This window comes from Dunckerocampus dactyliophorus, chromosome 3 (genome assembly GCF_027744805.1).
Source record: "Dunckerocampus dactyliophorus isolate RoL2022-P2 chromosome 3, RoL_Ddac_1.1, whole genome shotgun sequence".
Taxonomy (NCBI): domain Eukaryota; kingdom Metazoa; phylum Chordata; class Actinopteri; order Syngnathiformes; family Syngnathidae; genus Dunckerocampus; species Dunckerocampus dactyliophorus.
This window is the reverse complement of record NC_072821.1, coordinates 10010-82098: the sequence shown is the minus strand read 5'-3', so window position 1 is coordinate 82098 and position 72089 is coordinate 10010. Positions and strand designations below refer to the sequence as shown.

General features: G+C 43.3%; 2 protein-coding genes across 2 annotated transcripts; both read left to right on the top strand.

Moving 5' to 3' along the window:
* Positions 1-48029: 48029 nt before the first annotated feature.
* On the top strand, positions 48030-55074 carry LOC129179138 (oocyte zinc finger protein XlCOF6.1-like). The gene is made up of 2 exons (XM_054772011.1): positions 48030-48135; positions 53632-55074. Exon 2 carries the CDS (start codon positions 53682-53684, stop codon positions 54933-54935), a length of 1254 nt encoding a protein of 417 aa, XP_054627986.1. The 5' UTR covers positions 48030-48135; positions 53632-53681; the 3' UTR covers positions 54936-55074.
* A 335-nt stretch (positions 55075-55409) lies between these two features.
* LOC129179139 (zinc finger protein 260-like) lies at positions 55410-59752 on the top strand. Its single transcript, XM_054772013.1, has 2 exons — positions 55410-55861; positions 57664-59752. The coding sequence occupies exons 1-2, from the start codon at positions 55666-55668 to the stop codon at positions 58524-58526; spliced, it is 1059 nt and encodes a 352-aa protein (XP_054627988.1). The 5' UTR covers positions 55410-55665; the 3' UTR covers positions 58527-59752.
* Positions 59753-72089: the final 12337 nt, after the last annotated feature.

Sequence of the window (72089 nt, the reverse complement as noted above, 5' to 3'; positions counted from 1 at the left end):
GTGCGTTAGCGGTGTTAGCTCGTGGTGGAATGTAAACAGCAGTTAAATACACAGCACGAAACTCACGAGGCAAATAAAAAGGTCTGCATTTTACCATAGGCAATTAAATGTCCTGCAAGCAGTGCTTTTCCATCGTCTGTACGTCTATGCACCACTGTTTGTTTACGTAAACACAGACCCCGCCACCTCTGTGTTTACCAGACGCTAAAGTCCGATCACCCCGATACGCGGCAAATGTTTGCAACTAGATCGCCGAGTCCGGTATGTCCTCCGTCAGCCAGGTTTCTGTGAAGGTGAGCACACAGCGTTCCCTGATCTCACATTGAGCTGTAATCCTTGCTCTTAGTTCGTCCATCTCGTTTACAGGAAAGCGGACGTTGGCAAGCAGCAGGCTTGGTAGCGGTGGCCTAGTCGCTCTAGCTTTTAGCCTAGCATGCAGGCCGCCTCTCTTGCCTCGTTTCCGCCTTGAATGCTTTGCTCGCCGGGGATTCAGCTCACCAGGCCCGCAGGCTGCTGCGTTCTCCCGGCGCAGAAGAAAGCCAAAGTCTGAGAGGCTGAATGAAAGATCATGATGAACCCTGCCAATGTTCAAGAGTGTCTCTCTGTTGTAATGTACTGCGTGAGTAAGTTGAATGTCCAAAATGAACAGTAAAATAGCAAAAAATAGAAAAAAACGGGAGAGTGAGACAGAGACGTCTGCCACGGAGGGCGCCATCTTGCACATATATCATACTTCCATACCATCAGACCCCCATATCATCAGTCCCCCATACAGTCAGACTTCCATACCATCAGACCACCATACCATCAGACTTCCATACCATCAGACCCCCATATCATCAGTCCTCCCTACTGTCAGACTTTTATACCATCAGTCCCCCATACAGTCAGACTTCCATACCATCAGACCTACATACCATCAGACTTCCATACCGTCAGACCCCCTCACTCCCCCATACCATCAGACTTCCATACCATCAGTCCCCCATACCATCAGACTTCCGTACCGTCAGACCCCCACACCATCAGACTTCCATACCATCAGACCAACATACCATCAGACTTCCGTACCGTCAGACCTCCATACATCAGACCCCGATACAATCAGACACCCATACATCATACTTCCATACCATGAGTCCCCCATACAGTCAGACCCCCATACCATCAGACTTCCTTACCATCAGATCACCTTACCATCACACCCCCATACCATCAAACTTCCATATCATCAGACCCCCATGCCATCAGACTTCCGTACCATCAGACTTTCATACCATCAGTCCCCCATACCGTCAGACCCCCATACCCTCAGACCCCCATACCATCAGACTTCCTTACCGTCAGACCCCCATATCATCAGTCCTCCCTACTGTCAGACTTTTATACCATCAGTCCCCCATACAGTCAGACTTCCATACCATCAGACCTACATACCATCAGACTTCCATACCGTCAGACCCCCTCACTCCCCCATACCATCAGACTTCCATACCATCAGTCCCCCATACCATCAGACTTCCGTACCGTCAGACCCCCACACCATCAGACTTCCATACCATCAGACCAACATACCATCAGACTTCCGTACCGTCAGACCTCCATACATCAGACCCCGATACCATCAGACACCCATACATCATACTTCCATACCATGAGTCCCCCATACAGTCAGACCCCCATACCATCAGACTTCCTTACCATCAGATCACCTTACCATCACACCCCCATACCATCAAACTTCCATATCATCCGACCCCCATGCCATCAGACTTCCGTACCATCAGACTTTCATACCATCAGTCCCCCATACCGTCAGACCCCCATACCCTCAGACCCCCATACCATCAGACTTCCTTACCGTCAGACCCCCATATCATCAGTCCTCCCTACTGTCAGACTTTTATACCATCAGTCCCCCATACAGTCAGACTTCCATACCATCAGACCTACATACCATCAAACTTCCATACCGTCAGACCCCCTCACTCGCCCATACCATCAGACTTCCATACCATCAGTCCCCCATACCATCAGACTTCCGTACCGTCAAACCCCCACACCATCAGACTTCCATACGTCAGACCCCCATACCATGAGACTTCCATACGTCAGACCCCCATACCACCAGACTTCCATACCATCAGTCCCCCATATTATCAGACTTCCTGTCATGATTCACTGTTGTCGCTGTGCTGCCGCCTATCTGTTTTCTGTTGCAGTGCATACCATACCCCAAATTATTCATGTGATTCACCTGTGACCAATTACCTGGGCCTTTATCAGCAGCTGCCAGACCACAACCAGTTGCCAGTTATTCCTTTGCCAACCCTGCTACCTGCACCTTCCTTCCCTGGCTCCCAACTGGTCTTTATTACTCCTTGCCTTGTTACCATCGTGATTCCTAGCTACATGTTTTTTCCTACTCTGTATGCCGTTTTTGCTACAGCTTCCTTAGTTGCCGTGTGTGTCTTTTCTTCCTGCCTTGCAGTGTTTTTTGTTAGTCTTTTTGGCCTTAGCCCTGAGCTTCTGAGTTGTGTGTTTTTTTGTATTTTTTGTTGTATTTTTGTATATTTATTACCTGCGGTAATAAAAATACATTTTTTCACTCAGCGCTTGTTCCTTCTGCATTTTGGGTTCCAACACTTGGCTTACAGCCTTTCGTGACACTTCCATACCATCAGACCCCCATACCATCAGACTTCCATACCGTCAGACCCCCATACCGTCAGACCCCCATACCATCAGACCCCCATATCATCAGACTTCCATACCGTCAGACCCCCATACCATCAGTCCCCCATACATCAGTCCCCCACACCATCAGTCCCCCATACGTCAGACCCCCATACCATCAGACCCCCATATCATCAGACCTCCATATCATCAGACTTTCATACCGTCAGTCCCCCATACCATCAGTCCCCCATACCATCAGACCCCCATACCATCAAACTTGCCTACCATCAGTCCACCATATCATCATACTTCTTTTCCATCAGCCCCCCATACCATCAGACTTCCATACCGTTAGACCCCCAATACCATCAGAGCCCCATACCATCAGTCCCCCATACAGTACAGTCAGACTTCCATACCGTCAGACCCCATACCATCAGACTTCCATACCATCAGTCCCCCATATTATCAGACTTCCATACCATCAGACCCCCATAACATCAGACTTTCATACCATCACACCACCATACCATCATACTTCCTTACCATCAGCCCCCCATACCATCAGACTTCCATACCGTCAGACCCGCATACCATCAGACTTCCTTACCATTAGATCACCATACCATCACACCCCCATATCATCATACTTCCATATCATCAGACACCAAACCGTTAGACCCCCATACCATCAGACTTTCATACCATCAGTCCACCATACCGTCAGACCCCCATACCATAAGACTTCCATACCATCAGTCCCCCATACCATCATACTTCCATATCATCAGACACCCATACCATCAGACCTTCATACCGTCAGACCCCCATACCATCAGACCCCCATACCATCAGACTTCCATACCATCAGACCCCCATGCCATCACATTTCCATACCATCAGACTTCCATACTGTTAGATCCCCATACCATCAGACTTCCTTACCATCAGTCCCCCATACCATCAGACTTCCATACCATCAGAATCCCATACCATCAGACTTCCAAACCATCAGACCCCCATACCATCAGATCCCTATACCGCCAGACCCCCATACCATCAGACCACCATACCATCAGACTTCCATACCATCAGTCCCCCTATACCAGGGGTCATCAACGTTTTTTCTTGTGAGAGCTACTTTTACAAAATGAAAATGGCCAAGAGCTACTCATTTTTGTAACATTTATTTTCAGATCTCATTTTAAACCCAAACAAAGCGAATATGCTTGTTTTACCAGAACATTAACAAAATGCTGGTGTCCACAACTCACATTTTGTATTTCAGAATGCATTTCTTTCTACTGTTCTTTCATTATTAACTGAAAATCTGAATGAAAAGGGCACCTCATGTGGTCGTGGGGGGGGGGCTACCTGGTGCCCGCGGGCACCACGTTGGTGACCCCTGCCCTATACCATCAGACCCCCATACCATCAGACTTCCATACCGTCAGACCCCCATACCATCAGACTTCCATACCGTCAGACCCCCATACCATCAGACTTCCATACCGTCAGTCCCCCATACCATCAGACTTCCATACCGTCAGCCCCCCATACCATCAGACTTCCATACGTCAGATCCCCATACCATCAGACTTCCATACCGTCAGCCCCCCATACCATCAGACTTCCATACCGTCAGTCCCCCATACCATCAGACTTCCATATCGTCAGACCCCCATACCATCAGACTTCCATACCGTCAGACCCCCATACCATCAGACTTCCACACCGTCAGACCCCCATACCATCATACTTCCACATTGTCAGATCCCCATACCATCATACTTCCATACTGTCAGACCCCCATAGCAACAACTGTCCATAGCTTCATTTGTGCACCTTTTGTCAGGTTGGGATGTGCAATGGAAGACTGGGATTGGCATCTTCTATGAAGCCACTTTGTCATGTTTGGATGCTTGACTTTCTTCTACTTGGGTTTGGATGGGTGAAACCTAATTTAATAACCCTGATTGATGACAAATACACACTCAAACGGCAAAATATGATAGAAATATGACGTAAATGCACACAAAAATTTTCAAACAAGCACACGGTTGCAATTCTGAAAAAAAGTAAATTAATAAATCATGATTTTCTTGTTTAAAATTGAGACCACAATTTTTTGGAACAATTTTTTTTAAGGTATTCTAGCGTATATTTAGTCAATGAAATGTCACCACTTTTTTTTACACTTTAGGGTAAGCTGAGCTTCCCTTACAGTCTTATATATACATGGTATATGTACTGCTCAAAAAAATTAAAGGAACACTTCGAAAACACATCAGATCTAAACTGGGGGAAAAATGATCTTGAATATCTTTCCTGATAATAAGTGGGTGATGTATTAGTAACAAAATGATGCCACATCATTTGATAGAGATGAAAATGATCACCCTATAGAGGGGGGAAATCAAAGACACCCCAAAAATGCAAGTGAAAAATGATGCAGCAGACTGGTCCATTTAGCTAAAATGTCATTGTAGCAACTTAAAAATGATTCTCAGTAGTTTGTGTGGCCCCCACGTGCTTGTACGCATGCCTGACAACGTCGGGGCATGCTCCTAATGAGACTACGGATGGTGTCCTGGGGGATCTCCTCCCAGATCTGGACCAGGGCATCAATGAGCTCCTGGACAGTCTGAGGAGCAACCTGGAGGCGCCAGATGGACCTAAACATAATGTCCCAGAGGTGTTCTATTGGGTTTAGGTCAGGTGAACGTGGGGGCCAGTCAATGGTATCAATTCCTTCATCCTCCAGGAACTACCTGCATACACTAGCCACATGAGGTCGGGCATTGTCGTGGACCAGGAGGAACCCAGGTCCCACAGGGACCAGCGTAGGTTCTGACAGTGGGTCCAAGGATTTCATCCCGATACCTAATAGCAGTCAGGGTGCCGTTATCTAACCTGTAGAGGTCTGTACGTCCTTCCAGGGATATGCCTCCCCAGACCATCACTGACCCACCACCAAACCGGTCATGCTGAATGATGTTGCAGGCAGCATAACATTCTCCACGGCATCTCCAGACTCTTTCACGTGTGTCGCATATGCTCAGGTTGAACTTGCTCTCATCAGGGAAGAGCACAGGGCACCAGTGGTGTAGTTGCCAATTCTGGTGGTCTATGGCAAATGCCAATCGAGCTCTACGGTGCTGGGCGGTGAGCACAGGGCCCACTACAGGACGTCGGGCCCTCAGGCCACCCTCATGAAGCCTGTTTCTGATTGTTTGGTTAGAAACATTCACACCAGTGGCCTGCTGGAGGTCATTTTGTAGGGCTCTGGCAGTGCTCATCCTGTTCCTCCTTGCACAAAGGAGCAGATACCGATCCTGCTGAGGGTTGAAGGACCTTCTATGGCCCTGTCCAGCTCTCCTGGAGTAACTACCTGTCTCCTGGAATCTCCTCCATGCATCCAGGTACCGCAGTGATGCCCTGGTCCAGATCTGGGAGGAGATTCAAGATTCAAGATTCAAGAGAGTTTTATTGTCATGTGCATGGTAAAACAGCAGTTATACCATGCAATGAAAATCTTATTCTGTTCATTCTCCCACGAAAAGAAAGAAAACACAAGAAAGAATAAGAACATAAGAAACATAAACACATAAACATATATACCAATAAATTAAGCAACAAAATCCCCCAGACACCATCCGTAGTCTCATTAGGAGCATGCCCCGACGTTGTCAGGCATGCGTACAAGCACGTGGGGGCCACACAAACTACTGAGAATCATTTTGAGTTGCTACAGTGACATTTTAGCAAAATGGACCAGTCTGCTGCATCATTTTTTCACTTTCATTTTTGGGGTGTGTCAAGATCACTTTTCTCCCAGTTTAGATCTGATGTGTTTTCCAAGTGTTCCTTTAATTTTTTTGAGCGGTGGTGTTTGTCTCTCTGTGTTGTAGCTGATGGAGTGACGACAGACACAGGGTTGCTGCGGAGTTGCACTTTGTTTAACTGATGGAAGTAAAACACACATGTAGTCACAATGTGGCCGAATAACATACCCCCTACACAGATTACAACACAAGACAAGAAAAGGATAAGCAATAAAGTTGAAAACTAAATTAAAACAAACATTTCGGGAGCCATACGGACGCCTACCTCTCACTTGGAGATCACGAACAAAAAGGCGTGGCCCAAACTTATAATGAAAGGTGTCACACTAATTAGAGCAGTAGGGGGTACACAGCAACAGACGTTATTGACGTTCCACATGAATAACATGACAATACAAACACATCAGGTATTACTTGAACATACGTTTTGTGTAATTATATCAAACATTTATATATAATATTTACAATGACTTAATTGACCCTGTTACATACAATCTAACTTGTCTATAGCGGCCGCTAGAGGGACTGCAAAAGTGGCCGCGATAGACAGGTGGCCTCTATAGACAGGTTGGCGTCCAGTTTGAATGTTGACCAATAGAGGAAAAAAAAGAAAAAAAAAGGAGAAAAAAAAATTATGTTGACCAGTAGAGGGCACTGTGGGACTGCGGATAAAAGTTGTACAGCACTATTAGGCTTGTTATTATCCACGACCCACAGAATAAAGCTGTGCTAGTAATGTCTTACGCTTGTTTTTAATATTTTACTTTTTATACGGCAGAGTGTCATTACAGCTTTAGTTCATCAGGAAGTGACGGGAAGTGACAGTGGGCGTCCCGAGCAGGAGTGCTAGCTGTGAGTTTCGAGAGAGTTGGGAAGTGTGTTTATGTTGGCGTGGATGTAAAGTCCTGCAGTGTTCTCCGCTGTTAATAAAGCGATCAAAGTGCATCGGCGACGTGAGTCTCTCCTTCCCCACAACACGCGGCTTTACAGTATTGACCAGTGCACTTTGTCTCACACCAGGAAATAAACGGTGTCACTTGTTACAGGCATTGCCTGGACAGCTATGTAGTGGGGCTTGTTTAACCTTTGCCTTGTGGGCAAGCAGGAAGGAGAGATGATGCTGAGAGATGTGTGTGTGTTCTGAGCTCCTCTCTGGTGGCTGCGTTCAATAAATAGAGTTGGCAGAAGCAACAGGAGAAGTTTCCTTCTTTGCTTTGGAGCTGAATAACACTGACAAGTTAACAGACTAGTAGCGAACGGAAAAGAAGACGGCTTTTTTTTGTGTCGAATACAGAAGATGAGGACTTTGATGGATTTGTGGATGAGGATTGATCAAAAATAACGTGAGTACATTCTAAAATACTTCAATTAAGTACAACTGAACTCAGTTTTTCTCCCGCTGCCGCATGCATGCTAGCGTGTGTTTTTTTTTTTTTTATTGTAGCGTCGCTGGGAGCACGTCCTGTTCCCAGCCTACTTTGCGGTAATGTTTTGGTGCAAATGCTCTTAAAGTTACATGTTTGACCAGGAAATAGCAAGCTCAAAAAAAGATGGCTTTTTTATGTGGAACAACTGACAGTTTGTGTGGATCTTGTGAATGATTGTGACTGAGCTAGGACTCAGTAATTAAAGTCTACACCTGACGGCTTCATTGATTGAAAAAACAAACTTTTTCGTTCATGAAGCTTCTACTAGAGTCGGTAATTTGGCCGCTATATGCGGTCAGATATTGACCAAGGGAGACAAAATGGGTGGCCGCTGGCCGCGTTGGACAGGTGACTGCTATACACAGGGTCTATAACATGTAAATTTGCTGCGGGGGATTTTTCAGTGGCCGCTATAGGCAGGTGGCCGTTCTATAAAGGTGGCCGCTAAGACAGGTTTGACTGTGTGGTATGTATGTATGTGGTATATATATATACAGGCCTGACAATGAGTTTTTAAGTAGAGCTACAATATGCAAAAGCAAGAAGGGGGAGTGAGACAAAAGCGCATTGAAAAACTAATTTATTGAAAACAACAATTCAACTGAAATAGGCTGTTTATTCGCTGATCAAAAGTTTAAGACCATCGCTCAAAAAATAACAAAAAACTCTCCAAACCAGAATAAAAACTGTTCTCAGTAGAACTCGGCAATGAGTAGCTCCACCGTTCTTGGTAATCACTTCCAAAATTGGTTTGGGCATGCTTGATGCGAGTGTTTCCAGGAGGCTAGTGGGAACATTGCTCCAAGTGGTGAAGATGGCTTCACCAAGGGCATCAACTGTCTGGAACTGATGGCCATTTTTGTAAACTTCTCTTGCCATCCATCTCCAAATATTTTATGTGGGATTTAGATGAGGGGAACATGCAGGATGGTCCAAAAGAGTGGTGTTATTCTCCCTGAACAAGTCCTTGGTCAAGCGAGCATTGTGAACTGCAGCGTTGTCCTGTTGAAAAACCCAGCTGTTACCACACAGACGAGGGCACTCAGTCATAAGGGATGCCTGCTGCAACATCTGCACGTAAGCATTCGCCATTTGACGACCCTGCACCACCTGAAGCTCCAGTGTTTCACTGAATGAAAAAGCACCCCAGATCATGATGGACCCCCTCTACTGTGCTGGGTAGAAAACATCTCAGGTGGGATCTCCTTGTCATGCCAGTAACGTTGAAAGCCATCTGGACCATGAAGGCTACATTTTTTCTCATCAGAGAATACAACTTTTTTACACCTTTCAATGTCCCATGTTTGAAGTCCAAATCTTTGAATTAGTTTTTGTTTTTTAAACCCTTTTCCCGCAGATGGCGTCTGATGGTTATTGCGCTGCAGTCAGCACCAGTGAGGGTCTTAATTTGGGTCAAAGACCGCCCTGTGTCTGGATGGACAGCCAATCAGATCCTCCGGCTCAGCGCAGGTGTGATTTTTTTTGGGTCTAACTCTTGACTTTTTTGTTCCATAATGCTCAGGATCTTTCAAAAAATTTAGAATGACTGATTTACTGCTCCCAACCTCAGCAGCAATGGCACGCTGTGAGAGGCCTTGCTTATGTAGCTCCACAATCCCACCACGTTGAAAAAGAGAAAGCTTCTTAGCTTTACCATTTAATGACAGTGTGAATGACTGACAGAAAATGAACATTTTGAGCAGATTTTGGCTTTTATAGCCTGTGGTTTTAACTTTTGATCAGCTGATAAACAATCAATTTCATTTTTTTTGTTTGTTTGTTTAAATTACAAGTTCCAAGTGTTTTTGTGTCACTCCCCCTTCTTGTTTTTGCATATTGTAGCTCTACTTAAAACCTCATTAAGATCCAAATGTGCAAAATGCAAATTCTAGCAATTTTTCAACTGGTCTTAAGTTTTTGATCAGGAGTGTATATATGTGTGCCCTGCGATTGGCTGGCAACCATTCCAGGGCGTACCCCGCCTTTTGCCCAAAGTCAGCTGCAGGCTCCAGCATACCCCTGCCACCCTAGAGAAGGACAAGTGGCATGGAAAATGAATGAATGAATTAATTTTTTTTTAATTATTATCATTCTTATTATTAGTAATATTAGTCTCCTCATTGTCTTGTTGTTCTTTAAAGACACTTCCAAAGGTCTTTCATGTAAGGTCCTGGAAGGACAGTTAGGGTTAGACAGGGTTTGATGATAGATGTCACCGGTGTCAGTCTACACTCGACGGTAAGTAATCAGTAATCAGCGAGTACAACCGGGGCAGTGGAGCCAACTTGTCCTGGCTGGCAAAGCTCGCTGGGCAATGGGGAGCAAGAGAAGGATGTGTCGGTCATCACGCCAACAACAGTGCAGCGTGAGTCCTTGCAGAAAATGTGAGTATTTGTTTGCCATGCAGCTTGTTAAGGCAAATCAAAAAATGTGAGAATTGTGTCAATCGAGTTTGCTGTTTATTTTTTCAGCCTCAATTGGCACTGAATCAGCAGTAAATCTACTCCATGGTTTATTCATGAATGTGCATGAAAATGGTGATTCACTTTTAGTCATAAGAGCAAAACGTTTGCCGTCCGGTGCCCTCATGCTCATGTCAGCAGTGTGCAGGAAGTGAAAGTGCCCAAAGAGAGTTTGACAGGCAGCAGGTTGAAGAAGAAAGATCGGCTGTGCCTTGTTGCCTGATGGAGACGTACGATCACATCCACCATCAACAGCTTTGTAATTGAACACCCAGAGAGGAGCGTTAGCTTGCTGGCATTTTTCATGTTTGAGCTGACGTGTCGAAGGGTTGTTGGAGGTTGGATCGACTTCACTTTCTGTATTTGTGTGCGCATTTAAGAGAGAGAGTCCTTCTTTGGGCGCCACTAACGGAGACGTAAGCGCCGTTAGTGCTGACAGTCACCCAAGTCTCATACAAGCGTACGAGAGGAGGTATTTGATTATCATCATCGTCATTCATCATGTACCACTCAAGCTTTAATGGTCTTTTGTCTAGGAAACCCTTTCTATGTGCTTTGAGAGTTTGTGTTTTATCAGGCTATCAAGAAAATGATGGAAAGCATTCACTCCATCCTGTGCTAACGTCACCAGCAGAGATATTTACAACAAATATGGCATTTTCCTTCAAAATCTTTGACTTTGTTTTTCTTTCTACAGCAGCCCATTCACCGGGAAGCCAGTCGGGACCGAAGAAATTGCACCCTCTGCTGGTTACTGCCCAGTAATATCATCAAAGTTAGACTGATCACATTTCACATCATTGACAAGGATTATGAAATGTTGAAATATATGTGAGAAGTATTTCTAATATTGTAAATTAGTGTCATGCATTTGTCTGCTCTATTTATTTATTTATGGTGTAGGTCAGACGTGGCTCGCACTCACTTTCTAGTAATGAGCAGCTCTCATGTAGTCAGCGTGTTCATGTAGCCACAATGATCCATACATTAATAAAGGCTGACTGCTTATTACGGAGGGGGGAGGGGCTGTACAGTGAATAATTTTAACATAATTAACAGGAAGATAAACAAAACATAAATTTGGATATTGCATTTATTTGGACTAGCACTCAAATATGCGGCAAGCACGTTCTTTTAATTAAAAGATAAATCTATGTGACACGCTGCTTCCCAGTTAATTATTCAGTGCTGTACAATAAAAACAAAAGCCATTAAATATGCCACACACTCTATTTCTCCATTAACAGTAAAAAGCGCTCATCCTGGGGACATTTCACATTCAGCTGCTGCTTTTGCTTTTATTTTTTTCAGCCCCCAAACGCACGTTTGTGTGCTTTGCTGCTCCTACAGGTGTAAAAGTTTGCAGTGTATGAGGAATTTCATCCAAAGTTTCTCTGCATAAGGTACGCTCCTTGTTGGGTACAGGATCTAAAATGCTGCCTTTCAAAGATAATCATTTATGATTGACACGAGGAGCCACAGTATTTTTAAGATGTTAAGATGTTATTGTGCTTGAAGTTTGCACTTGAGGATGCAGATATTTTTGTATGTGCTAACTTCTCCAATCTGGGGAACCTCACTCCAGTCACGAAATATCTGTCTGTGTTGTTGAAATATTGCATTATTTACACCAATATTTACACCAAGCTTGGAAATGTTGCTTCCAGACAAAACAACCACAGAATAGAACTATCATTGATATGAAGAAATTATCATCTAGTTGCTTTGTCAACAATCACATGAAGCTGCTTTTTTTTATATGATGTCATGCATCCATCCATGCATTTTCTTCTACTTACCTGGGTCCAAGTCGCAGGGGCAACAGTCTCAGTAGGGAAGTCCAGACTTCCCAGTCTCCCACCTCTTCCAGTTCCACCAAGAGGACACCAAGGTGTTCCCAGGCCAGCTTTGAGACTTAATCCCTCCAGCGTGTCCTAGGTCTGCCCAGGGACCTCCTCCTGGCTGGGCATGCCCAGGACACCTCCCCAGGGAGGCGTCCAGGAGGCATCCGGACGACATGCCCGAGCCACCTTAACTGGCTCCTCTCCATGTGAAGGAGCAGCGGCTGTACTCTGAGTTCCTCCCGGATGACCGAGTTCCTCACCCTATCTCTTAGGGTGAGTCCAGCAATCCTACGGAGGAAACTAATTTTAGCCGCTTGTACTGTATCCGTGATCTCATTCTTTCGGTCACGACCCAAAGTTCATGACCATAGGTGAGGGTGGGAACATAGATTAACCAGTAAATTGAGAGCTTTGCCTTCTGGCTCAGCGCTCGCTTCACCACGCCGGTACAGTCAGCGAGCGTATTACTGCAGACTCTGCGCCGACATTAAACTCTCCACCTGGAGTTCATGTATATTGTATGTATACATTTGATGTAGTTTCTAATCAACTGCAAACATGTATCTTTTGCCATCATTGAGAAGAAATCATGCTTACTAATCATAACGATACGTTGATGTCAGGAGCAAAATTATTTTGACACAATTTATATCAAAGTTTCTTTTGATGAAGTCTGCTGAACAAACATTTGAGAGACATTTATCATGATAATTGGATTATTTTGTACTTTCTCAATGGAAACAAATACAAATAAGAAGCATACTGAGTGTTTTCTTCAGAGCTTGGGACTTTTTGGAATGTTGACAAATGCAAGCAAAGTACAGTCCTCACTGGGATTGAAATGTGAGATTAAAGACAGAACAATGGGATGGATTACTTTGGGATTACAGAACATCAGCCCAAGAGATGGACCAAGAAAAGATTGCCTCGTGCAAAAAATGATGAACGTGCTCTTTATGCATATTAGGATGGACAAACACATAAAAGGATGAGCTAGTTTGTATGAAGACGTGTTGCTGTGTTTCAAATATACTACAAAATGGACCAAAACAATCAGACAGAATGCTTCATGTCAGAATGACAACCGACGTGTTGCAGGACCATGCCAAAATGTCATCTTTGTAACGTCCTGAGTTCAGACATACGTCACAAATGCGCACTTACTCGCTGATGTGGACCTCAGGAGGCCACCAGCTGATGGAACTCATCACAGCCCCCACCTTGCTGGTGTATTGTTCAGGTTGGGTTTCTGTTGGTTCCATTGATTTCCTCTGAGATGACAGCTCCAGTCAGGCTGGCACCAAGGACCCAACGCCACCCTTCCGACACACACACACACACACACACACACACACACACACACGCATAGAGTTGTCCTAACTTGTGATGACAAGATTGGATTTTACTGGTGTCATGTGCAGGAGTACTTATGTTCCAATGTTTATGTAGATAGTTTTTGAATAAACTTGATTCTTTCCTACTCCTTTCATGGCTGCAACATTGGTTAAAAACAAACTCAGGAGGAAATACAGTCAAACCTGTCTTAGCGGCCACCTTTATAGAACGGCCACCTGCCTATAGTAGCCACTAAAAAATCCCCCGCAGAAAATTTACATGTTATAGACACTGTGTATAGCAGTCACCTGTCTAACGCGGCCAGCGGCCACCCATTTTGTCTCCCTTGGTCAATATCTGACCGCATATAGCGGCCAAATTACCGACTCAAGTAGAAGCTTCATGCACAAAAAAGTTTTGTTTTTCAATCAATGAAGCCGTCGTGTGTAGACTTTAATTACCGAGTCCTAGCTCAGTCACAATCATTCACAAGATCCACACAAACTGTCAGTTGTTCCACATAAAAAAGCCATCTTCTTTTGAGCTTGCTATTTCCTGGTCAAACATGTAACTTTAAGAGCATTTGCACCAAAACATTACGCTAATTAGGCTGGGAACAGGATGTGCTCCCAGCGACGCGACAATAAAAAAAAAAAAAACACACGCTAGCATGCATGCGGCAGCGGGAGAAAAACTGAGTTCAGTTGTACTTAATTGAAGTATTTTAGAATGTACCCACGTTATTTTTGATCAATCCTCATCCACAAATCCATCAAAGTCCTCATCTTCTGTATTCGACACAAAAAAGCAGTCTTCTTTTCCGTTCGCTACTAGTCTGTTAACTTGTCAGTGTTATTCAGCTCCGAAGCAAAGAAATAAACTTCTCCTGTTGCTTCTTCCGACTTTATTTATTGAACGCGGCCACCAGACAGCAGCTCAGAACACACACACATCTCTCAGCATCGTCTCTCCTTCCTGCTTGCCCACAAGGCAAAGGTTAAACAAGCCCCACTACATAGCTGTCCAGCCAATGCCTGTAACAAGTGACACTGTTTATTTCCTGGTGTGCACTGGTCAATACTGTAATGCCGCTTGTTGTGGGGAAGGAGAGACTCACGTCGCCGATGCACTTTAATTGCTTTATTAACAGCGGAGAACACTGCAGGACTTTACATCCATGTCGACATAAACACACTTCCCAACTCTCTCCAAACTCACAGCTAGCACTGAGCCTAGCTCTCCTGCTCGGGACGCCCACCGTCACTTCCCGTCACTTCCTGATGAACTAAAGCTGTAATGACACTCTGCCGTATAAAAAGTAAAATATTAATAATATTCTGTCAAATACAGAAGATGAGGACTTGTGGATTTGTGGATGAGGATTGATGAAAAATAATGTGAGTACATTCTAAAATACTTCAATTAAGTACAACCGAACTCAGTTTTGCTCCCGCTGCCGCATGCATGCTAGCGTATGTTTTTTATTGTATTGTAGCGTCGCTGGGAGCACGTCCTGTTCCCAGCCTACTTTGCGGTAATGTTTTGATGCAAATGCTCTTAAAGTTACATGTTTGACCAGGAAATAGCAAGCTCAAAAGAAGATGGCTTTTTTATGTGGAACAACTGACAGTTTGTGTGGATCTTGTGAATGATTGTGACTGAGCTAGGACTCAGTAATTAAAGTCTACACACAACGGCTTCATTGATTGAAAAACAAAACTTTTTCGTGCATGAAGCTTCTACTTGAGTTGGTAATTTGGCCACTATATGCAGTCAGATATTGACCAAGGGAGACAAAATGGGTGGCCGCTGGCCGCGTTGGACAGGTGACTGCTATACACAGGGTCTATAACATGTTAATTTGCTGCGGGGGATTTTTCAGTGGCTGCTATAGGCAGGTGGCCGTTCTATAAAGGTGGCCGCTAAGACAGGTTTGACTGTAGTTATTGAAGGAGGCTGTAATATATATCGCAATATGGATGTTAGGCCACATCACCCGTCCCGAACGCATGATGAAATAGTTTATACTTTACTGTTAACAGGACTTTCTCTTCTGAACTTATGTTTTGTCTTTTGGGACATACGTGCATATATTCATACATTTCATGTTTGCCTGTATAGAGGAGTTTATTACAGCCTCATACCAAATCAACAGTCTTGATAATACAAATAGTAAAGCAAACAGTGCTCTTGTATTGAACTAGGTAGATATCCAAATTCAGGTATTGAGATCTGAAGTGAAACAATATCGATGTGTACACTGTGTACTTACTTCCTGAGCACTGTATACACTGTGTACTTACTTCCTGAGCACTGTGTACACTGTGTACTTACTGTACTTCCTGAGCACTGTATACACTGTGTACTTACTTCCTGAGCACTGTATACGCTGTGTACACTGTGTACACTAGCACATTACTACCAAGACAGGATAGAATGCCTTTTATTGTCACTATACACATGTACAATCTCAATATCTGCCATCTTTTCCCCCACTTTTTAATTTGACTATAATTAAAATAATTTAAATTATAATTGCTGGGGCCGCATGGTGGCCGAGTGGTTCCGACCTGGGTTCGAACATCCGTTGGGCATCTCTGTGTGGAGTTTGCATGTTCTCCCTGTGCGTTTGTGGGTTTTCTCCGGGTTCTCCAGTTTTCTCCCACATTCCAAAAACATGCATGTTAGGTTAATTGGCAACTCTAAATTGTCCATAGGTATGAATGTGAGTGTGAATGGTTGTTTGTCTATATGTGCCCTGCGATTGACGGGCGACCAGCCCAGGGTGTACCCTGCCTCTCGTCCGAAGGCAGCTCGGATAGCCTAAAGCAGGGGTGTCAAACTCGTGCCATGGAGGGCCGAGACACTGCAGGTTTTCTTTCCAGCCAGTCACTAAAGCAGGTGATTTTAATGATCAACAGCTTCGGTTTGAGGGAAGGAGCTCATCAATTAAATCACCTGCTGAAGAAACTGGTTGGACAAAAAACCTGCAGCGTCTCTGCCCTCCAGGGCACGAGTTTGATACATGTGGCCTAAAGTGTGCATCCCTGCACACTCACCATTTGGAGTGTTACATCCGGGTACTGACAGTGTACTACATTTTGCGATACTTGTCAGTATGAACACATTCATGCACTCAAAAGACCAAAGTCCACCAATTGAGACATAGTCACAGAGTCTTCTCGCTAATGTAAAGTCAGTTTTTGCAGCTCTGCAAACGTACCTGGAGTCTTTGAAGGCATCAGCTGATATTTGTGTTGTTTCAAGATTCAAGAGTTTTATTGTCATATGCATAGTAAAACAAGCAGTTATACTATGCAATGAAATTCTTATTCTGTTCATTCTCCCAAGAAAAGACAGAAAACACAAGAAAAGAATAAGAACATAAGAAACATATATACCAATAAATTAAGTAACAACAACAGAAGAGACATTAATACAAATAAATAATACAAATAAATAAATAAATAAAAGTGCTATGAGTGTGTGCGTGTGTTGCGTGCAGCGTGTGTAAGTGCTTCGTTGAGAAGCCTGATGGCCTGTGGGTAAAAGCTGTTTGCCAGCCTTGTGGTCCTGGACTTCAAACTCCTGTAGCGTCTGCCTGACGGTAGGAGTGTGAATAATGAGTGTTGTGGATGTGTGCTGTCCTTGATGAGGTTGTGTGTTCTTCGTAGGACTCTAGATTTATAAATGTCTTGCAGTGAGGGGAGGGCTGCCCCAACAATGTTCTGTGAGGTCCTGATCACCCGCTGGAGTGCCTTCCTATCACGTGTTGTACAGTTATCGTACCAAACAGTTTCCATAGTGTATCTGTAGAAGCAACTCAGGATTTTGGTGGACATGCCAAATTTCCTCAGTCTTCTCAGGAAGTACAGTTTCCTTTGGGACTTCTTCAGAATTTGTTGGGTGTTGTGAGACCAGGTGAGGTCCTTGCTGATGTGTGTGCCAAGGAACTTGGAGGTTTTCACCCTCTCCACCTCAGTCTCATCAATAAACAGGGGTCTATGCGGCTCCTTTTCCCTTGTTCTTGGGTCGATGATCATCTCTATAGTCTTATCTGTATTGAGAAGGAGATTGTTATCATGACACCAAGCTATGAGGTCCGCCACCTCTCTTCTGTATGATGTTTCAACACCACCAGTGATCAGTCCGATGACTGTAGTGTCATCCGCAAATTTAATGATGCTGGTGTTGTTCTGGGAGGCCAAGCAATTGTAGGTGAAGAGCGTGTAGAGGAGCGGACTCAGCACACACCCCTGTGGGGTCCCAGTGCTCACTATTTTTGAGCTGGATGTGCGATTGTGGACTCTGACTGACTGGGGCCTGCCTGTTAGAAAGTTAAACACCCAGTTACAGAGTGTGGGAGACAGGCCAAATGTGAGGAGCTTATTTGTGAGTTTGTGGGGGCTGACTGTATTAAAAGCAGAGCTATAGTCTATAAATAGCATTCTGACATATGTGTCCTGGCCCTGTAGGTGAGAAAGGGCTGTGTGGATGGCAGTGTTGACTGCATCATCCGTGGACCGGTTTTGGCGATATGCAAGCTGTAGAGGGTCCACAGTGGCCGCGATGCTCTTTTTGATGTGGGTCATGACTATTCTTTCAAAGCACTTTATTACAATAGGAGTGAGTGCTATAGGGCGATAGTCTGTTGCAGCTTGATATTTTAGAACATTTTGTCGCCATTGCAACCTGCTTACTAAAAGTAACTACAATCCTACTTAAAGTAAATCACATGACCATATGGAGAGGTACGGGTTGCATGAAGGGAATTAAACAAGAAGCGTCATCACGCTGTCAATGGGATGGACAAACGCTTGTTGTGGCTTCTGCGGCGCAGCGAGCGAGGTGGGATTTGCCTCCACTTTGTGTTTTTTGCCACCGGCTTTGCCGCCTCTCCGGCTTTCTGTGCTTACATTGTTGGTGGTGCAAGCAGACAAAAGGGATCGCTGCATGTTTGGACGTTCCACTTGTCTGAATTTCCAGATAAGCAAGTCAGCAGCACACAAATAAAAAACGCCTTTTATTCGCTCGCGCTTTAATTTCACACTCTCTTACATTACGTTAAGTCCAAGAGGCAGAATATCTCATCCCATTTTACACTTTAGTGGGAGCGGGTTACGGCCCCAAACAAGTGAGCCTCTTTCTTCCATCTGGCTGTTTGTTTGGCTCTGTGTATGCTGGAATAAATAGCAATCACGCTGCCTTTATCTGAGCTACAAAGGCCAGGAAAAGTTGGGACGAGGATGTATAAACTTGAAAAATGAATGTGTGCTATACTTTGTTTAGGATGAGAAGTGATGCACAGATCACATGACCTCCCATGTTTATCACAAAGACATCACTGACTTTATTGACACTCTACTTCTTTAATTGCTCTCACATCCATTTCACTGCATGACCAAGAAGGGTTGGTGGCCACGAGAAGCACCTGGACTTCAGATGCTGCATATTGGCTTTCTTACCGATATCCCATATACCCATATTGTCCAGCACTTTATTACTGATGTTGATATCAAGCGCTATCATCCATCATCATTCATGTCCCCAAGAAGCCATAGATCACAGGTCTTGATGACTACAGACCTGTAGTGCTGATGTCTGTAGTCATGAAGTCTTTGGAGCGCCTGGTCTTCCCCCACCTCAAGACCCCCATATTGTGTTATATAGTATAATTTTCTTTAATTTACTCTATTTTTGTTTTACATGCCCTTATAATTGTAATACTATTTTCATTTATTTTATTTTTTTAATTTTATTACTATCTTGTTTTACCATCACACCGCAAAAAGATCCTAGTTTGTGTAACCTACATCGACAGTGGTAATAAAAAAACTTCTGATTCTGACAAGGTCTCCATAATGTAGTTTCTTTCCATTGTGTTCCATTTAATATTATACATTACCTCAAATGACTGACGTATCAAAGTACCAATATTTTGATTTGAGAATCAATTTTAGAACCTACAGATCTGGTATCGGCGGTATTGATATTTCAGTATGGATCCGCACATCACCGCTACCGAGAGGTAACGTAAGCAAATGGAGTTGCTGCATCGCCTGTGAGTTTGAATTTAATTTAGCATATCAACAGGGAGAACACGTCTTGTGCTGAAAGATACAGCCACCCCATCACTTGGCATCCCAGTGAGAGTGAACATTGTAAGCAACGTATGCTCTTATTTTGTCCATGAAACGTTTAGCCCAGGGGTAGGGAACCTATGGCTCGGGAGCCAGATGTGGCTCTTTTGATGACTGCATCTGGCTCTCAGACATTTCTTAACACCATAAAATGTGTTTATTTTAATTTGTTTTCCTGACATTTTAAAGTAAAACATTACAGAAACAGAAACATTACAAAATTCATAATATGCATTGTAATGCATTTTAACCCATCCATTTTTTTTTCTAGCGCAATGCCAGCTGTCCTTCCCATGTTTTCCGTGTCAGACACCAAAACTTGATTATTATTGGGGTTGTCCCTCCTTTAATCAAACCTTCTTTAATCAAATAGTCAGCTAGCTAATTGTGAAGAGACAACCCTTTTGATGAAAAAGGAAAAGAAAGAAAGATACGGAGTAGGTCACAAAACCATGCAGCACCAGAAGTTGCATTAATGGTAAAAAGTTATTTATTTATTATTGGTTAGCTTCAATATAACAACATTATTACAAAGAATACATTCAGAGACTGATATTCTAAAATTGCTAGTATTCCTTAAATACTGTATACACACATTTGGTTGTATTCGGTGTTAAAAAATATGATATGGCTCTCACGGAAATACATTTTAAAATATGTGGCTTTCATGGCTCTCTTAGCCAAAAAGGTTCCCGACCCCTGGTTTAGCCCTAGTGTTACATGCAAACGATAGGTGAATTGCTTAGTGTTTCACTATAGCTGGATCTGCCAAGCACCCAGCAACGTTATTCTCTGCCTGGGGGGAGTAAAGGTAAAAAGCATTCTGCCATGATTCGTGGTAGAAAATGCTGTTAGCAAATGCTGCACCCAGGAAGGTAATGCTTAAAATGATCAAATCACTGTAAGTATTACATGTTATCATGAATGTACCTGCTACTACATGCTCGCAGCATGGATATGAAACCATAAAACCTTGTTAGAGATTTTTGGAGGTGTTTTAATAGAGGGCTTTATAGGCGGACTAGGTGAATCCCATTACCTGCATTGTTAGCTGCCTTGTGTGTTCATGTCTCACATAAGGATTGTGGATGATGGGCAAAATTCCAACAAAGGCACTTTGCCTTTAAGGTGTTGTCTTTCAAGGTTCGAGTCGTTTGGTGTGAGTTGCTTGTTGGAGTGAGGAACATTTTTCACAGTGACGTGGTTACGGTTAGGGTTAGGGGAGGCAATGATGAAAATGTTTTAAAACCAGTAACCTGAAAAGTAAAAATGGCTGAATTTTCAGATTTCCTGATCAAATACTGGGCAGGAACCTAAGATGACACCGTGAGCATGGCTTCTCGGCTTAGTTTGCAAGCCCCACCTATCTGAGTGCACATTGAGTTCAATCATGGTGCGTGCAATTTTTGTGTTTGCCAGCATGTGGCCAATAACAGAATGTTACAGAAACATTTATTATACACCATGACTTTCTATGGCCTGTTTAATGTCTTTAATGTAAATGTTACATCCTTATTCTTGCTAATCCTACAATAAAATACATACAAATGTCATATAGGAGCCACTTGCAGTACTGCATCCTGAAGGTGTCAGGTGTGTATGACCTGGTAAGTGCTTGTCACTGCCAGCCTTCAATAAAGGAAAAAACTCTTGACAGCAGCTGCACGAGCTAGCAGAAAGTCAAATGCATTCAAGACATTTGGATGCTGGGTTAGGGTTAGGGTTAGGGTTAGTGAAACAATGAATGTGACTACCCTCACCCTCAATGTGAGGATTATATACCCAACCTCACCAGTAGGTGATCATACGTTTACAGCTAAGTATCAGAACTTTTCCTAGAGAAGGATAGGGTGTATGTGCTTCATATACAGATAAAAGGTAAGAACAGGTTTAGGGTTAGGGTAAGGACTGTTTTTCAGTTTAAAAAACATAAACAAATGGGACTAAGAAGTATGTGAATACCATACCAGTTCAGCCTCAGCTAATGCTAGGGAAGTTAGCATCTCTTTGTGTCATCATTCTGGTATTGTGCTGCCCCCTGTTGGCTTGGATCATCTCCGCATTTTACACATTGAGATCATTCATTTTAGCACATTAATTTTACAAATGTTTGTCATTTTGCTACGTCTTACTTTTTTGACAATCATCAGCGCACAGCGACACGTGAGAGCCTGGCTAGCAGCCTGCAAGAAGACAGACAAAAAAAGATGGAAAGAAAGAAGCCAGTCTTGTTTTCTTGTTAGTGTGGCATTATCTCAGCCTGTTAATTAACCCCCCAAGGCCCCCACTGCATTGAGATCACAACCCAACCAAATGTGTGTGTGTGTGTGTGTGCGTGTGTGTGTGGGTGTGGGTGTGTGTGTGTGTGTGTGTGTGTGTGTGTGTGTGTGTGTGTGTGCATGATTAAGGAGGGTTAGTGAGGACTGAAGTGCAAGTTTGTTTGTGTTTGACCCTGTCTTTCATCTTCCCTTTTTACAACAGAGTGAGACATCCCCAAGAATAACTGAGTTTAAGCATATTTTGTTGCTTTATTCTGGATCTACAGTAAGTAAACAAATATATAGTATGTATAGTTAACATGTAGCTTTAAATTTCGTTATTTTTCCTCATAATATTATGAGTTTATTCTCATAAAGTTGGGCCTCGTTTCTCTTAATATTTTGACCTTATTCTTGTACAATTACACATGTAGCTGACAGGTACCGGCAGGCCAAGCTCTGGTGGTCACAGAGGCAAAAACTTGGCTTCCAGGGGAACCCATGGAGCCATGGAGAACAACTTCATAGAGTAGATGAATACACTCATCAATACAATGTGGGCCTGGCGGGGGGCTGGTGGGTGGTCCTTGCTATTTGCTGGTGTCTGGCTAGTCTCCTCCGGGTGATGGCTTGTCTGCGGCGTGGTGGGCGGCACGGCTGGCGGGGCATGTGCTTCAGCATCCGACGGGGGGTTGCTGCTCTCGTGGGCCCTGTCATGTGGTTCTTGCTTTTCTGACCCTCCTTGGCCCTTCTGGCTTGCGTGCCTCGTGGGTGTGGCCGTGCTCTGCTCTATGTGGGGCCTGGTTGTGGTCGCTATGGTGTGGCTCCCTGGCCAGCCGTGGTTGTGTGTATTTGTGTTGGGTGGACGCGGTTCCTGCTGTTATGGTGGCGGTTGGGTCTGGCTGGGGGCATGTGGCTGGTCCATGGTGTTTGGCGGTTTGGGGGTGGCATTGTGGACGGTGCCTCCAGTGTTGGGGGTGCTCGATTTGGCCGGTGTTGGGGGGTGGGCATGTGGGGCCCTCGATCTTCCTGTTCCACTGCACCACTTCACATGCATGTAGGACTTTGGGATTTAGGTCTACGGTCGGGCCTGGCGGGGGAGTGGAGTTGTCTTGCGGAGGCTCCTTTGCCCCTGGCAATTTTAATCGCACAATAGACACTTAGGGTTTGGGGGGGCTGGGCAGGTGAGGGGCCCACCATACCTCAGCTATCCCCCAATTTGAATTGCACCGTTAGCTGTCATCCACATACATCCCTATCATATACATGCACACACATACACCCCTCAGGGACACAGAGACCAGCCCTTCAGAGCTGTCCTCTTTTATTTATTTATATTTTTAAGTGTGTAATAGACACAATCCCATTTTATCACATACACTGGTGGAGCGGGCTGGATTGGGGTACCTCCTGCCTATTCCGCTGTGCCTGTCCGCCGGGCGGGGGGTGGGGATGTGGCTGTGGACTTGTCCGCTGGCCGTCGCCAGGGGTGGCGAAGTGACGTTCCTGGGCTTCAACCTGTGTGTCTGTGAAAGTTACTCGTGTAGTAAATACTCCTGATCCAAATGTTAAGAGCAGTTGAAAAATGTTGAGTTTGCGTGTCACGATGATCCTAGGAGTTGTCGAGGCTTTTATGCCCCTAGTAGGGCCACCCAGACAAACAGCTCCTACTTGAGGGACGAGATTAAAAGTAATGGTTTCCTTTGCCCCTCTGGGGCCAGGCCTGGGGTGGGGCACGATGACAAGCATTTGGTGGCCAGGTCTGCACCCATTGGACCCAGTGGAGCACAGCCCAAAGAGGCAAGATGGGTCTAAAGGGGTCGGGTGCAGAGTGAGTCGGGTGGCAGCCAAAAGCGAGGACCTTGGCGGTCCAATCCTTGGCTATAGAAGCTAGCTCTCTGTGCATGGAATGTCTCCTCTCTGGTGGGGAAGAAGCCTGGGCTAGTGTGCAAGGTGGAGAACTTCCGACTAGATATAGTCGGTCTCACCTCGACCATGGCAAAAGGCTCTGGAACCAATCCTCTCAAGAGGGGCTGGACTTTATTCCACTCTGGTGACAGGCAGGGGTGGTAATCCATGTTGCCCCCCGGCTCAGGGCCTGTACGTTGGAGTTTAACCCGGTGAATTAGAGGGGAGTTTCACTACACCTTTGGGTGGAGGGATGGTTCTTACTGTTGTTTGTGCTTATTCGCTTATGCTGTTAACAGAGCAGGAGAATGTGTTAGCAATTAAAGGTGCTAAAGCATCTGTACACTGATTATTCATTTTATACACACTTGATACGTTTTACCATTGCTAATGCTTGACTTCGTTTTACACTTGTATTACAGTTTCAACTTAGAATGTGACTTGCCTGTGCACTTAATTAAGATGGCCACAGTTTGACCCTGGAACAGATTGTTTCCATTATTTTGGTCATGGAATTGATTGTGTGAATGTTCCAAAATGAAAATGAAAGTGAAAAAAGTGCTACTGTTGTACTACTTTAACCTTTGACCTAGGCTACATCTTGCTGCTAAAAAACAGTGGTGTTCTTACTTTCAAATACATTTGAAACGTTGACGGCGAGAACAACTGTATGAAAATCAAACTTTCTTGTTGTTTCCTTTATCTGGTTTTGGAATTCAAATTCAAAAACTCACATTCATAAAAATCTAATACAAATGTATGAAAATTAAATACAAATACATACATTTATAGAAATTAGATATAAATATATTTATTTTAAAAAGTCATAGATTTGCAGCACTTGAGGCAGATTGCAGGGAGTTGGCGGTTTGTGGTGGAGATGAGTCGCGAGCGTTCCCCTCACGGAATTGTTGATAGAAAAATTGGGCTGCAGTAGAGGGAATTGTGATCTGCTGTGATTCTGAGCTTAACACACAAATAAGAGCTGGGGAGGCACTTAAGGAGCCAGTGCGTGTGAGGGGGGGCTCTTTTAGCATCAAAGCCCACTAAAACATCCTCACCAGGGAGCAGGTCCCATGTTAAATACTGAACTAGATTATTAATTGCTGTACCAGCAGGACTCTTTAATAAGAACCCAAAATAGGAGCTTCTCCCTCCTTGCCGTCTTCTTTTTTGTTATTTCTTTGCTTTTTTCCCCATTTTTATCATTCAAAACTTTCGCGTATTGTGGGGTTGAAGCTGACTCTGGCCCAAGAAAACATGACCTTTCATGACAATGTACATGAAACATATATGCACATGTTTATAAGTGCCCACTCTATTTAGTTTATTTCTACATAAATGACTGCACTGCCATGTGAATAAACTAACCCATGACCGTTCGCAAAACTTAAGAGTACAGGTGTTCCATCTTGGCTTTCTTACCGATATCCATGAGCAGTAGTCAACTAAAATAACATGTTCTCCTACCATCAACAGCAACGATACCATTTGGAAAGCTGCACATTTCTATGTGGCACAAACATCAGTTTAAGAAAAAGTGCAAAGTTTGAATCTCTGAACCAATGCAATCAGCAAAATAATAAACTGGTTATGTATAGTCTGGTGGCAGCTAATTAGCCAAAACGCTTAAAGTAATGTACGCAAAATGTATACTTAATCTATGTGATCAGTACCGCTATCGGCCGATTTCGCTCGTGGATGATCGCTATCGGCAGCATAAAAACCTGAACGGAGCATCCCTAATGAACACCTATGTCTTTGTCTTTTCTGTGCATTCTGAAGATAAAAAACAGATTAAAAAAAAGACAGCTCGAGCGGTCTCTTTTACTGCACGTAATGGGATCCAATGTATAACAATTGAAATCTGTAAAGAAAAAAGCAAAAATGTGTTAATAAGTTGTGTGTACAGAACTCCAAAGTCAAAGATTGGAATGTTTGAGGATTGGATTAAGACAACGTTTACAGACATAGGTCAGAAAACTATTTTCATATGTGGAGACTTCAATATTGACCTCTTGAACTCACACAAGTGCAAGGAAACAGATGACTTTATAGATACAATGTATAGCTTGAGTTTATATCCTAAAATCATTAGACCAAGTAGAATAACAGACCACTGTGCCACCCTCATCGATAATATATTCACCAATGACTTTGATAACAACACCATCAGTGGCCTGCTAATTAGTGACATCAGTGATCATCTTCCAGTGTTTACAATCTACAATGAACATTATAAGAAAAAACAGGCGGAGGCAAAAAAGACTTTTCAAAGATTGCGTACAGAGGATAACATCCGTGCCTTCAAGATAGGTCTAGAAGAACAAAGTTGGGAGAGTGTCTACAGTGCAACAGATGTGGACGAGGCATATGACAGCTTCCTTGGTACTTATATGGAGCTCTACGATAAGAACTGTCCCTGGCAAGAAAAGCCCAAGAAGCAAAAGAAAAACCAGCAGCCATGGATGACAAAAGGACTAAAAAACGCCTGTAAGAAGAAGAACACATTATACAGGACATTTATCATTCAACAGACTAAAGAAGCAGAACAAAAGTATAAGACATACAAAAACAAGTTGACAACTATCTTGAGAGTGTGTAAGAGGGAATATTATAGTCACGTACTAAATAAGAACAAAAATAACATGAGAGCAACTTGGGGCATCTTAAATAGTATTATAAAGAACAATGTTAAGAAAGCAGACTATCCTCCCTATTTCATGGTTGGAAACACTTACAGGAATGACATGAATGCGGTAGCTGAAATGTTTAATGAATATTTTGTAAATATTGGACAAAAACTGGAAGAGGAAATTCCAAAACAAGACACAATTGATGAAGGGATTGATATTATTGATAGGAATCTTAATTCTATGTTTCTCACTGCTGTAACCAAAAAGGAGATCACTGACATTGTTAACCATTTTAAGGCAAAAACATCAACTGATTGTCATGGAATCGAAATGGAAACAATTAAAAGGGTCATCAATGAGATCGCAGACCCGTTAACATATATTAGTAACTTATCATTTCAGACTGGAATATTTCCAAGCAAAATGAAAACAGCCAAGGTGGTTCCAATTTTCAAAAAAGGAGACAAACACCAATTTACAAATTATCGACCAGTTTCCTTGTTACCACAATTCTCGAAAATTGTGGAGAAGCTATTTAATAATAGGTTGGACAAATTTATTAATAAGAATGAATTATTGGCAAGTAGTCAATATGGTTACAGAGCCAACATTTCAACTTCTATGGCACTGATGGAAATCACGGAGGAAATCACTACTGCCATAGACAACAAAAGATGCGCAGCTGCAGTATTCATGGATCTGACAAAAGCTTTCGATACAATTAATCACACTATTTTAATTTCAAAATTAGAAAGGTACGGAATTAGAGGTTTAGTCTTAAATTGGGTTAAAAGCTACCTAGCAAAGAGGAAACAATTTGTAAAGCTAGGAGAATATACATCTGGGAGTCTACACAATACGTGTGGAGTACCACAGGGGTCCATACTGGGACCAAAACTGTTTAACTTGTACATTAACGACATTTGCAAAGTAACTAACAACTTAAAATTGGTCTTATTCGCCGATGATACCACCGCTTTCTGTTCTGGTGAAAGCACACAAGAACTCATTAAAAAGGTCAAGGATGAAATGGTCATATTAAAGTCATGGTTTGACAAGAATAGATTATCTCTGAACTTAAGTAAAACTAAAATAATGCTATTTGGTAATAGTAGAAAGGACACGTACAACCAAATACAAATTAATGGAACGGATATTGAAAAAGTGGAAGAATATAAATTCCTTGGGGTTATAATAGATGAAAAAATTAGTTGGAAATCTCATATTAAATATATACAGCAAAAGGTGGCGAGAATTATCTCTATATTGAATAAAGCAAAATATGTTCTTGATCAAAAATCACTCCACACTCTGTACTGTTCCTTAGTATTACCATATCTAACGTATTGTGTGGAGATATGGGGAAATAATTACAAAAGCAATCTTCACTCACTCACTGTACTGCAAAAAAGATCTGTGAGGATAATTCATAATGCCAAGTATAGAGAACATACAAACCCTTTATTTTTAAAATCACAGATATTAAAATTCGCAGATTTAGTACACTTTCAAACCGCTAGAATAATGTATAAAGTTAATAATAACTCGTTACCCAAAAATCTAATCAAGTATTTCTCAATCAGAGAGGAGAAATATGATCTTAGAGGAAAATTAAACCTAAAACATTTATATGCGAGAACAACGCTGAAAACCCACAGCATTTCCGTGTGTGGAATTAAATTATGGAACGGATTGAGTAAAGAACTCAAACAATGTACAGAGATGAGCAAATTCAAAAAACAATACAAGCAGTTGATGTTTGCTAAATACAAGGCAGAAGAGTCCTGATTGTTCTGTCAGGTTTGTTATTTTATTTTATTTATTTTTTTATTTTATTTTATTTTATTTTATTTTATTTTATTTTATTTTATTTATTTAATTAATTAAATTTTATTTTTTATTTATTTATTTTTATTTATTTATTTATTTTTTTTTTTTATATATAATTTTCTTTGTTGTGTTTAAAAAAAAAAAAAAAAAAAAAGGAAAGGGAAAAAAAAAAAGAAAAAAAAAAAGCTTTGTTCTTATTTATTTATTTATTTATTTAGTATTGTCATCATTATTATTATTATTATTAATGTTCTTTCTTTTTTTGGGGGGAGGGCTATCTCACCGTTATCTATTATGTGTTATCCTGACTATGACTGAAAACATGACATGGAATCCAGGAAGTGAACTACATGTACTGTACTAGATGTAGAATGGATGGGGGGTAGGATTAAATAAGCTTTGCTTCTTCCTACTCCTTTTGGACATGTGGAACTGTCAAAGAATGATTCACGAGATGTATTCCATTGTAACCTTCATGTTCAAATAAACTAAACCAAACCAAACCAAACCAAACCTATGCCGCCTACAAAGACCACAATTAAAACACCTCCAAAAAGCTCCAACAAGGTTCTATGGTTTTATATACATGCTGTGTGCATGTAGTAATAGGTACATTAATGATGACATATAATACTTACAGTGTTTTGCGTATTTTGTTAATTATCGGAACTTCCTTTCTCAGCGCACTGATTTCACATAGCAGCATAGAAACGAATAACAACACCTAGCGTTAACAAACTCAAAAATCAAAACACAACACTGGCAGCATCTCGAATATGTAGCCTTACCTTTTGGTAGTGGTCTGAGGCGTTGTAATCACGACGTTGACGCACTGCGGGCGAGTCTATGATGAAGCTCGCCGCTAGCTCAATGTGGTGTGGCAAAGAGTCAATGCGGCAGTAACGTAGTTTGATCACCGTAACAATGTTAATAATATTCTAAAAAGTTATTTTTACAGACCAGAGTTTTAGCTAGCTTTTTTATACCTGTACTGGGGCTGCGTAACTACAAAAAAACTAGCCAACTCTGTTCTGGAAAAAGAACTGTTTAGAATGTATGAATGTTAGACCAAATTAGCCTCATTGGACTGATGTTAATAATAATAATAACAATGTCACTGTACCTTGGTCAATATGCACGTCACATTATATGTAAATGGAGCATTGTTGGTGCTTTTGGGAGACTTTTCATTCTCTTTTTATCTGTTTTTATATCATTAGAACACACAGAAAAGAGAAAGACGTGTTCATGTCTCATAAGGATTGTGGATGATAGGCACAATTTTTTTAAAAGCGCAGTTTTCTTTTGAGAGCACACAAAAGTCAACTTTGCGATTGTATGAAGATTTATATTTGAAAATGTCAGAGCTCATCTGACAAACAAGATGAACACTTTGTTTATTTATGTTCCTGTATGCCAGGGGTGTCCAAACTTTTTCCAGTGATGGCCACATAGTGAAAAATGAAAGGATGCAACTTCGCCATTTTGATATCTTGTAAAGCAACACATGCTCACATATGCTAAGACGTTATATATATTTCAAGAAAAAGTATATGTCAGCTTTTTCATATAGGTGAAAAATCCTATTATTAACATCAACTTCACTCTGCTCATTTTCCCGCATTTTTGCTGTTGTTTTTTTACTTACAAAATCTTCGCAAATTTTCTTCAGGTCACGCTCTTCTGAGGGGGGGGGGAAGGGGTCCCCTTTTTTAAGGGGTTAGGGTTAGGGGGACCAAAGGGAGACCGGAGTGTGTGCTCCAATTATTGTGGGATCACACTTCTCAGCATTCCTGGTAAACTCTATTCAGAGGTTCTGGAGAGGTAGGATCCGCCGGATAGTTGAATCTGGAATTCAGGAGGAGCAGTTTGGTTTTCGTCCTATTTGCGTCTTAGAGAAGGCATTTGACCGTGTTCCTAGAGGAATTCTGTGGGAAGTACTCTGGGAATATTTCTCTAATTCAGGCTGTTCGTTCCCTGTATGACTGGTGCCAGAGTTTGATTTGCATTGCCGGAAATAATTTGGACTAGTTTCCAGTGAGGGTTGGACTCCGCCAGGGCTTCCCTTTGTCACCGATTCTATTCATTACTTTTATGAACAGAATTTTTAGCGTGCAGCCAGGGCGTTGAGGGAATACGGTTTGGTGGCTGCAGGACTGGGTCTCTGTTTTTTGCAGATGATTTGGTCTGGCTGGTTTCATCGAACTGTGACCTTCAACTTTCTCTGGATTGGTTTACAGCCCAGTGTGAAGCGACTGGGATGAGAATCAGCACCTCCAAGTCCGAGGCTATGATACTTGCCCAGACAAGGGTGGAGTGCCATCTTTGGTTCGGGGGATGAGGTCCTGCCCCAAGTGGACGAGTTTAAGTACCTTGAGGTCTTCTTCACGAGTGAGGGAAGAATGGAAAAGAATGGAACGCGAGATAGACAGGCGGATTGGTGGGGCATCTGCAGATGTTGAGATGAAGAGGGAGCTGAGCCGAAAAGCAAAGCTCTCAATTTGTTGGTTGTTCTACGTTCCTACCCTCACCTATGGTCATGAGCTTTGGGTAGTGACTGAAAGGACAAGATCGCGGGTACAAGCGGCCGAAATTAGTTTTCTCAGTAGGGTGGCTAGGCGCTCCCTTAGAGATAAGGTGAGAAGCACTGTCACCCGAGAGAAACTTGGAGTAGGACTGCTGCTCCTTCACATTGAGAGGGGCCAGATGAGGTGGCTCGGGTATCTAGTTAGGATGCCTCCCGGAGGCCTCCCTGGGGAGGTGTTCAAGGCATGTCCCACCGGTAGTAGGCCTCAGGAATGGATGGATGGATGGACTTTTTATCATGGTGCTTCACTGACTTATTTTTGTGCACTATTGTTTTTTGTTCCTGCATTCCCTGTTCCATTTTTTGTTGCATTGCTTACTTTGAGATGGCCTTGCCTTTGCATTCTGGGATCCATCCTCATTGCTCCTTACCCAGGCCTGACACGTCATGTAGAATGTTTTGACTTTATTCCCATAATATTAAAACTCTTTCCCCAACCTATTTTTCCAAAAATTATAACTTTATTTTCTTTTGTGCTTTTCATATTACAACCTTAAAAAAAACAACATTTGTTTTATTTAATATTTCAGGCTATCCTACTAAAGTGACATTATCATTCCTCATAACATTACAAGTTTATTTTTGTAAAATGTCATATTTTTTGTTGTTAGAATATGATTTTATTTCTTAATATTTTCACTTTATTTTTGTAAAATTACAGCTGTTTATTTTCATTTAATTTTTTTTTACTATTTTCCAACTATTTCAAATTTCTTCTTGTAAATGTTCTTTTCGTAATTAGGAGTTTATTTCCATAATATTTGTACTTTATTCTCATAATATAATAACTTTTAAATAACTTTTTCCCCAACTTTTTCCCTTTTTTCCCCTTTTTTCCCCTTTTTTTTTTTTTTTTTTTTTTTTCCTTGATGGGGAAGGACGCGTATGGCAGGAGCTCTGTTGATGATACTGGAAATTTTAACTATTTTGGTGCTTTCCTGACTACACTTCATGAGCACAGGATCAGTGCTGATGGCTGAATCCCCTATCCTTTAACTTGGATAGTCCAGAGGTACAGATACAAGTATCAATACCTGCTAGCAAGTCTAGCTAATTAGCGAACTGCTGAAGTTCAAAGAGGTTGCTTAGCAACAATGTCAAACACAAAGGAAAATGATACTGGCTCTGAACTTGAAGAGGAAAATGATTCAGGCTCTGAATTCGTAGCGGACGTGGACATAAAAACAGCAGCCCATTTTCCAGGATACCTAGAGTTTATGAAGGCTACCAAGGAGTTCCTCGAAGGTAGAGAGATCACTCTACCACAAATAATGCAAGCAATTGAGAAACTGCATTCAATGGCAGAGAAACATTCAGCTTCAAATGCAGTTATAAGGAGGGCTATAACGTCTCTGGAAAGAGATGTGCAGAGTAATTACAAAAACCTCCTTGATGTCACAAGGGATGTCAGGAATGGTATCACAAACATTATGGAAGAAAATAGAGCACAGAACAAGTATATCAAAAAACTAAGAAACCAAGTCAAGAAGTTGCAAGATGAAAATGCAGACCTGGGTGCCGCTCTTAAGGAGGTTAAAAACCCTATGGAAGATATCAAGGCTCTGCAGGACGACATTAAGGAACTGTTGAATGACAATGCTGCCTTGCGCTCTGCTCTTCAGGAAGCGCTAAAACGTAAAGAAAATACAGCATTTTGCAAGAATGTTAGGGTTCTGCAGGATGATATCAGGGCTTTATTGGAAGATAACGCTGCCTTGCGCACTGTTCTCAAGGAGGCTATAAACCATATGGAAGCCACCTCATGTACTGATCTTAAGGACGCTAAAGACCCCAGGGAAGAAAATAGAGCATTATGCAATGATATCAACATTCTACAGGATGACATCAAGGCACTATTGAAGGATAATGCTGACTTTCGCACCACCCTTGAGGAAGAGAAAGAAGCAAAGGAGAATATCAAGGAGCAAATTAAAAACTTCATTGACGAGGTGGATCAGATTGCACGAATGAATGATGTGGTCCTCACAGGGCTCCAAATCCCACCCAAGTCAAGAGATGTTCATTCAATAAAGCACCAGATTGCTAACTTCCTACAATCGAGGGAGGTGGATGTCGATGTCAACAGTATTGACACTTGCGTCCCACTCCATGGCAGGAACAACACCACACCTGTCATCATTAAGTTCACCAACAGGGAATTCAAAGCTGCGCTGCTGAAACAGGGAAAGAAGCTAAGAGGCACCAACATCTACATGAATGAGCATCTCACAAAACGCAATTCCGACATCGCCAAGAAAGCACGAGACCTGAGGAAGCAAGGAAAGATTCAAAACACTTGGAGCACTAACGGGAAAATCTACATCAAACTAAAAGGAAGTCCAGGAGTCGCAAGAGTGCTTGTTGTCCAAGATATCAGTGATCTGGATGCATTTTAAACATTATATTACTATGATAATAAGCATAATGGAGGAAACACCCTACAAGACAGACCAATACAACGAGAAGGACTACATTCCATAGCAATAACCTTGACATAGTTAATAAAAGGAACTCTTGTATACAAACTCAGCGTCACTAGCAGTGCAACACTAAAGACGATGTGGATATCAACAGGAGAGAAAGGACAGGATAAATAGAAAGGGAAAAGGAAAGGAGAAGGAGGAAAAAATGGGAAAAAAATAAAAACTTTTTTTTTTTTTTTTTTTTTTTAGCATTTGTGTACCTGTATACTGTATATGTAAATATGTGCGTACTTGTGTAGGTGCAGATGTAGGTGTATATATATGTATGCACGTGTTTGTATGTACACACATGTATTAGCAATTGATGTGCTACGAAGAGAGGGTAGGATTAAATAAGCTCTGCTTCTTCCTACTCCTTTTTGGACATATGCGTGTTCGAAATAAATTAAACCAACCAACCAACCAACCTAATTTTCCTCCAAAATATTTTGTGTTGTTTGCATTTCATAATATTACAACTTAAAAAAAAGTATTTTTTAATATTTCAACTTTATTCCACTAAAACAACGTTATTTTTGTGGTGTGCTGTGTACTGCGATACTGCCTTCTCCTGTGCTCTTGTTGCAGTACACCCTGCACACCATCATGAGGAGCTGATTGGCAACACCTGGAGCTGATTACCTGTTCTGCTTTTAAGATGCAAGCTCCCCAGCCAGTGTTGCCAGATCGTTGACTCTTACTCCTCGACCCAGGCTCCTCTGCTACCATTTCATACTACTTGCTACTTGTAACACGTGCCTAGCCTTTTGCTACTTTTCCCCTGCTTGGACACTCCAGCAGCGTAAGCATCCTGCTAGCCTTTTCCTGCTTGATTACTCAGCAGCGTTTTCTGTTACTAGCTCTACTCTTTTGGTAGCTCTTTTTGTTACATTTGCCTTTTCCCGTGTGCCATCCGGGTCTCCCTTAGTTATTAGATTCTTGTGTGTACTTTTGCCTGTGTTGTACATTTTTCTCTTTTTGAGTTTTGGAATAAACACTATTTCCAATCTCACGTCGTCTCACGCATCTTGGGTTCCAACCTGCGGCTCACTCCGTTCCTGACAATTTTCTTGTTAGATTATAACTTTTTTGTTAATATTTTGACTTTATTGTTATGAAATTACTGCTGATTCTTCTATTTTTTTTTTTTTTTTTTTTTAAGTGTTATTCTTAAACTATATTTTTAGACTGTGCCATTGACCAAAATTTTAAAAAGTTGTAGGCTGCAAATGGCCCCGGGTCGTACGCTGGACACACCTGCTGTACAATGACGCATCCGCATGAATTCCACCTTACAAATTCCGCTAGTGTTTTTATGTATTTTTTAACCACTCGTCCACCTTCGTCCCCGTGTTGGTCAGCTGTGGAGAGAGCGTGAGAGAGAAACAGAGAGAGAGTCCACCTCCCAAATAAGTTCCATTAATCACACGCCACCCTCTAATGTAAGTAATATTTTACAATTAGAGGAGACAAGATGGAGCTGGAGGCCATCTATCTCCCTTACACCTCCTCATCATCCATTCATAAGAGCTGAGCAAGGAGAGGCAGGGCAACACACAAACACACACATAGGAAACAAATCTATGAGGTCACACATAGCGACATCCTAAAGGAATTTGGTGCCTCCAAAAAAAATGCAATGCCGATGTTTGACACGGCATAACATCCATAGAAATAAAATAAGAAGTAAATAGAAGAAAATCAATTCTTACACTGGCAGGATAGTTAGTTAGTGGTTAGCGCTGTTGCCTCACTGCAAAGCCTTTCTTATGTGAATGAGCACAGTCCCAGTCCATGCACTATACTGCAGTATATTGATTCCAGCCAGTCGTCATGGGCTCAAGCAGATGGGGGTGCAAACAAGCATATTCCTAGCTAGATGTCAAGTGAAGTCAAAGCCGAAATGGTGCTTTCATGTGCTGTGCTAACATTCACATGAAGACTTTTGAAAATGTTATTAAAAAGATGCTCGATATTCAACACAATTCTTTTTTTTCAGAGTACAGTTGTTTTTCTTCCACACCTGACAGTTTGGACTGCTCACTTGCAGTCTTCCTCAGAGTGGTCACATAACTGTCCATCAGAAAGAGCAAAAAGCTCAAGAAGGTTGGCTTCTGTATATTGGTAAAAAAAAAAAAAATTATGCACATATTTAAGGCCAAATCCTTATGTCATTGTTAGTACCAACATTTCAGCTCTGCTTGTGTAAAAGTCTCCTCATGGTTTTGCACCAAAGTACATCTCTGACATGTTAGAGCCACATCTCGGGCTCTGAGAAGCTCAGGTAGTGGTCTCTTGCGAGTGCCCAGAGTTAAGACTAAACACGGTGAGGCTGTGTTTTAGTTTTATGCTGCCAAAATCTGGAACAGTCTTCTAGAAGATGTGTGACAATCCTCAACTTTGGCAATATTCAAATCCAAGCTGAAAACATTTATATTCAGCTGTGCATTTCACAACTGAAATTATTTGATCTGCAAAATTATTATTTTTTATTTACTTTGTGGAATGATTTGTGGAATTTTATGTAATGATTTTATGTTTTTATGGAATGATTTTATGAAGTGATTTTTCCCTTCTCTTCCGTAAAGGACTTTGAATTACCTTGTGTGTGAATTGTGCTCTAGAAATAAACTTGCCTTGCCTTGCCTTCAGCTTTTTCTCATCACATTATGCCAGGGGTCCCCATGTAGGGGGGAAAGTTAGTCCAAGGGGGGATTTTTTTTTCATGTGGCTCAGAATTCATGACGGCGCCCCTCAAAATACTCAAAATACTCAACTGAGAGAAGAATTAGCTTAACTTTTGTTTTGGTTTGTTTTTTTGCCTTCAAGCAATCTCTAAAAATCGGAATTGTTACTGCTGTTTATGTTTTACACAGACGTCTTGAAGTGACAGACGAGGTTGAGAGTTAGGGTTAGGGTTAGCTACTGCTACCTACCAATATGTACTAGGGATGTAATTCTCTTTGTGATAGATGACTCGATATGTATCTTAATACACGGGTTACCATTCAAAAACCGTACACTGCAAAGAATTTTTCTGTAAAATAATGGCAATGTGCTGGCAGCAGAGACGCCAGCTCTTTACTGTTATTTTACAGCTTTTGTACTGTGAAAGGACTTCACAACTTACAGTAATTACTGTAATAGTGAAATATGCTACGTTTCTGTATGTTATTTACTGTTGTTTATTTTTATTTGTATTTACTGTATTTTATTTACTGTTACTGTTACATATTAACTGTTACATATTACAGTATTCATCATGTGAAATGACTTTACGGCTTATTGCTGTTCTAGTGAACTACAGTATATTTCTGTGTTTCTTCTATTTACAGTAAAATGCTGGCAGCAGAGACGCCAGCAATACACTGTAATTTTGCAGTTTCCATATTGTTGAGCAGTTTCACAGGCTGTAGGAAAAATAAAATGCAGTGTATTTCATTTAATTTAAGGCAACATTCTAGGGTTACTTTAAAATCTTACAGTTTACTGTAGACAGGCGTAATACAGTAACTCAGCACTTGGCTAAAATCTCAATTTTCACTGCAATCAAAATTAAAGTTGTCCTATGAGCTACAGATAAGTGCTTAAACCCATGCTAAATAACCAATAAACAAACTACAAAGGGTATCCATCACACAAATGTTTTTTTTAACAGTCAGTGTCAACATGAATACTGCTGCTATAAAACACAATAATAATAAAACAAGAAAGTAAAAAAAAAATTAGATGTCTCAGATAAACAAACCAAAGAGATTCTGAGCAGCAAAATAACAACAACCAAATTGTGTCTGCTGGTCGCAATGGTAATAAACTCAATTTCTTAGATTACATGTCAGATACCTTACCAAACATAAAAACACAACAATTGTAACTGTTTCCATATTGAACTTATATTACTATATTCAACTTTACCGGGATCAAACAATTGGGCCAAACCCTGAGGCCACTAATACAGAGGAAAGAGGCTTGTGTTTTGCCTCTTAGAAGTAAGTGCATGCATTTGAGTAGGTGTGGACAGGTTATTCAAAGAGGAATCTTCTCAGTCAGTGAGAGATGATCCTCACCGTACCAGTTTTTACTCCTCTTCCTGGATTTACTCCAGCGTTGCTTCTCAACAACAACAAACAAAATAATCAAAAATAATTCAGGAATGTATAATCACATTACAAGCCTCTAAAGTTGGCCATATCAAAGTATTTTATGTTTAATGTTGCATTGCCAGCCTGACAGAACAACATGAGGAATTGAGAGAAATAGACAAGAGAGAGCTCACCGACCTACTCTATATAATGTCCCATTCAGTGTCCATGAGGTTCTCCAGTAGTGTGGAGATGTGTGTGTTCACTGAAGCAGACTTCCTGTAGACTGTTTTCTTGGAGAGACCCTTTCCATTTTGTAGTTAGAGGCAGTCTGACTTCTCTAACATAAGGTGATATAACTGGTACTGATGTCGTGAGATGTCATTTTGCAGCTTGATTTTCAGATCACATCTTTCTGTACCTTTAAAGTATTTGGTCTGCTGAACCATGCACTGGAATCAAATCGCATACACCTCCATTCAAGTTTCGAGGCAGTGTGATCTGAGAAAATATTTGTACGATACAGAACAGGAACATCAAGCTGGAGAATTACGCAATACATGTTGTGTTCTTCTTTGAATGGGTCATGTTTTTTTGTGGAGTGGTTTGAAATATTTTTGTTACCTGATCCGAGCCCCCATGTTTGCTGCTCATTTCTCATCACAGTCTGTATATTTGTTTCTGTCAATAAATACCACCTTATGTTAAAAATTCTAAACTATCCCTGTTAGTGTGCAAAGTAATGGTCTGTGATTATTCTAAGGATGTGCTCTTCATACCCTCCGTCATGCTGGCCTTGCCTAGTTGTGCTAATGTGACTGCTAGCATTGACTGAGCAGCAGTTCTCACTTGTTCCAAAGAAGATGAGCAGTATTGTCAGGAGTGGCGGATGCCACAGCAGGAAAATAGGGTCCCAACGCAAGACTAGGGCAACTTCGAAATACAAAAAATAAAGTTTAGGTGTCCAAACAGGCAAAGTACAAACAAAGGAAAATCCACTACGGGTAAGAAACATAAAACACTGACAGCAGAAGGCTGTCAGGAAAAAAACTAGAAGTAGAAACAAAAAACACTGAAGGCAAACCAACAGGAAACACTAAGGTAGTACAGAGCAGGTAAGTATAAGCACAGGTAACGGGCCAGAAAGCAGGGTAAGGGTAATGGAGCCGGACTGAGCGGGAGCAAGGAACAGGAGGTCAGGAAGTACAATCTGGCAACGAACAGATGCTGCTGCCTTGCTTAAGAGGAGTCCAGATTGCTGATTGCCCGCAGGTGTGCTCTGGCGTCTCCGCCCACGCCGGCTGAGGTGCACTGCGGACATATGGCAGACAGGCGGCAGCAGAGCGACAAGCAATGTGTGACAGTATGTCCCCCCCTCATAAGACGCCTCCTGGCGGCTTACCTGGCTTGTTAGGATGGAGACGGTGGAAGTCACTTATGAGTGACGGGTCCAAGATAAGGGAGCGGGAGACCCAAGAACGCTCCTCAGGGCCGTAACCCTCCCAGTCGACCAGGTACTGGAATCCTCTGCCCCTCCTTCAGGAGTCCAAGATGGCCTTCACTGTGTACGCTGGATGGCCATCGATCAGGCGCGGCGGAGGAGGCGACTCGACCGGGGGGCACAGGTGACTGGAGGACACAGGCTTGAGGCAGGAGACATGGAATACCGGGTGTACCTTGAGTGCTGGTGGTAGTTTGAGTCTGACGGAGGAGGAACTGATGATGGAGTCAATAGGATATGGTCCCACAAATCTGGGTGCAAGCTTCCGGCTGGTTCCGGCCAGTGGTAAGTCCCTGGATAACAGCCAAACTTCCTGACCGACCTGGTAGGCGGGTGCCGGAATTTTGTGGCGGTCGGCCAGGCGTCGATTGCGCTCCGCCGTGCGGTTCAGCGCGGCTACCGTCTCTCGCCATACTCTTCGGGCGCGGCGAAGGTGGATCTGGACCGATGGTACCGACACTTCCGCCTCCTGAGAGGGAAAAAGAGGAGGCTGGTATCCATTGGCGACTTTAAAGGGTGACATACCTGTGGCCGAGCTGACAAGGGTGTTATGTGCGTACTCCACCCAGGGGAGGTGGATGGACCAGGATGACGGGTGTCGGTGGCAGACGCAGCGTAAGGCAGCCTCGAGGTCCTGGTTGGCCCGCTCTGTCTGGCCGTTAGTCGTGGATGGTGACCGGATGATAGGCTCACTGATGCCCCAAGCATCTTGCAGAAGGACTTCCAGACCTTGGAAGTGAATTGGGGCCCTCTGTCGGAAACAATATTGAGTAGAATGCCGTGGATGCGGAAGACATGTCTCACCAAGAGTCAAGCTGTGTCCAGTGAAGTAGGTAGTCCAGGTAACGCTATGAAATGTGCCATCTTGGAAAACCGGTCAACAATGTTCAGAATTGTGGTGTTTCCTCTGGAAGCAGGTAGTCCAGTAACAAAGTCCATAGCTATATGTGACCAGGGACGGATCGGGATGGGCAGCGGTTGTAACAGACCCGCCGGAGGTCGATTCGACGACTTATTTCTGGCGCAGACAGAGCAGGCCGCGACAAACTCCTTCACATCTGCTGCCATGGATGGCCACCAAAACCTCTGCGCCAATGCCAGCTGAGTACGTCTGGTTCCTGGGTGACAGGTAACTCTGGATGCGTGACCCCACTGCAATACGTCCGATCTCAGTGTCTCTGGAACAAACAATTTACCAGCAGGACAACCCTCTGGCGACTCCTCCCCTTTAGTTGCCTCCGACACCTTCTTCTCCACCTCCCACCGAACAGCGCCCAACACCCGGGCCACAGGTATGATGGTTTCCGGTGCTGTTCCCTCCTCCGTGGAACTGAAGACTCTGGACAGGGCGTCAGGTTTAATATTGCATGAACCGGGTCTGTAGGTGATGGAGAAATTGAAGCGTGTTAGGAACAGTGACCAACGGGCTTGTCTGGCATTGAGTCTCTGGGCGGTTCTGATGTAGGATAAATTCTTGTGTTCGGTGATCACTATGAAAGGATGGGCTGCGCCCTCCAGCCAATGCTGCCACTCCCGCAGCGCAAGAACGATGGCCAACAGCTCCCTGTTGCCCACATCGTAGTTCCCTTCAGCCTGTGTGAGGCGACGCGAGAAGAAGGCGCAGGGATGCAGCCTCTGGTCGACCGGGGACCGCTGGGACAGCACGGCTCCCACTCCCTTATCAGACCCGTCAACCTCAACAGAAAATTGTAAATTAGGATCAGGATGTACCAGAACCGGAGCGGATGTAAACAAGGTCTTGAGTGTGTTAAATGCAGAATTAGCCTCTGGGGTCCATACAAACGGAATTTTAGGTGATGTAAGCCTAGTCAGAGGTCCTGCTTTGCTGCTGAAATTACGTATGAATCGCCTGTAGAAGTTGGCGAACCCGAGGAACCTCTGCAAGTGCTTCCTTGATTTGGGAGTAGGCCACTCGACCACCGCCTGGATCTTGGCGGGATCGGCACGCAGTTGACCCTTCTCCACAATGTACCCCAGAAATGGCACCGAAGTGGCGTGAAAGTCGCACTTCTCTGCCTTTACGTAGAGCCTATTCTCCATTAAACGCTGGAGAACTAGTCGGACATGAGTGGTGTGGTCTTGAAGATTCCTGGAAAAGATAAGTATGTCATCCAAATATACAAAACAGAATTGATTTATCATGTCGCTGAGAACATTGTTAATGAGGTTTTGGAACACCGCCGGGGCGTTCGTGAGACCAAAAGGCATCACCAGATATTCGAAATGCCCCACCGGTGTGTTAAACGCGGTCTTCCACTCATCTCCATCCTTAATGCGTACCAGATGATAGGCGTTGCGGAGATCTAATTTAGAGAAAATGCGTGCAGAGTGCAAGGCGGAAAAGGCAGAATCCATAAGTGGCAAGGAGTAACTATTGCGGACAGTAATGCTATTGAGCCCCCGGTAATCGATACAGGTCCGTAGAGATTTATCCTTTTTGGCGACAAAGAAAAAGCCCGCCGCAAGTGGCGAGGAAGAGGGTCGAATAAGACCGGCTGCTAGGGAAGAGGATATATATTCTTTGAGGGCTTTTTGTTCTGGAGCGGAAATGTTATACAATTTGGCGCTAGGAAAGGTGGCGTTAGGCAGTAATTCTATGGCGCAGTCGAACGGTCGATGAGGGGGAAGTGTTTGAGCACGGTCCTTGCTGAACACTTGTTTTAAGTCATGGTACTCGCTCGGAATTCCTGTAAGATCTATTACTTCCTCTGGAGAAATGGAAGAGGGAACATTGGATCGAGCCGAACGGAGGCAATTAGCATGACAAAATGGGCTCCAACTGGAGACGTGCAATTTGTTCCAATCTATGAGTGGGTTGTGAAGCTTAAACCAGGTTAATCCCAGCACTAGTGGTGCGGACTGGGAGGGCATGACGTAAAAACGGATAGTCTCGGAGTGGTTACCAGAGAGATGAAGAATAAGCGGTTCGGTTTGGTGTGTAATGGCCGCCAGGAAGCGCCTATCCAAAGACCAGACCTCCTTCTTAGCAGGTAACTTAATCATACTGATATTATGTTTGAGAACAAACGTAGTGTCCAAGAAACAGTCATCGGCGCCCGAGTCAATAAGAGCGGCTATGTCAATACTTCTATCCTTCTTTATAATTACTCCCTTAATTTGAAGTTTCTTGAAGGGAACCTCCTCCGCTGTAGTGGCTGAATTCTGGAGGTACTCACAGCTCCCCATGGCTGGATGGTCCTCCGGAGCCGGTTGGTTGCTCCTGGATCTTGGCTTTAACTCCGCTGTTGATCCAGGAGTCGATCCCTGGTGACGATGTGGTCGAATGGGGCATTGGAGGAGTTGATGCCCCGGATTTCCACAGTAGAGGCAGAGGTCCAGCTTGCGACGGTGTGCTCTTTCCTCGGCGGCGAGGCGTCGTCCTCCAAGTTGCATGGGAACCTCTGGCAGTACGGCCACGGCGTCTCCGATCCCTGGTTCGAGCGTCTGTCCCTCAGGAGATGGTAATGGTATCCTCGTAGGAATCGACACCCTGCCGTAGTATCCCTCCTTGGTGGTACTCTCTCACCCTCTCCTTTATGCGGTTCTCTAATTCAATGGCCAAATTGATAAGGCCGTTGAGGGAAGTAGTGTTGTCCTTAGCTACCAGCTCGTCTTTAATGTGTACATCGAGTGCTTTGCGAAAAATACTTATCGATATCGGGATACCCACTCTCTATAGCGAGCACTCGGAAATCAATAGAAAAATCTGCCACCGGGCGTCCTTTCTGCTTCATATCTAGTAGTTTACTTGCTGCTTCCATTCCCCGAATGGGATGATGAAAAACTCGTCTGATTTCTTCCAGGAACATAGGTAAGGAGGTGCGTATGGCAGGCATAGATGTGCTCGCAACCATAGCCCACGTAGCGGCTCTACCCGAGAGTAAACTCATTATGAACGCTACCTTAGTTTGGTCCGATGAGTACGTGGTGGGCTGCTGGTCAAACACGAGGGAACACTGGTGTAGAAACTGGTTGCAGGAGTCCGAATCTCCAGAGAAGCAAGAGGGGTGAGGGATATTAGGCTCTCGCGGCTGATGAGGCACAGGTGCGTGTGCAGCTGCGCCATTAGGTGCGTCTAAGGCGTGTGGGGACGTACCAACCTCTGGTGGCGGGTGAGAGGAGGTGCTGGCGAGTCGTTGGTTTAAAGCGTCCATGCCAGCAGATAGAACCGATATGGCCTCCATGATGCCTTGGAGAGTCTTCTCGTGACCCCCGACTAATTGGCCTTGATGTGCCGGCGTCTCCGCCCACGCCGGCTGAGGTGCACTGCGGACATATGGCAGACAGGCGGCAGCAGAGCGACAAGCAATGTGTGACAAGTATGTTAAATTAACCATATGTGTATGTGTTCCACAGTGGCATGCAAACAGTGTGGAACACATACACAACAATGGGCAGGCGACAGATAGTGCGCAGTGATACGACAGGAGAGAAAGTAACGCAGAGAGATTGTGAGGTCTGACTTTTTCGAGGAGGAATTTTGTGATGCAAATGTTTTCCTCTTTTGGACACATTGATTTGAGAAGCCAAACTCTTAAGAGAGGGTAAGTCACTGTTGATGCACTACACTGCTAAGGGGGACGTCATACAACTTCATGTCAAAAACTAATGTTGAACTATCCCTTTAATAATTTTGGGTGTCTGGAATGGATTAATTGGATTTACATTCATTTCTATGGGAAAACTAGAGTCCATTTTGGTTTGGGTCAGACTACTGTTTTAGTCATAATTCACGTGCTTAAAACTGAGTCAAAATGCGTAATCTTTCATAAGCCTTTTGACCGCTGCCCCTCCCTTCTCATGCAATGGACTATTCCATGTTACTGCGTATGTGCACATTGATTCCGGAAGACGGGAGCGAAACAAACTTGTTGGTGCGGAGTTACCCCAGTGGAGCGGAGAAGAGGAGAAGGCGAGTGGAAAACAGTTTTGATCAAAACTACCGAAGGTGTCAACCTTTGTCACAGTCACAGCAAACGTAGACACACGTACAGTAAAACCGCAAATGTCAGTGTCAGCCGAAGAGAAGGAGAATGCAGTAGATGAAGCTGACAGTGATGCTTTTCATGACAAAGATGTGAGTATTAAAGGGGTAAACTATATTAAATGTCACTTAATGTTCTCATCAATTACAGTAAAAGGGTTGATATGATTGGCTTGTTAGGTAATAATTATCCCCCAGGATGATTTCAAGGACTTTATCAAGTCCAGTAAATAGAAGAAACACTAATATTTCCAATCGTTTTTTGGGGGGGGGGGGTATATATAAACATGGCTATGTAACTAGCAACTTAAGCTGACAGATAACTGTAACAGATTTCAAAAACAGGAAAAATTATTACATACGCACATTTTGTAAAAATTAAATAGGGTTAGGGTTCAAAATGACATGGTCGCTCTCTGTGGTGCCGAAGCTTGTCAGTCCCGCTGTTGCTGGCATGTGTATGTTGTAAAATGATGTATCATGAGCTTTATTATTGAGAAAATCTTTAAAGGGCTCCCTCATTTGCCCCGCCCCTGGCCCAGCTCTGATTTGTTCTGCTAGTGATTGGAGGGTTTCCGGATTCTCTTTCATTAGGCAAGTCAAACCATTTTAAAACTCTTTTTATTTAATAGTTATGCATTAGTTTTTAGAGAATTTATTTTGTACTTAGGAGTTTGTGAATGATTACTTGTCTTCTTAGTTTGCACTACACTGCTTAGGGGGATGTCATACAACTTCATGTCAAAAATTAATGTTGAACTATCCCTTTAATATTTTGGGATATCTGGAATGGATTAATTGGATTTACATTCATTTCTATGGGAAATCTTGCTTTGGCTAGAGTGCGTTTTGGTTTGAGTCAGACCTTCTGGAACGGCTTAATGATGTTAACCAAGGCACCTCTGTAGTTATTCCCTTTGCCTTCACGTTGCCTCGTCAGCACATCCTGCCCCTCCATATTTCCTGGAACTTTTGAGAAAGTACCTAGTGACTTGGTGGCTAGAAGGAACTTTTTCAGCCCTGAGAGGAACTTTTTTTTACTACGGTAGATTCTTTTGGAAATGAGAGGGTGGGGAGTAGGGGAGTGGTTCAAACTACTCCTCATAAAGTTCCTGCGGTGGAAAAGAAGCTAATGTCACTTCTTTTTCCATAAACTCACACTTGCTCTTTTGTAAGTGAAGTCCTGCATCCTCCAGTCACTGCAGCACTTTGTCCAATGTTTGTAGGTGATCATTGTTATCCCTCCCTGTCAAAATGATGTTATCCAGATACACTGCAACGTTTGCCAGTCCCAGCAGCACCGCCTCCCTGGCCGGACTGCAGCTCACACCAAAAAGGTCATCTAGTATATGTGAACAGTCCTTTGTGTGTGTTGACTGTGATATATTTGATTCCATTATTCCTCATCCAGTACAATCTGTTGATATGTATAGCTCAAGTCTAATTTGGTGAATTTCTCTCCTCCAGTTAGACAGGCTTTCATGTCCTCCTTTTTTGGAATGGGGTACTGGCTAATAGGAGACACTTTGTTTACTTTGAGCTTGTAGTAAAAAAATTTCAACTTTTTAGGACACACAATGGGTGCAACCCATTCGGAAAACTTGACTGGTTCGATCATTCTGTCCTACAAAAGCCTCTCACTTGACATCAAACTCAAAGCCCAAGCTGTCAACTCGATGTCCAGCGCGACTCTTAAGGTGTCAGGAAGTGGGGTTTACCAATGTACTCCTGCACAGCTGACATCAAGTACACTAACATCTTCTCATGCCTTTATTTTCAACTTTGACCTTGGTACTACTGGTACTTTATGACCTCCATATAGTCTCATATTTATAGTGCACTTGGATAGTCTGGGTTTAACAGGATGACTGAATAGTTGTAAAATGCCAGTACAATCTGTGGCTCTTCAATGCAAGTTGCACAATGTTCAGATGCATGATACACTAGTGCCCTCTATGGGACTTTAACTGCAGTGCAATGGCATGCAATAGCCACTATTTAAAATGCAGGAAGACCAATCAGGGGTTGTATATTTACTATGAGACACGGTGAAACAATGCGCTTACAGTGCCCACAAAAAGGGCATACTTATAGTGTCCATTTTTAAGCATGTTATTTTACTTCACATATCCATTATATGTTCTAATGTTCCTGTAAATATACAGTAAGTGAAATCAATCTCAGACTCTTTCCATTTCTCACCCCATGAAGAGCTCTGCTGACGATACTAGAATTGTGAACTCGGTGTCTGCAGTCACAAATACAGCAACATTTTAAGAGTCTGCAATCACAGATTGAATATGTACATGCGCAGAACGACACCCTCTAAGGAATGCTCATGGGGACCCATGATGAAGTCATAAAAGTTAAGGAGGAAAATAGAGCACTGAGCAAGGATACCAAACAACTAAGAGAAGATATCAAGGTAATACAAGATGATCATGCTGCCTTGCACACTGCTTTTAAGGACGTTAAAAACCGGAGAAAGTAGAGAATTATGCAATGATATAAAGGTTTTACAGGATGATATCAAGGCCCTGTAAGACCCGATCTTGGATAAGCAGTAGAGGATGGATGGATGGATGGATGGATGGATGGATAGAAGTTAATACTGTCCTGTGCACCACTGTTGAGGAAGACAAAGAAGCAAAGGAAAATGAATTAGTGCATGTTGAATACAGGAAGTGAACATATATATTAGCAGTCTATGTGATACGGAGAGGGGGTAGGATTAAATAAGTTCTGCTTCTTCCTACTCCTTTTCGACATGTGGAATTGTGAATTGTAACATGAAGCATTCAATGTAAAGTGTATGCATGTTCGAAATCAATTAAACTATAACCATAACTCATTGTTGGTGTCAAAGTGGAATTGTGTCCTCCTTTCTTCTTTATTTAATTATTTATTTCTGTTAGTTTCGTAATGGTGTGAAAAACAAGTGTAAATATGAATTAGAATGAGAACTATTTATTACAAGGAACACCAGGGAACTGCTAGCCTGCTGTGGGTGTGTACCAGAGAACCCTTTAAATTTTGTAGGAAATATTATTACCTTCATATTATTAACTGCCTTCTATCTGATACAATTTTATTGTCATCCATTTCAGTTTAATTACATTATTTTTTCATACGCTATAATTGTATTGTTAATAGGTGACTCTAAATCAGGGGTGGGCAAACCCTTTGACTCACGGGCCCCATTGAGTTAACAAAATTGGCCGGAGGGGGGGAATACTATATATTTGATACACGCACACTATTTTAAGCTTATGATTCTAAAAGTCCACCTGGAATTATTTGTCTTATATTATCTGTAAAAGTGTCATACAATCTGCTATAATGTGTTCTTTCAGAAGCACCAGAAACACCAGACCACATCAATTTTTTTTTACTTAATAAGACACCCGAAATGGACATGGATGTGCGATATACAACATGAACTATGAACAATAAAACATTAACTATTAAAGAGTAGGTGAACATCCCTCCTTTTTTAATTCCCAGACAATGCAGTGGGTAGGTTAAGTTGTGTGTCACATACTTGTTGACTTGTGTTTGGCATCATGGGTGATGTAGTTGTCTGGATGGCTGCGTGTGACAAGCATCTTAAACCATCAAAAGATTGTCTCAGATTGACTCTGACTACTTGCAAGTCATGTTGCCAGCTTGTATGTTAAAGGTTATATTCCATACTTTGGAAGCAACTGGCGGGCCGGATTCAAACGCTTGGCGGGCCATGTGTGGCCCCCGGGCCGTAGTTTGCCCACCCCTGCTCTAAATTGTCCATAGGTATGAATGTGAGAGTGAATGGTAGTTTGACTATATGTGCCCTGTGATTGGCTGGCGACCAGTCCAGGGTGTACACCGCCTGTCGCCCAAAGTCAGCTGGGATAGGCTCCAGCATGCCCCCGCGACCCTAATGAGGAGAAGCGGTATAGAAAATGGATGGATGGATGGATGGATAATTTTGTAAATTGTAAATCACTAGGCCGCTGTTTCACGGTTCCGCCACCAAGGGGCGCGCCATGTTGGTTAGTCAGGACACTAGGACAGCAAAGAAAGGCAGAGAAGAAGAAGCCATCCTGCGTAATGTGAAGACGGTTCAAATAGCGTCTCGTCTTTTGTGTGTTGCAGGTCGGTAAAATGTTCCTGTAATAGATTGTCTTTTTGGTCGCTAAGTACATATGATCTTTAGAGGTGGTTTGTGTGAAAGTACGGTTACAAATAATCATAAAGCTAAGTCGCTAACGCTAATAGGCCTAACGCAGTGTGGAGTGATAAAACATATCGATATACTGGCTTGCTAATACTAGCATCCTTTTCAGTAGCCGTAACGGTAGAGCTGGCCCATTTTGGGTCTGCATCCTTCAATGACCCAGCCTATTCGGGCGACGAAGGCTGGGTCCTTATGAGGGTCCTCCAGCCACGGCTAGAGCGATGTGAAATGAGACAGTCCAGCCTTCGGAAGACTTCCGCTTGTGTCACCGGTCACACCCTCTCTTTTCATGCGATATGCCATCAAGTCTACAAAGTAGAGAAAAAACGATGGAGAGTCCAAACAAAATATAAAATCTATCCACCCTTTTTCTATGCCGCTTACTGTATTTAAGGCCTAGGCTACCAGCACTTATTAGTTCACTGACGAAGCTCTTCGGATGAGGAGCGAAACGTCCGACACATTCTTCACAGAAGTACAGATGACGTCTCAAGAAGCCTTTCCCTCGTCACTTAATGTTCTCATCAATTACAGTAAAAGCGTTGATATGATTGGCTTCCATCCATTTTCTATGCCGTTTCTCCTCATTAGGGTCGCGGGTATGCTGGAGCCTATCCCAGCTGACGTTGGGCGAGAGGCGGGTTAGACCCTGGACTGGTCGCCCGCCAATGGCAGGGTACATATAGACAAACAACCGTTCACACTCACATTCATACCTATAGACAATTTAGAGTTGTCAATTAACATAACATGCATGTTTTTAGAATGTGGGAGGAGTACCCAGAGATAACCTATGCATGCACGAGGAGAACATGCAAACTCCACACAGAGATGGCCAAACGGACGCTCAAACCCAGATCTTCCCGATCTCCTGACTGTGTAGCCATCATGTTAACCACTGGGCCACCGTGCAGCCCAAAATATTAAATAATGAATGAAAATATGAAATAATGAAGCCGAAATTGTTTTATTTTTCTTTTGGGATTATGTGTTGCTGGAAAGAGACAAATTTATCTCCAGCTCAGAGAAAAACTTTGTATTTTTAACCATAATAATCAGTGTCAGACTTACCATTAGGCAAACACAGGCAATTGCCTGGGGCCTCGAGATATCCAGGGGCCTTCAAACGTCTGATAAAAACGGATTATTGATTTTTTTTCTACAATTTAAAGTACATACTACTGTTGTAGTCATAATTCACGTGCTTAAAACTGAGTCAAAATGCGTAATCTTTCATAAGCCTTTTGACCGCTGCCCCTCCCTTCTCATGCAATGGACTATTCCATGATACTGCGTATGTGCACATTAATTTCGGAAGACGTGAGCGAAACAAACTTGTTGGTGCGGAGTTACCCCAGTGGAGCGGAGAAGAGGAGAAGGCGAGTGGAAAACAGTTTTTATCAAAACTACCGAAGGTGTCAACCTTTGTCACAGTCACAGCAAACGTAGACACACGTACAGTAACACCGCAACTGTCAGTGTCGCCGAGGAGAAGGAGAATGCAGTAGATGAAGCTGACAGTGATGCTTTTCATGACAAAGATGAGAGTATAAAAGGGGTAAACTATATTAAATGTCACTTAATGTTTCTGTGTAGGCTCTCAGTCGTACAGGAGTTGTCCATCGAGGGAAAGGCTTCTTGAGACGTCATCTGTACTTCTGTGAAGAAGGTGTCGGATGTTTCGCTCCTCATCCGAAGAGCTTCGTCAGCGAACTAATAAGTGCTGGTAGCCTAGGCCTTAAATACAGTAAGAGTGGGCGGAATTGGTGTGCCAACACCCTCCTCCGATTGGTTCCTTACACTAAGCCTGGGCGGAGTTGTGGTCTAACCGTCTCCTGCCATTAGCACCTCCGATAAAAGGGAAGTGTCGCTCCCTGAGTTGGGTATGAACGACTCTGATACTGGCTTGTTAGCATCTATTGTTCTGGCTCGGCCCTGGCTCCACCTCATTTTGCAAGACGGCGAAAAGAAGAGAGTAGGGAAAGAAACCCAAAAGCCCACAGAAGCAAAAAGGAGAGGAGTGGTGGCTTTCCCTACTCTCTTCTTTTGACATTTGTTAAAAGCCCACCGCGGGTACCCACAGGTTGAGAGCGCTCTCTGGACATGTTGTGTCTCCTTTTTCCTTCCCTCAGCACTAGTTGGTATTTGTTCCGCTCTATGTTGGAGGGTCCTAATAACCCCTAGTTTATGTTGTAGTGGATGGTTTGATTCAAAAAACATGTATTGGTCAGTGTGTGTGGCCTTATCTTATGGCAACACAAAATTCCAACCTATTTTAAACCAGTAAATACCCTGAGACAAAAATTGGTGCATCCTAAAGACAAGGCTCCAAACCAAAAACAGAGCAATGTGGTCTATTCCATCCACTGTAAAGATGAGGAATGCAAAGAGCACTATATTGGGGAAACTAAGCAAATGCTCCAAAAAAGGCTTTATCAACATCGCAGGGACAATTCTAGTGGGCCTCAATCAGCAGTACATCTACACCTTAAAGCAACCAATCACTCTTTTGAGGACAGCGAGGTAAAAATTTTGGCCAAAGAAAACAGATGGTTTGAAAGAGGAGTAAAGGAAGCTATTTTTGTCAAACAACAGAATTGTCAAATCATTGTATCGGAATGGTGGTTTGAGGTTTAATTTGGACCCTGTGTTCAGCAGGTTACTGAGACCAAAACCCACAGCTCTTAGTCTTGCAAATGAGGTGGAGCCAGGGCCGAGCCAGAACAATAGATGCTAACAAGCCAGTATCAGAGTCGTTCATACCCAACTCAGGGAGCGACACTTCCCTTTTATCGGAGGTGCTAATGGCAGGAGACGGTTAGACCACAACTCCGCCCAGGCTTAGTGTAAGGAACCAATAGGAGGAGGGTGTTGGCACACCAATTCCGCCCACTCTTACTGTATTTAAGGCCTAGGCTAACAGCACTTATTAGTTCACTGACGAAGCTCTTCGGATGAGGAGCGAAACGTCCGACACCTTCACAGAAGTACAGATGACGTCTCGAGAAGCCTTTCCCTCGTCACTTAATGTTCTCATCAATTACAGTAAAAGCGTTGATATGATTGGCTTCCATCCATTTTCTATGCCGTTTCTCCTCATGAGGGTCGCAGGGGCATGCTGGAGCCTATCCCAGCTGACTTTGGGCGACAGGCGGGGTACACCCTGGACTGGTCGCCAGCCAATCACAGGCCACATATAGACATACAAGCATTCACACTCACATTCATACCTATGGACAATTTAGAGTCGCCAATTAACCTAACATGCATGTTTTTGGAATGTGGGAGGAAACTGGAGTTTCCAGGGAAAACCCACACACGCACAGGGAGGACATGCAAACTCCACACAGAAATGCCCAAGGGAGAATCGAACCCAGGTCTTCTTGTTAGGTAATAATAATCCCCCAGTATGAGTTTAATTTAAGATGACAGATAACTGTAACAGAGTTCAAAAGCAGGAAAAAAAATGGCCTAAATTATTACATACTCACATTTTGTAAAAATTAAATAGGGTTAGGGTTCAAAATGACATGGTCGCTCTCTGTGTTTCCGAAGCTTGTAAGTCCCGCTGTTGCGGGCATGTGTATGTTGTAAAATGATGTATCATGAGCTTTATTATTGAGAAAATGTTTAAAGGGCTTCGTCATTTGCCCCGCCCCTGGCCCAGCTCTGATTTGTTCTGCTAGTGACTGGAGGGTTTCCGGATTCTCTTTTATTAGGCAAGTAAAAATTTTTAAAACTACTTTTTATTTAATAGTTATGCATTAGTTTATAGAGGAGTTCCTTTGTACTTTGAGTTTGTGAATTATTACTTGTCTTCTTAGTTTGTGTTTGTATAAAAGTCTTAGTAGCATACTGACAGTCAATCAAATCAGCTTTGCAAGCTTAATTTAAGATTTACTCCATTTACATGGTTCATTGTTTCATTTGTGCGCATTTCACCAAATGTGCAGATTTGATTCAGAATGAGACAGAAGTGGAGGATAAGTGGTATAAAGTGTTTACTATCCACTGAACAGCAACAGTTGCTCACAACAATCACGTGACCCGGAAACGGAAGTTAAACTTGCTGACGCAAGCTAAGTAATAAAAACTCAGCTAATACACAATAAGATTCGTAACATTACAAGTTTATTATTATTATTTACATTGTGACCTTTTTTGAGCCACTGATGTAATAATTATTAATGTTATAAATATTTTTATTTTTAATATTTATTAGCATTTTGCTTTTTTGTTAGTAAGAAAGTATTTATTTTGCAACATGTTAACTGGCTGTTGAACACTGCACAAACAAACGCACTGCAAGGGCAGTACAATATCACAAAGTTTGACCACAACGTCACCCCGGAGTCCTCCTGCGTGGATGTACAACTGCTGTGAGAAAGAACATTCACAACCAACGTGTTTAGTCATATTTGATTTAATAAAGACTGGAATCTCTATATACAACAGTTTAGATAATCAATGTGCAATTTAGCAATGAAAAATAATTCACCACGTACAGCAGAAAGTTTGTATTGTATAGTATTAGCAATCTACCATACTGACTATTTTAATATGCCTTTGATGAACACCACAACCACAACAACCAAAATCAGATATCATTTAAACACAAAAACAAACCCACAACACCAAAGAGCAGTAGACAACTTCTGCAAGGGCGGATTCGCAGCTAATAGCATGTAGCGTCATCTTCTCCACACGAAGCCTTTCAGTGACCACAATCGCCCCTAAAATTCTTGAAAAAGAAGTGCACAAGGAACGAAAATACAGTCAAAGTACTTTACAGCAAAGACGTTTGCTTCACTTTCTTTTGCAATTTGTATTACTTTATTATTTTACAATTTGTAAAATATTATACGGTTATTTTTTACTCAATCCTCTTTTGCTCATTTGTTGAAAGTTATTTTTCCTCCATGGACCCCCATCACACAATTTTGCCAGGAGGAGAGGAGAGGGAAAGTGAAAGGGAAAGGAAATACGTAGAGCTCAGTTTTAATTGTAGTTAAGGATTTTTATGTTGAAGAAATTTGTGGAACAACTGCAATATTACAATACAAACCGTCGGATGTTGTTTTGATACATTTCTTAAAGATAAATATCTTAAATTGAAAAAATACTGAATTAAAGTATTAAATTAGCATTTATTACCACATTAACACACACAAAAGTAACAAAAATTGGTACCATTGAGTAGCGGTACCGATTCCCAGGTACCAGGCATCGGTACCGTATTGGTTCAAATGTGAAAGGTACCCAACCCTAATTATGACATCTTGAATACCAACATGTTGACTGATGAGAACATCAGAGACATTGTCAGAACATATGCTGGTGCAAGGTAAAGTTTTAAATGACAGAGGAAAGCTGGACTTTTCTAAAGCATGTGTTTGTCTTCTTATGTCCTGCAGGTGGCAGTGAAGAACATTTTCCCCTAGAGCAGCAGGAGTGGAGCTCCAGGATGGATCCACAGCCCCACCACATTAAAGAGGAAGAGGATGAGCCACAGCCCCACTACATGAAATGGGAAGAGGAGGAGCCACAGCCCTCCCACATTAAAAAGGAAGAGGAGGATCACATCATCAGTCAGGAGGGATGGCTTCTTGAAGGACTGGAAGAGTTCCCATTAATAGGTGTCCCTGTGAAGAGTGACGATGATGACGACACAGATCAAAGTGAAGAGAAGAGCGAGGTGGAGCCTCCAAGCAGCAGCTCAACTCAGCACATGACAACAGAAGCTGATGGAGACCGGTCACAAGCAGACCAACTATTAGCTCCACTATCAGATAGTGACGACACATCATACTCTCCTGACACTGATGATGAAGCCTCTAAATCTGATATGACATGTCACACTGACAACACACGCTTTAAATGCTCTCAATGTGACAAAACTTTTAATTACCGTAGTCATCTGAAAAGACACATGCGAATACATACTGGAGAGAAACCATTCATGTGTTCACTTTGTTGTAAAAGATTTTCGCGGAAGTCGCATTTGACAAGGCACACAAGAATACACACAGGAGAGAAACCTTTTACCTGTTCAGTCTGTGCTATAGGTTTCGTACGAAAAGATGAGTTGAAAATACACACAAGAATACACACCGGAGAAAAGCCTTTTTCCTGTTCAATCTGTGGTATAGGTTTTTTACGAAATCCAGATTTGAAAATCCACACAAGAATACACACTGGAGAAAAACGTTTTACTTGTTCTGTATGTGGTGTAAGTTTTTTACGAAATTCAGATTTGGAAATACACATGAGAAGGCACACTGGAGAAAAACCACATTCCTGTTCAATCTGCAACAAAAGCTTTTGTGACCGAACAAACCTTGTAGTGCATATGAGAACACACACCGGTGAGAAACCTTTTCCGTGTTCAAGCTGTGGTAAAAGATTCTCTCTAAAGGCAAATTTGAAAACACATACAAGAATACACACTGGAGAGAAACCTTTTACTTGTTCAGTGTGTGGTATAGGTTTTGTACAAAATCAGTATTTGAAAATACACATGAGAACACACACTGGAGAAAAACCATATTCATGTCCAAGCTGCAGCAAAAGCTTTTGTGAACGAACAAATCTTGTAACACACATGAGAACACACACCAGTAAGAAAGTGTTGAGTTGCAGTGTGTGTGACGAAGGATCCTCTTATGAGTACCAGCTTAACAATCACAAGTGTGCTGGTGAGAATAGCAGCACTAAATGAAGCTACACATCTTGAAACGGTTAAGACTGATAACTTTGTTCTTCTATCATCGCCACATCTAACGTGACCTCATTGTGTGTGTGCAACACAATCTTGTTAGTATGCTTCTACCATTTAAATGCAATAAAAATATCACAAAAAAGGCCAGGACAGAGTGTCAATCAGTTTTATTTTATAGAATTGCAATCTCGAGCCAAAAGAGTGAAAAGCTACGCTGTAGTTACCGCTTAACCTGGTTAGCAAGCCGGTCTCTTAGCGTTAGTATATTTTTCCTCTTATCAGATGTGTTTTCTTGCTCTTGTCTGCTTTCCACTGTCTGTCTACCACTTTTAGTTTACACTGAATGTATATTGTCTGTTGATGAGTATTGTCTTGACCTCTCGCTATAGGTCATGGTTATATTGACATCTCCACACCTGAGGGAGGCAGTAATGCACTCGAATGTACCAGCTGTGTATTACCGGAAGTAGCAAGGGAAGGAAAAAGATTAGCAGGCAGTGCTGCGTAACCTTTAAATCTGTGTTAATTCCTTGATATCCATGTTTGTGCTTTGCCTGTTGTTTAACAAACTACATAATATTAATTCTTCATGTCAGGATAAATTCGTCTCATTGAACTTAGAAGCTTCTCTGGTTAGCTGGGCTTGCTAGCTGCGGAAAAAGACGCGGAAGTGATCAACACCACTAAGCAGAGCTCAAGTGTGAGTGTAACGTGTTATGATTGTGTGAAAATGTGTAAAGTACAAATGCTGAGAGCTTTGGTGAATCAGCGACTAACTGCGGCCGTTGAAGAAATATTTGTAGTGTTGGAAAGAACGATAGCAGAGTATGAGGAGGAACTTTGTCGAACAAAAGAGGAGAACGAGCGACAACGTCAACTACTGGACGCTGCATTGCAGAAACATCAAGTCGTGTTACAAAGAGCAGGTTTGTTTCATTCTTACTCACACGTGTTTACGAACTTTAGATTTGATCGTTAACAATACCAAAGAGATTACCTATAGGAAGTGCATTGTTTTGCGGCGAAGGTGGTGCACTGCTTTGTTTTGATATTGTTCATGAAAACGAGACAGTTTCCCACACGCGGTATGAGAGCTTGATATTGGGGGTATTCTGCGAAGCGAGTTTAGTGGGTTATCGAGCTGTGTTGCTTTGAAAACCGGATTTGCGTGTTCAGCGAAGGTATCTCTCTTTTAAAGCAGCTGTATCGCCATGGTAACTTAGGCTAAACTCATAGCCTGGCCAGGACCAGGTAATGTCCAGGCTTTCAGCTTAAAATCAGCTATGAAAGTGCTACTGTTTCACAGTTTAAATAATTAGGAGTTGGCGTCACCATTTATTTAGAACCTATGAGGTCCCCGAGGGGACATGGAAAAAATATTTTAAAAACGAGCATTCCCTGATGATATTATCCATCTCCAGCTCCATTTGGGGCCGAGGGAATACGCTAGATATGCTCACGCGAGCACCAGAAATAAAATGGAATATGAAATATTAATAATTAATTTAAGCAGATGTAAATGTCATAGGAATCCTTGCACTAGTACTGATCCTTTTAGTATTCTCGTATTACAATATTTGCTGGAGGAATAAGCACTCTGAGGCATCAATCAACTGCATTAAAACACTTGTTTTATTATATTAAAAAAACAGTCACCACAAAACACGTCACACGCAAAACACTGCCATCTAGTGGTCACAACGAGATACAGCTAATTAAAATATTTAATTAATTTATAGCATCAAAAACGAAAGTTGTTGCTCCAAAGTATTTATTTCTTAAATGGATAAGTGTTACAATGTCAAGTTGTGCAGTGTTAAATAAATGATAAATGAAAAGACCAGTAGGGTATAGTTTTTTTTTTTTTTATAATAATCAGTGTTAACTTGCACATTCACACGCCACATGCTGGCATGCCAGCAGTCCTCCCTCGCTGTATTGGCGGCGATAGAAGTTATAATCTTTTGGTAACTCCTCATAACGCTCCATAATAGTTACGTACTATTTTTTTGTAAAATACACTGGCTGTGATCGCTTCACTTTTCAGCTTAAGTAGAATAATATGACGTCAAACGCCCCGCTTCATGTGAACGCAGACTTAGCACAAAGCCGAAAACTGGACTTGACAAAGTAAGTTGATAACCACCACCGGACCAATTATGTCTGATTGCGGATGTTAGGTTTTGTCGAGTTGCATCTTGAGCACAAAGCCTGTGTTTGTTCAGCCACTTTCGCCGTATACCCCCATTGTCTCAGTGCGCAATAATGTACACAAAGCTCCAACACTCACCGAAGCAAGTTAGTTGTATTTTACATGGTAATCAAGGTCATTGGTGTTTCATGGCTAATTTTACCACCTGATTATGACCTACATGCATCACTGATGAACTATTGTTAATATTTATTGTCAGTCATATTTCAATAACCAATGTTGTTAACTCAGTTCATTGCAAGCACATAAAGGTGACTGGCTTTCCTTCAGCATAGCTCGCTCCCAAGTGGATGTTGGAGCTGTGTTCTAAAGTGGAATTGTTGATGAAGATTTTCAATGTAGTAAACCATGTTTTCATTAGTTGTTTAGTTGCAAACACACACACACACACACAAACACCAAGAATCTCACTGTGTCAACACTGTCACTCAAAACCCACTTCCATTCTCTCTTAACACGCTTATTTACTTACTCACTTTTTTCTAAAGCATGTGTTTGTCTTCTTGTGTCCTGCAGACGACAGTGAGCAGCAGGAGCGCAGCTCTAGGGTGGAGCAGGAGGAGCCACAGCCCCCCCACATTAAAAAGGAAGAGGAGGATCACATTGTCAGTCAGGAGGGAGAGCGTCTTGAAGGACTGGAGGAGTCCCCTGTTATTGGTGTCCCTGTGAAGAGTGAAGATGATGAAGGTACAGGTAAAAGTGAAGAGAAGAGAGAGGTAGAGCCCACAAGCAGCAGCAGCTCAGCTCAACACATGACAACAGAAGCTGATGGAGACCACTGTGGAGGATCACAAGCAGATAACTTCTTAGCTCCACTATCAGATAGCGAGACCACAATGTCACACTCTCCTGACACTGATAATGAAGAGTCTAAAGCTGATGTGACATTTCACACTAGCAACACACGCTTTAAATGCACTCAATGTGGGAAAACCTTTGGCAACAATGGAAATCTGAAAATACACAGCAGATATCACACAGGAGAGAAACCTTTCGCCTGTTTAGTTTGTGGCAAAAGATTCTTTCAGAAGTCACATTTAAAAGCACACGCAAGGATACACACCGGAGAGAAACCTTATCCTTGCTTGGTGTGTGGTAAAAGATTCTCTAAAAAAGCAAATTTTAACAGACACACAAGAATACACACTGGAGAGAAACCTTTTTCCTGCTCAGTTTGTGGGAAAAGTTTTTCTCAGAAGATAACGTTGATCGGACACACAAGAACACACACTCCAGAAAAAAACTTTTCCTGTTCAATGTGTGGTCAGCGATTCACAAATAGTACAAACTTGACAGAACACATAAGAATCCACACTGGGGCGAAACATGAACACTTGTCGGAGATTGTTTCTTTGCTGCATTTCAAAGAAGGCAAATAAGGAAACTATCAAGACTGGATGACTCTTAATAAAACAAACGTTGTGCAAAATAATGACTTGTAACACTGCTAACTGACATTAAATGTTTGGATTTTAATCTTCACCTATTACATGTATCCAATGATCACGCTTGTTTCATTCACAAACGTGGACAGTTCCACCACCGTGGCTGACGTATCTGGGGTAGTCAAAACACTCCCCGGTGGCAAAGCTCCAGGAGGGGATGAGTTTCGCCTTGGGTTAGTAGGGTTAGGGTTAGGGGTTAGGGTTAGGGTTAGGGTTAGTCGTTTGAGCTCGAGCTCCTCCCCCTCTAACTGAGGTGGAGGAGGAAAATGCACTGGCCTTCCCCTGGGCCCGAGCCCGCCCCCGAGTCCCTGAGCCAGGGACCACGCGGGTCCCTGTATTGGCAATCGCCTGTGGGCGTACATCTGCGGTCCGGTGGCCACGAGAGCGCCCCCTCCCGCAACGCACCACTGTCCATTCCCCATCCATGGGGTCCATAATATTTATTTTAAAGAATGTATATATTTTTTTAAGTTTTTGTATTTTTTTACTTTTTTTTGGTTTTTGTAATTTTCTAAAACAAAAGCAAAAACAAAACAAACTTAACAAAATCAACAATAACCACTCTGGCTTTAAACCATGCAAATCAAAAAAAGGTGTGCTCAATCGCGACGTTTCGATCCTGTTGGATCTTCCTCAGGCGTAGCACACCTCTGTCCACAATCCCAAAACTCAAAAAGTAGCAGAGCTCCTTCTCCTACAACAGCCAACTCAATAATGAGCCAGCCCCAGCTGTGCTCTTTGATCTCACTCAAGTGTTGCTCTTTGAACACACTCAAGTGTTGCTCTGTCACCAAATCTAACTAAAGTGAGAGTAACCACACTTAAACTGTTTTTCTTGTATATATCTCTTTTCCTCATAACTTTTATTGTCTATTGTGTGTACTGTGCTCATGTTTTTTTGTCTTTATATCTCTTTCTTTATTTCTATTTCTTTTAACTAAATGTTTTTTTTAATCCAAATGTATCGTCCTTCCTAAACAACATATTTTCACCAAACTTTTTTTAATATTCCCTCTTTTCAACCCCACCCTTCTGGCCCCTATAAATTCCCATATTTTTCATCTTAAAACGCCCCATATAATAACATGCAATAACCTTTATTAATCCTTAAAAACGTTTTTAATTATTGTTTTATTCTTTTCTCTCGTATGCCTGTCCACCTTGGGGTTGGGTTAGGGGTTAGGGTTAGGGGTTAGGGTTAGGGTTAGGGTTAGGGCTAGGGTTAGGGCTAGGGCTAGGGTTAGAGTTAGGGGTTAGGGTTAGGGGTTAAGGTTAGGGTTAGGGTGGGTTAGGGTTAGGGTTAGGGTTAGAAAATGAAAGGATGCAGGGAGCCATGTTGACATTTGAATGTATTTTTAGGGTTAGGGTTAGAAAATGAAAGGATGCAGGGAGCCATGTTGACATTTGAATGTATTTTTAGGGTTAGGGTTAGGGCTAGGATGGGTTAGGGTTAGGGTTAGGGTTAGGGAGTGGGTTAGGGTTAGGGTTAGGGTTAGGGTTAGGGTTAGGGTTAGGGTTAGGGGTTAGGGTTAGGGTTAGGGTTAGGGTTAGGGTTAGGGTTAGGGTTAGGGTTAGGGGTTAGGGGTTAGGGTTAGGGTTAGGCTTTTGGAACAAAAGTCCACCCCCCCAAAAACCGGGGAAGCGGCACAAGCACGGGCCTACCTCCAGTTCAAACCCCCACCCCATCATGAAACCAAACATTGTGCTAGTGCTCTCGTGATTAGGCTTTAGTGCTCTTCGTGCATGTGGTGTCATTCTATTCCTCGTTCGTTCTGTCTCTTCGCTGTCCTCAGCGGAAATTATTTCGCTTCTGTGGCCCTCTTGGCTACACAGTGCATTCATTTGGCTTCTGCGGCTCTCTGGCTACGCAGTGCAATCCCCCGATGTGTGTGGCTCTATTTGCTTCGCGACGTTTCGACTTATTTTAGTCTTCTTCAGGCAGCCCAAACACACATCCCCCAGACAGAAAATATCATGGCACCCCCTAGTACTACTCGTTGCACTTCTTGTGCTTAATATATTGCCACCGCCTTCCTTGCCTCTGACGCCACAACCACCAAGAGCTTCCTGCAGAGCAACACTGTCCATACTTTGGTCTGGTCCTTTTCCACCAACAGGTGTTCCAATCCTGGCTTACTAGCCTTTTCTAACAGGTAAGTATTTTTCCTTTTAATTTCTGCTATATGGGTCTATTTCCCTTTCCATTTTTCTAATTTTCTAACAGGTGAGTATATTTTCCTTTTCTCTGTTTTTTCATTGTCCTCTTTTTACAGGTGAGTAGTTTACTCTTCCCCTGACCAAATCCAAATGACCGCCCTGTAAGTTTTGGTCTCTATTTATAATGTGGCTCAATCGCTCCCTCTAGTGGGGCTCCGATTGACTTGCTGGTCCTCAAGTCAGCATTTCCTGAAAAAATGTTCTCTCCCTATCAGGTCTGCCATCCACCTTCATCCACATCCCACCGTGCCATCCCATCCCCACTCCCCCCTCCCAGTCCAAAACACCCCCCCACCCTTCACCCCACCCCATTATTTCTAACTTTCTGGCCTTTTAATTTGTCCAATTTGGCCTTTATTTCTTTAATAATTTAGGGTTCCTCCAAACCTCCGACTTGATGGTATAAGTCCCAAAACACGTGCTTTGCATGCCTCCATCCTCCAAGACCTGATGTTGTAAGTCCCAAAGCACATGTTCTGTATGCCTCCGGCCTCCAAATTAGGGTTCTTACCATTTAGGGTTCTTTTTCTATTCCAATCAGGGGCATTTATCCTTAGGGTTAGGGTTAGGGTTAGGGCTAGGGTTAGGGTTAGGGTTAGGGTTAGGGCCAGGGTTAGGGTTAGGGTTAGGGTTAGGGCCAGGGCTAGGGTTAGGGCTAGGGTTAGGGTTGGGGATAATTTCACTTAGGGTTACCACTGATTGGGGTTAATTTCACCTAGGGTTACGACTGGTTAAGGTTAGGGCTTAAATTAGGGGTAGGGCTCGTTCCAGTTGGGGTTACGATTAAGGTTAGGACTTCAAATTAGGGTAAGGCTTAATCCAAATATTTCACAGTTGTGGTTCGAATTATTGCTCCAATTGGCTTTCAACTTCCCTAACACTATTTACAAAGAACAGTAGGGCAGGAGCTTCCCCGGAGGTGGCACTGGCAGGCTAGGCTTTTGGAACAAAAGTCCACCCCCCCAAAAACCGGGGAAGCGGCACAAGCACGGGCCTACCTCCAGTTCAAACCCCCACCCCATCATGAAACCAAACATTGTGCTAGTGCTCTCGTGATTAGGCTTTAGTGCTCTTCGTGCATGTGGTGTCATTCTATTCCTCGTTCGTTCTGTCTCTTCGCTGTCCTCAGCGGAAATTATTTCGCTTCTGTGGCCCTCTTGGCTACACAGTGCATTCATTTGGCTTCTGCGGCTCTCTGGCTACGCAGTGCAATCCCCCGATGTGTGTGGCTCTATTTGCTTCGCGACGTTTCGACTTATTTTAGTCTTCTTCAGGCAGCCCAAACACACATCCCCCAGACAGAAAATATCATGGCACCCCCTAGTACTACTCGTTGCACTTCTTGTGCTTAATATATTGCCACCGCCTTCCTTGCCTCTGACGCCACAACCACCAAGAGCTTCCTGCAGAGCAACACTGTCCATACTTTGGTCTGGTCCTTTTCCACCAACAGGTGTTCCAATCCTGGCTTACTAGCCTTTTCTAACAGGTAAGTATTTTTCCTTTTAATTTCTGCTATATGGGTCTATTTCCCTTTCCATTTTTCTAATTTTCTAACAGGTGAGTATATTTTCCTTTTCTCTGTTTTTTCATTGTCCTCTTTTTACAGGTGAGTAGTTTACTCTTCCCCTGACCAAATCCAAATGACCGCCCTGTAAGTTTTGGTCTCTATTTATAATGTGGCTCAATCGCTCCCTCTAGTGGGGCTCCGATTGACTTGCTGGTCCTCAAGTCAGCATTTCCTGAAAAAATGTTCTCTCCCTATCAGGTCTGCCATCCACCTTCATCCACATCCCACCGTGCCATCCCATCCCCACTCCCCCCTCCCAGTCCAAAACACCCCCCCACCCTTCACCCCACCCCATTATTTCTAACTTTCTGGCCTTTTAATTTGTCCAATTTGGCCTTTATTTCTTTAATAATTTAGGGTTCCTCCAAACCTCCGACTTGATGGTATAAGTCCCAAAACACGTGCTTTGCATGCCTCCATCCTCCAAGACCTGATGTTGTAAGTCCCAAAGCACATGTTCTGTATGCCTCCGGCCTCCAAATTAGGGTTCTTACCATTTAGGGTTCTTTTTCTATTCCAATCAGGGGCATTTATCCTTAGGGTTAGGGTTAGGGTTAGGGCTAGGGTTAGGGTTAGGGTTAGGGTTAGGGCCAGGGTTAGGGTTAGGGTTAGGGTTAGGGCCAGGGTTAGGGTTAGGGTTAGGGTTAGGGTTAGGTTAGGGTTAGGGTTAGGGTTAGGGTTAGGGTTAGGGTTAGGGTTAGGGTTAGGCGTTTGAGCTCGAGCTCCTCCCCCTCTAACTGAGGTGGAGGAGGAAAATGCACTGGCCTTCCCCTGGGCCCGAGCCCGCCCCCGAGCCCCTGAGCCAGGGACCACGCGGGTCCCTGTATTGGCAATCGCCTGTGGGCGTACATTTGTGGTCTGGTGGCCACGAGAGCGCCCCCTCCCGCAACGCACCACTGTCCATTCCCCATCCATGGGGTCCATAATATTTATTTTAAAGAATGTATATATTTTTTTAAGTTTTTGTATTTTTTTACTTTTTTTTGGTTTTTGTAATTTTCTAAAACAAAAGCAAAAACAAAACAAACTTAACAAAATCAACAATAACCACTCTGGCTTTAAACCATGCAAATCAAAAAAAGGTGTGCTCAATCGCGACGTTTCGATCCTGTTGGATCTTCCTCAGGCGTAGCACACCTCTGTCCACAATCCCAAAACTCAAAAAGTAGCAGAGCTCCTTCTCCTACAACAGCCAACTCAATAATGAGCCAGCCCCAGCTGTGCTCTTTGATCTCACTCAAGTGTTGCTCTTTGAACACACTCAAGTGTTGCTCTGTCACCAAATCTAACTAAAGTGAGAGTAACCACACTTAAACTGTTTTTCTTGTATATATCTCTTTTCCTCATAACTTTTATTGTCTATTGTGTGTACTGTGCTCATGTTTTTTTGTCTTTATATCTCTTTCTTTATTTCTATTTCTTTTAACTAAATGTTTTTTTTAATCCAAATGTATCGTCCTTCCTAAACAACATATTTTCACCAAACTTTTTTTAATATTCCCTCTTTTCAACCCCACCCTTCTGGCCCCTATAAATTCCCATATTTTTCATCTTAAAACGCCCCATATAATAACATGCAATAACCTTTATTAATCCTTAAAAACGTTTTTAATTATTGTTTTATTCTTTTCTCTCGTATGCCTGTCCACCTTGGGGTTGGGTTAGGGGTTAGGGTTAGGGGTTAGGGTTAGGGTTAGGGTTAGGGCTAGGGTTAGGGCTAGGGCTAGGGTTAGAGTTAGGGGTTAGGGTTAGGGGTTAAGGTTAGGGTTAGGGTGGGTTAGGGTTAGGGTTAGGGTTAGAAAATGAAAGGATGCAGGGAGCCATGTTGACATTTGAATGTATTTTTAGGGTTAGGGTTAGAAAATGAAAGGATGCAGGGAGCCATGTTGACATTTGAATGTATTTTTAGGGTTAGGGTTAGGGCTAGGATGGGTTAGGGTTAGGGTTAGGGTTAGGGAGTGGGTTAGGGTTAGGGTTAGGGTTAGGGTTAGGGTTAGGGTTAGGGTTAGGGTTAGGGGTTAGGGTTAGGGTTAGGGTTAGGGTTAGGGTTAGGGTTAGGGTTGGGTTAGGGTTAGGGTTAGGGTTAGGCTTTTGGAACAAAAGTCCACCCCCCCAAAAACCGGGGAAGCGGCACAAGCACGGGCCTACCTCCAGTTCAAACCCCCACCCCATCATGAAACCAAACATTGTGCTAGTGCTCTCGTGATTAGGCTTTAGTGCTCTTCGTGCATGTGGTGTCATTCTATTCCTCGTTCGTTCTGTCTCTTCGCTGTCCTCAGCGGAAATTATTTCGCTTCTGTGGCCCTCTTGGCTACACAGTGCATTCATTTGGCTTCTGCGGCTCTCTGGCTACGCAGTGCAATCCCCCGATGTGTGTGGCTCTATTTGCTTCGCGACGTTTCGACTTATTTTAGTCTTCTTCAGGCAGCCCAAACACACATCCCCCAGACAGAAAATATCATGGCACCCCCTAGTACTACTCGTTGCACTTCTTGTGCTTAATATATTGCCACCGCCTTCCTTGCCTCTGACGCCACAACCACCAAGAGCTTCCTGCAGAGCAACACTGTCCATACTTTGGTCTGGTCCTTTTCCACCAACAGGTGTTCCAATCCTGGCTTACTAGCCTTTTCTAACAGGTAAGTATTTTTCCTTTTAATTTCTGCTATATGGGTCTATTTCCCTTTCCATTTTTCTAATTTTCTAACAGGTGAGTATATTTTCCTTTTCTCTGTTTTTTCATTGTCCTCTTTTTACAGGTGAGTAGTTTACTCTTCCCCTGACCAAATCCAAATGACCGCCCTGTAAGTTTTGGTCTCTATTTATAATGTGGCTCAATCGCTCCCTCTAGTGGGGCTCCAATTGACTTGCTGGTCCTCAAGTCAGCATTTCCTGAAAAAATGTTCTCTCCCTATCAGGTCTGCCATCCACCTTCATCCACATCCCACCGTGCCATCCCATCCCCACTCCCCCCTCCCAGTCCAAAACACCCCCCCACCCTTCACCCCACCCCATTATTTCTAACTTTCTGGCCTTTTAATTTGTCCAATTTGGCCTTTATTTCTTTAATAATTTAGGGTTCCTCCAAACCTCCGACTTGATGGTATAAGTCCCAAAACACGTGCTTTGCATGCCTCCATCCTCCAAGACCTGATGTTGTAAGTCCCAAAGCACATGTTCTGTATGCCTCCGGCCTCCAAATTAGGGTTCTTACCATTTAGGGTTCTTTTTCTATTCCAATCAGGGGCATTTATCCTTAGGGTTAGGGTTAGGGTTAGGGTTAGGGTTAGGGTTAGGGTTAGGGCCAGGGTTAGGGTTAGGGTTAGGGTTAGGGCCAGGGCTAGGGTTAGGGCTAGGGTTAGGGTTGGGGATAATTTCACTTAGGGTTACCACTGATTGGGGTTAATTTCACCTAGGGTTACGACTGGTTAAGGTTAGGGCTTAAATTAGGGGTAGGGCTCGTTCCAGTTGGGGTTACGATTAAGGTTAGGACTTCAAATTAGGGTAAGGCTTAATCCAAATATTTCACAGTTGTGGTTCGAATTATTGCTCCAATTGGCTTTCAACTTCCCTAACACTATTTACAAAGAACAGTAGGGCAGGAGCTTCCCCGGAGGTGGCACTGGCAGGCTAGGCTTTTGGAACAAAAGTCCACCCCCCCAAAAACCGGGGAAGCGGCACAAGCACGGGCCTACCTCCAGTTCAAACCCCCACCCCATCATGAAACCAAACATTGTGCTAGTGCTCTCGTGATTAGGCTTTAGTGCTCTTCGTGCATGTGGTGTCATTCTATTCCTCGTTCGTTCTGTCTCTTCGCTGTCCTCAGCGGAAATTATTTCGCTTCTGTGGCCCTCTTGGCTACACAGTGCATTCATTTGGCTTCTGCGGCTCTCTGGCTACGCAGTGCAATCCCCCGATGTGTGTGGCTCTATTTGCTTCGCGACGTTTCGACTTATTTTAGTCTTCTTCAGGCAGCCCAAACACACATCCCCCAGACAGAAAATATCATGGCACCCCCTAGTACTACTCGTTGCACTTCTTGTGCTTAATATATTGCCACCGCCTTCCTTGCCTCTGACGCCACAACCACCAAGAGCTTCCTGCAGAGCAACACTGTCCATACTTTGGTCTGGTCCTTTTCCACCAACAGGTGTTCCAATCCTGGCTTACTAGCCTTTTCTAACAGGTAAGTATTTTTCCTTTTAATTTCTGCTATATGGGTCTATTTCCCTTTCCATTTTTCTAATTTTCTAACAGGTGAGTATATTTTCCTTTTCTCTGTTTTTTCATTGTCCTCTTTTTACAGGTGAGTAGTTTACTCTTCCCCTGACCAAATCCAAATGACCGCCCTGTAAGTTTTGGTCTCTATTTATAATGTGGCTCAATCGCTCCCTCTAGTGGGGCTCCAATTGACTTGCTGGTCCTCAAGTCAGCATTTCCTGAAAAAATGTTCTCTCCCTATCAGGTCTGCCATCCACCTTCATCCACATCCCACCGTGCCATCCCATCCCCACTCCCCCCTCCCAGTCCAAAACACCCCCCCACCCTTCACCCCACCCCATTATTTCTAACTTTCTGGCCTTTTAATTTGTCCAATTTGGCCTTTATTTCTTTAATAATTTAGGGTTCCTCCAAACCTCCGACTTGATGGTATAAGTCCCAAAACACGTGCTTTGCATGCCTCCATCCTCCAAGACCTGATGTTGTAAGTCCCAAAGCACATGTTCTGTATGCCTCCGGCCTCCAAATTAGGGTTCTTACCATTTAGGGTTCTTTTTCTATTCCAATCAGGGGCATTTATCCTTAGGGTTAGGGTTAGGGTTAGGGTTAGGGTTAGGGTTAGGGTTAGGGCCAGGGTTAGGGTTAGGGTTAGGGTTAGGGCCAGGGCTAGGGTTAGGGCTAGGGTTAGGGTTGGGGATAATTTCACTTAGGGTTACCACTGATTGGGGTTAATTTCACCTAGGGTTACGACTGGTTAAGGTTAGGGCTTAAATTAGGGGTAGGGCTCGTTCCAGTTGGGGTTACGATTAAGGTTAGGACTTCAAATTAGGGTAAGGCTTAATCCAAATATTTCACAGTTGTGGTTCGAATTATTGCTCCAATTGGCTTTCAACTTCCCTAACACTATTTACAAAGAACAGTAGGGCAGGAGCTTCCCCGGAGGTGGCACTGGCAGGCTAGGCTTTTGGAACAAAAGTCCACCCCCCCAAAAACCGGGGAAGCGGCACAAGCACGGGCCTACCTCCAGTTCAAACCCCCACCCCATCATGAAACCAAACATTGTGCTAGTGCTCTCGTGATTAGGCTTTAGTGCTCTTCGTGCATGTGGTGTCATTCTATTCCTCGTTCGTTCTGTCTCTTCGCTGTCCTCAGCGGAAATTATTTCGCTTCTGTGGCCCTCTTGGCTACACAGTGCATTCATTTGGCTTCTGCGGCTCTCTGGCTACGCAGTGCAATCCCCCGATGTGTGTGGCTCTATTTGCTTCGCGACGTTTCGACTTATTTTAGTCTTCTTCAGGCAGCCCAAACACACATCCCCCAGACAGAAAATATCATGGCACCCCCTAGTACTACTCGTTGCACTTCTTGTGCTTAATATATTGCCACCGCCTTCCTTGCCTCTGACGCCACAACCACCAAGAGCTTCCTGCAGAGCAACACTGTCCATACTTTGGTCTGGTCCTTTTCCACCAACAGGTGTTCCAATCCTGGCTTACTAGCCTTTTCTAACAGGTAAGTATTTTTCCTTTTAATTTCTGCTATATGGGTCTATTTCCCTTTCCATTTTTCTAATTTTCTAACAGGTGAGTATATTTTCCTTTTCTCTGTTTTTTCATTGTCCTCTTTTTACAGGTGAGTAGTTTACTCTTCCCCTGACCAAATCCAAATGACCGCCCTGTAAGTTTTGGTCTCTATTTATAATGTGGCTCAATCGCTCCCTCTAGTGGGGCTCCAATTGACTTGCTGGTCCTCAAGTCAGCATTTCCTGAAAAAATGTTCTCTCCCTATCAGGTCTGCCATCCACCTTCATCCACATCCCACCGTGCCATCCCATCCCCACTCCCCCCTCCCAGTCCAAAACACCCCCCCACCCTTCACCCCACCCCATTATTTCTAACTTTCTGGCCTTTTAATTTGTCCAATTTGGCCTTTATTTCTTTAATAATTTAGGGTTCCTCCAAACCTCCGACTTGATGGTATAAGTCCCAAAACACGTGCTTTGCATGCCTCCATCCTCCAAGACCTGATGTTGTAAGTCCCAAAGCACATGTTCTGTATGCCTCCGGCCTCCAAATTAGGGTTCTTACCATTTAGGGTTCTTTTTCTATTCCAATCAGGGGCATTTATCCTTAGGGTTAGGGTTAGGGTTAGGGTTAGGGTTAGGGTTAGGGTTAGGGCCAGGGTTAGGGTTAGGGTTAGGGTTAGGGCCAGGGCTAGGGTTAGGGCTAGGGTTAGGGTTGGGGATAATTTCACTTAGGGTTACCACTGATTGGGGTTAATTTCACCTAGGGTTACGACTGGTTAAGGTTAGGGCTTAAATTAGGGGTAGGGCTCGTTCCAGTTGGGGTTACGATTAAGGTTAGGACTTCAAATTAGGGTAAGGCTTAATCCAAATATTTCACAGTTGTGGTTCGAATTATTGCTCCAATTGGCTTTCAACTTCCCTAACACTATTTACAAAGAACAGTAGGGCAGGAGCTTCCCCGGAGGTGGCACTGGCAGGCTAGGCTTTTGGAACAAAAGTCCACCCCCCCAAAAACCGGGGAAGCGGCACAAGCACGGGCCTACCTCCAGTTCAAACCCCCACCCCATCATGAAACCAAACATTGTGCTAGTGCTCTCGTGATTAGGCTTTAGTGCTCTTCGTGCATGTGGTGTCATTCTATTCCTCGTTCGTTCTGTCTCTTCGCTGTCCTCAGCGGAAATTATTTCGCTTCTGTGGCCCTCTTGGCTACACAGTGCATTCATTTGGCTTCTGCGGCTCTCTGGCTACGCAGTGCAATCCCCCGATGTGTGTGGCTCTATTTGCTTCGCGACGTTTCGACTTATTTTAGTCTTCTTCAGGCAGCCCAAACACACATCCCCCAGACAGAAAATATCATGGCACCCCCTAGTACTACTCGTTGCACTTCTTGTGCTTAATATATTGCCACCGCCTTCCTTGCCTCTGACGCCACAACCACCAAGAGCTTCCTGCAGAGCAACACTGTCCATACTTTGGTCTGGTCCTTTTCCACCAACAGGTGTTCCAATCCTGGCTTACTAGCCTTTTCTAACAGGTAAGTATTTTTCCTTTTAATTTCTGCTATATGGGTCTATTTCCCTTTCCATTTTTCTAATTTTCTAACAGGTGAGTATATTTTCCTTTTCTCTGTTTTTTCATTGTCCTCTTTTTACAGGTGAGTAGTTTACTCTTCCCCTGACCAAATCCAAATGACCGCCCTGTAAGTTTTGGTCTCTATTTATAATGTGGCTCAATCGCTCCCTCTAGTGGGGCTCCAATTGACTTGCTGGTCCTCAAGTCAGCATTTCCTGAAAAAATGTTCTCTCCCTATCAGGTCTGCCATCCACCTTCATCCACATCCCACCGTGCCATCCCATCCCCACTCCCCCCTCCCAGTCCAAAACACCCCCCCACCCTTCACCCCACCCCATTATTTCTAACTTTCTGGCCTTTTAATTTGTCCAATTTGGCCTTTATTTCTTTAATAATTTAGGGTTCCTCCAAACCTCCGACTTGATGGTATAAGTCCCAAAACACGTGCTTTGCATGCCTCCATCCTCCAAGACCTGATGTTGTAAGTCCCAAAGCACATGTTCTGTATGCCTCCGGCCTCCAAATTAGGGTTCTTACCATTTAGGGTTCTTTTTCTATTCCAATCAGGGGCATTTATCCTTAGGGTTAGGGTTAGGGTTAGGGTTAGGGTTAGGGTTAGGGTTAGGGCCAGGGTTAGGGTTAGGGTTAGGGTTAGGGCCAGGGCTAGGGTTAGGGCTAGGGTTAGGGTTGGGGATAATTTCACTTAGGGTTACCACTGATTGGGGTTAATTTCACCTAGGGTTACGACTGGTTAAGGTTAGGGCTTAAATTAGGGGTAGGGCTCGTTCCAGTTGGGGTTACGATTAAGGTTAGGACTTCAAATTAGGGTAAGGCTTAATCCAAATATTTCACAGTTGTGGTTCGAATTATTGCTCCAATTGGCTTTCAACTTCCCTAACACTATTTACAAAGAACAGTAGGGCAGGAGCTTCCCCGGAGGTGGCACTGGCAGGCTAGGCTTTTGGAACAAAAGTCCACCCCCCCAAAAACCGGGGAAGCGGCACAAGCACGGGCCTACCTCCAGTTCAAACCCCCACCCCATCATGAAACCAAACATTGTGCTAGTGCTCTCGTGATTAGGCTTTAGTGCTCTTCGTGCATGTGGTGTCATTCTATTCCTCGTTCGTTCTGTCTCTTCGCTGTCCTCAGCGGAAATTATTTCGCTTCTGTGGCCCTCTTGGCTACACAGTGCATTCATTTGGCTTCTGCGGCTCTCTGGCTACGCAGTGCAATCCCCCGATGTGTGTGGCTCTATTTGCTTCGCGACGTTTCGACTTATTTTAGTCTTCTTCAGGCAGCCCAAACACACATCCCCCAGACAGAAAATATCATGGCACCCCCTAGTACTACTCGTTGCACTTCTTGTGCTTAATATATTGCCACCGCCTTCCTTGCCTCTGACGCCACAACCACCAAGAGCTTCCTGCAGAGCAACACTGTCCATACTTTGGTCTGGTCCTTTTCCACCAACAGGTGTTCCAATCCTGGCTTACTAGCCTTTTCTAACAGGTAAGTATTTTTCCTTTTAATTTCTGCTATATGGGTCTATTTCCCTTTCCATTTTTCTAATTTTCTAACAGGTGAGTATATTTTCCTTTTCTCTGTTTTTTCATTGTCCTCTTTTTACAGGTGAGTAGTTTACTCTTCCCCTGACCAAATCCAAATGACCGCCCTGTAAGTTTTGGTCTCTATTTATAATGTGGCTCAATCGCTCCCTCTAGTGGGGCTCCAATTGACTTGCTGGTCCTCAAGTCAGCATTCCCTGAAAAAATGTTCTCTCCCTATCAGGTCTGCCATCCACCTTCATCCACATCCCACCGTGCCATCCCATCCCCACTCCCCCCTCCCAGTCCAAAACACCCCCCCACCCTTCACCCCACCCCATTATTTCTAACTTTCTGGCCTTTTAATTTGTCCAATTTGGCCTTTATTTCTTTAATAATTTAGGGTTCCTCCAAACCTCCGACTTGATGGTATAAGTCCCAAAACACGTGCTTTGCATGCCTCCATCCTCCAAGACCTGATGTTGTAAGTCCCAAAGCACATGTTCTGTATGCCTCCGGCCTCCAAATTAGGGTTCTTACCATTTAGGGTTCTTTTTCTATTCCAATCAGGGGCATTTATCCTTAGGGTTAGGGTTAGGGTTAGGGTTAGGGTTAGGGTTAGGGTTAGGGCCAGGGTTAGGGTTAGGGTTAGGGTTAGGGCCAGGGCTAGGGTTAGGGCTAGGGTTAGGGTTGGGGATAATTTCACTTAGGGTTACCACTGATTGGGGTTAATTTCACCTAGGGTTACGACTGGTTAAGGTTAGGGCTTAAATTAGGGGTAGGGCTCGTTCCAGTTGGGGTTACGATTAAGGTTAGGACTTCAAATTAGGGTAAGGCTTAATCCAAAT

Bases quoted from the DNA above. Each gene is read 5' to 3' on its own strand.
- LOC129179138 (XM_054772011.1), top strand. From the start codon at position 53,682: ATGGATCCACAGCCCCACCACATTAAAGAGGAAGAGGATGAGCCACAG.
- LOC129179139 (XM_054772013.1), top strand. From the start codon at position 55,666: ATGTGTAAAGTACAAATGCTGAGAGCTTTGGTGAATCAGCGACTAACT. The intron at 55,862-57,663 runs GTTTGTTTCATT...TGTGTCCTGCAG, and splicing joins AGTCGTGTTACAAAGAGCAG to ACGACAGTGAGCAGCAGGAG.